The 53,538-nt window shown below is 48.4% G+C and overlaps 1 long non-coding RNA gene and 1 pseudogene across 1 annotated transcript; both read left to right on the forward strand.

The window, feature by feature from the left end:
• Positions 1-380: 380 nt before the first annotated feature.
• On the forward strand, positions 381-24,892 carry LOC127488412 (uncharacterized). The gene is made up of 3 exons (XR_007916113.2): positions 381-614; positions 10,383-10,681; positions 23,992-24,892. It is a non-coding gene; the product is annotated as an uncharacterized lncRNA (long non-coding RNA).
• Positions 4,776-4,871, forward strand: LOC127488418 (small nucleolar RNA U13; annotated as a pseudogene).
• Positions 24,893-53,538: the final 28,646 nt, after the last annotated feature.

Genomic DNA, 53,538 nt, shown 5'->3' on the forward strand with positions numbered 1-53,538 from the left:
AGATGTTAAGAGAAAAAACTGCTCAAGCATCGGCTGCAGGAACCCGTGTCTTCTGGTCTAAGTCTTCATCCACACAAGGGCAATGTTAATGCTGCTGTTTGCATTGCATAGCATTTTTAAAACATAAATGCTTGGGTTGAAAAAACCACAATCTTGGAAAGTTAAGTGAATGGGACGAAGAACTTTCCTAACTTCCATGACCATGGTAGTCAGTCTCCAGGTTGGTTCCCACTAATCCTTGCCTCTTGGTAGCTACTCCCTTAGGTGGGCCCTACCTGGGTGACCAGTAGGTACAGTTGAAGTGACAGTGTGTGATGTCGAGACTGCATCACAAAAGATACTGTAGCTTCCACCTTGCTCTCCCTGAGGCTGCCCTGGGGGAAAACCGTCACCCCGTTGAGGGCACTCAGGTGGCCCGAGGTAGACACCTGTGGTGAGGAACTGGACAGTCTGCCAACGAGCATGCCAGCCTGCATTCCTGGTCCACGTTCAATGCCGACTAGATTGTGTCAGAGACCAGAGAGTTGATGGAGCCCCAGGGGAGTGCAGTGCAGGTGTATGGGTGAGGCCCAGCCAGCTAAAGGACAACCAGGTCTGGCAGTCTTTCCTAAAAGGTATGGAACTAAAAGCTCTCACCGTGTTAGCTACAGACTAAGTGACATGGGGTGTGTGGGCTTGCTTTAGCAAACAAATCATACCCAGGACGGCAGCTGCATTTGGGGTCACCACGTTTCGGATAAGCCATTGCCATTCTCCAAGGCCCATGAGTGCCAGCAGGCAGGCTCTCAGGGGATAGTATGGTGGAGGTCACTGCCTCTGTGCCCTTCAAGACCTTGTTGGTGGCACTGACCTCGTCAGTCCTCTCGGGATGGGATACTGCCTGCCGTCTGCTTTTGTGCTGCATAGACACAGTTCTAGAGGCTTCCACTCGTCCCTTTCTGTCATGTTAGCCTTCATTCCATGGGTCAGAGAACGAGTGTGCTGAGTACGTGGAAGCTTCGGTCTGCATCCACGGGCGCTGGGGCAGTAATGTGGGCTGGGTTCTGGGGACGCTGAGCCGGGCCGCAGGTCCGTAGGTGTCTGACTCCGGAAGCCCACGCGCGGATGACAGAACACAGCCATTCAGAGTCTGGGTTCAAGGTTCTCTCTTCTCGGTGCTTCGTCACCCTGTACAATGTCTCTGTGGGGCCACACTGGGAGGGAGATTCACCGTAACACTCTGGATATATAGCAGGCCCCAGCCCTTTCTTCAAGGGGCGAGGTCTGTGAATAGGTCTCCAACTGAAGAATTGGCCAAAGGGCTCCGACTCCCTACTGTCAGAAGCCAGACTTCTGCTCACCACACCAGAGCCTCTCCATTTGCTCAAATCCAGCAGGTCTCCAGGCGGCTGCCTGTTCACTTGTGTCCCGGGGATGTTACCAGCCATCACCCACGCGAGACCGCTTTGATTCCTGCTTCGGCTCTGCTGCACATTGCCACAGCTACACAAACACAGTCGGTGTCCGAGCGCCTCCAGTTGGCTCCCGACATCCGGATAGCTCATCATTCGCTTTGCGTGAATTCCAGGACCCATTTGGTGGCTGCATTTCTTGCTTCCACGACTTCCCTTCAAAGAATAACCGCTATGGAGCTCTTTAAAATGCTGGCGCGCCTCTCACCCACGCGTGTCTTCTGGGCCCCCCCCAGGAATACAGTTAGCGAGGCTTCCGCTGTGACGTCTACTCCATCCACATCCTGGATACTTCCCTCTTTGCTGTGTGGAGCTCAAACACCCCAGCTTCAATCAGTGAAACAACCCGGGGAGTTTAATGGTAAACGAACTGCGAGAGCCCTTCCTGTGTGAACTCCAGAATCTGCTAGTGTTCCTCTTTTACCTCCTTTTAGCAGATGGCCAGCCAGGTATGGCTGCGAGAGGAGGCAGAGGAGAAGCTCAGGAAAGCCAAGTTTATTACCATCTCGGGTCTGAGAAGCAGGAGGCAGGCCAGGCCACTGGGAACGCGGGAGGAGGCGGAAGGCAGGGTGGAGGGGTAGCTGTATGCTGCTGCCTCCAGAGGCGCTTCAGTGGGCAAGGCAGGGCAGGACGGGGCAGGACAGGCTGGTTTGAATGATTGTGGTGGTTTGGGCTGGTTCTTAGTCTGGAACCTGGCCTTGGATGGGGCAGAGGAGCCTGGCCTGCTAGGGTGTGGGAGCCACGAGGAGGCCTGGCCCTGCGTTGTTTGCGGATGAAGGGCAGGGCTCTTTGCTGCCTGGGAGAAGGGGCTAGCCCAGGAAGGGGCAGGCTCAGAAAGTCAACACATCCTGATGTTTAGAGCAGAAGTCAGAATACAGCACCCACTTCAATAGATCCAGCCAGATCCAAAATTCTATTCTTCCTCTCCCGATCCAATACTTTAAGATCCATTCCCCAGGCTTCCTTCAACATAACTGGCATTTGAGGAATACTTTTTTTTTTTTTTTTTTAAAGATTTATTTTGAAAGTCAGAGTTACACAGACTCAACGGCTGGAGTTGTGCCGATCCGAAGCCAGGAGCCAGGAGCTTCCTCTGTGTCTCCCACATGGGTGCAGGGGCCCAAGGACTTGGGCCATTTCCCACTGCTTTCCCAGGCCATAGCAGAGAGCTAGATCGGATGTGGAGCATCTGGGACACAAACCGGTGCCCATATGGGATGCCCGCACTGCAGGTGGCGGCTTTACCCGCTATGCCACAGCGCCGGACCCACTTTTTTTTTTTTTAAGATTTATTTATTTGAAAGGCAGAACGAGAGAGAGAGAGAGAGAGAGAGAGAGAAAGAGAGAGATTGAGATATCTTCCACCCATTCGTTCACTCCCCAAATAGCTGCAACAGCCAGGTCTGGGCCAGGCCCAAGCCAAGAGCCAGGAACTCCATCCTGGTCTCCCACATACAGGTGGCCAAGCACTTGGGCCATCTTCTGGTGCCTTCTCAGGCAGTGAGCAGTGAGCTCAGTTGGAAGCTAGGAGCTCAGACTTGCATTGGCACTCTGATGTGGGATGCTAACATTCTAAGTGGCGGCTTCGTACGCTGCACGGCAACACTGGCCCCTATTTGAGGAATCTCGATAAAAAGTAAAGAGGATGGGCCAGCCTGGTGAAACAGCCAGTCAAGCCGCTGCCTGTGATGCCGGCATCCTATGTGAGCCCAGGTTCAAGTCCCGGCCGCTCCACTTCCCATCCAGCTCCCAGCTCCCTGCTAATGCACCTGGGAAGACAGTGGAAAATGGCCCAAGGGCTTAGGCCCCTGCCGCCCCCGGGGGAGACCCAGATGGAGTTCCAGGTTCCTGGCTTTGACTGAGGACCGGTTGTTGAAGCCATCTGAAGCATGAACCAGAAGATGGAAGATCTCTCTTTCCCTCTCTCTCTCTCCCTCCTCTCTCTCTGTCTCTCTCCCTCTCCCTTTCCCTCTCTCTCTCCCTCCTCTCTCTCTGTCTCTCTCCCTCTCCCTTTCTCTCCCTCTCTCTCTTTCTCTCTCTCTCTCCCTCTCTTTCTCTCTCTCTCCTCCCTCTGCTGCTCTTCCTTTCAAATAAATAAATAAATCTTCAAAAAAAAAAAAAAAAGTCAAGAGGATTATCTGTGCTGCTTGTGTACCTTTGTTAAGTATGAAATGATGTCAGAACAAAAAGTGAAACAACGTGTGAACTGAAGACTCTCAGCCTTCTCCTGGCAAACCCTGTATTTCCTCACCGGTCACGCGGGGGCCTGCAGTGGCTTGAATCTAGTCTCAGATCCAGAAGAGGCGGTAGGGTTAGTTCCTAGGGGGACGACCAGCAGAGAGCTGCAAGGCCACCTCCTCCAGGGAGGCCCATGCTTGTTGTTCAGGTAAGGGAAAATTAACTTCAGATGGAGAGGAAGGGTCACATTTTTTGCTGAGGGAAGCTCAGCTAGATTCAGGGTTGTTGGTCTTTGGCGTCTTTGGAATCCAACCACACGTTCCCATCCTAAAATTCCAAGTCTCACGCTTTTCCAATCATTGTCTTATTTTTGACATACGAGACCCGGCTGGGTTTCGGATTCAATTCACATCAGCAGTCAACCCTCTGCAGGGGGAGGTTTAGGTCTGGTTATCAGAATCTTGCCCCTGAAGCTACAGAAGGGAAGCGTTTCTTTGCAGGCATTTCGGTCCCTTTCCCAAACCTGAGGTGGGGACACGAAGCCCAGAGTTCAGAAAGTTCCAGATTCCACTCCGCAGGAGTCTGTCCCTGAAACCATTGCCAGTACCAGTAATCCTGCTGGCCGGGAACGAGAGCTACTCTACGGCGAGATACGGAATGTGTTACGGGCATTGGACCTGCCGTAACTGTGGAAGGAGCCACAGAGGTGGGGGACCCGGACAACAGTCAGAGGAGCAGGAGGAGCCTCCCACGCGGGCATCGCAGCTCACCAGAGGCTGTGACGGGAGGGTTTGCTGGGGGTCTGTGTGGCCGCCACCTCCGTGGGTCTGGAGGCGCGGGGACTCGGCAGCGGACACGATCAGAGCAAAGCGAGGACAAGCTGGAGCTCACTGACATTTCTGTCGCCACGTCTGCCCACAGGGACCTTCAGGGAATGTGGCTCGCTGCTTCATTTCTGCCTTCCAAATCGCATGCAAATGCTTCGTTTGCTCAATTCTGACCCGAAACTGTTCAGGGGAAGGGGTTCCGGGAAACACAGGCTCAACTCAATCAAGATCACATAACGCAAACCACACTAAGGCACAGCGTGTGACCTGGGTTGCATCCTGAATTGTGAGAACAACAACCCTTTGAAGACCTTTTGGGATTCTTTTGTGGTACAGAAGCATGGGTGGTGACTGGGGTTTTCACGTTCTCCTACGAGATGTGTCTCCCTCACCTTGGCACTTTACCCATCTGATTTTTGTTTAAAAAGGGCATTTTAGGGAACTGGAGATGACTTTTATTCGGACTAGCTGTTGCTGTAGAATTGTTCTACTGTCTAATGCACAGCGAGCCAATCACGGACACTGAGATGGGGGTGGGGTGATTTCCTCACAGCCAGGACGAGGACAAGGAGTCAGGCGGCTGTCACCCATTCCCAGGCTCCTGGAGGCAGGAGCAGTGGCGAGTCTCATTTTTAAGATTTATTTACTGAGGCTGGCGCTGTGGTGTAGCAGGTAAAACCACCGCCTGCAGTGCCGGCATCCCATATGAGCGCCGGTTTGAGACCCGGCTGCTCCACTTCCCATCCAGCTCTCTGCCACGGCCTGGGAAAGCCGTGGAAGATGGCCCAAGTCCTTGGGCCCCTGCACCCTCGTGGGAGACGTGGAAGAAGCTTCTTGGCTCCTGGCTTCGGATCAGATGGCCATCTGGGGAGTGAAACAGCAGATGAAAGACCTCTCTCTCTCTCTCTGCCTCTGCCTCTCTGTGACTGCCTTTCAAATAAATAAATAAATCTTAAAAAAAAAAGTCACAAGGCCGGTGCCGCGGCTCACTAGGCTAATCCTCCGCCTAGCGGCGCCGGCACACCAGGTTCTAGTCCCGGTCGGAGCGCCGGATTCTGTCCCGGTTGCCCCTCTTCCAGGCCAGCTCTCTGCTGTGGCCCAGGAGTGCAGTGGAGGATGGCCCAAGTACTTGGGTCCTGCACCCCATGGGAGACCAGGAGAAGCACCTGGCTCCTGCCTTTGGATCAGCATGGTGCGCCGGCCACAGCGCGCCGGCCGCGGCGGCCATTGGAGGGTGAACCAACGGCAAAGGAAGACCTTTCTCTCTGTCTCTCTCTCTCACTGTCCACTCTGCCTGTCAAAAAAAAAAAAAAAAAAAAAAAAAAAAAAAAAAAAAGTCACAGGCAGCGGCTTAACCCACTGCGCCACAGTGTGGGCCCTGAGTGGCTGCTCTTAGAGACGAAAGCTGGGAAGGAGCAGTGTGTGGTCTCTTGTCCATCTGCTCGTGGCCGTCCTCTGCTATCAGTGACAGGAGGCTGGTGTGCTCTTCTGAGAGCGCTGTGAGGGGCGTGCCGAGTGTACTGTGGTCTGTGTCGTCGTGACTTGGATCAGGGTCTGGGGTTCTTGTGAAGCATCGCAATATGGAGTCCAGTGTGGGGCATGGACTACAGAGGAGAAAACTGAATTATGCATCTTGAAATCTGGGGTCTTGAGGCACCCACTGTTTTGTTTTGTTTTAAGATTTATTTAATTGAGGCTGGTGCCGCGGCTCACTAGGCTAATCCTCCACCTTGCGGTGCCGGCACACTGGGTTCTAGTCCCAGTGGGGGCGCCGGATTCTGTCCCAGTTGCCCCTCTTCCAGGCCAGCTCTCTGCTGTGGCCAGGGAGTGCAGTGGAGGATGGCCCAAGTCCTTGGGCCCTGCACCCCATGGGAGACCAGGAGAAGCACCTGGCTCCTGGCTCCTGCCATCGGATCAGCGCGGTGCGCCGGCCTCAGCGCGCCGGCCGCGGCGGCCATTGGAGGGTGAACCAACGGCAAAGGAAGACCTTTCTCTCTGTCTCTCTCTCTCACTGTCCACTCTGCCTGTCAAAAAAAAAAAAAAAAAAAAAAAAAGATTTATTTATTTGAAAGGCAGAGTTACGGAGAGAGAGACCGAGTCAAGATAGAGATAGATCTTAGATCTGCTGGTTGACTCCTCAAACTGCCTCAATGGCTGAGGCTGGGCCAGGCCAAAGCCAGGAGCTGGGAGCTTCCTCCAGGTCTCCCACACGGGAGCAGGGGCCCAAGCACTTGGGTCATCCTCCACTGCTTTCCCAGGCGCAGGAGCAGGAAACTGGATGGGAAATGGAGCAGTGGGACTTGAACCAGCATCCATGGGGGCTGCAGCGCCACAGGCAGTGGTTTAACTTGCTATACCACAGCGCTGGCCTTGTGGGGCTCCCTGGACCCTTGCACCACTGCCTAATTTAGCGAGTTACTCTTCAGCAAGGAGCTGACTTGTAGCCATCATGGGGGATCCTGAGGAACTGCAAGCTAAGGAGAGAATAGGGCTTGAGAGTCTGGGTTAAATGCACTAGGGATAGGGGATCATTTTCCACATTAGGTAATTAAAAGAAATTAATGTTGACTTTTGTGTTTGATAATAACAGTGCGGCTATGTAAGAGAATGTCATTCTGGGGCCAGCGCTGTGGCGTAGTGGGCTAAGCCGCCTACAGTGCCAGCATCCCATATGGGCACTGGCTGTAGTCCTGGCTGTTTCTCTTCCGATCCTGCTCTCTCTTATGGCCTGGGAAAGCAGTGGAAGATGGCCCAAGTCCTTGGGCCCCTGCACCCGTGTGAGAGACCAGGAAGAAGCTCCTGGCTCTTGGCTTCAGATCAGTGCAGCTCCAGCCATTGCGGCCAGCTGGGGGAGTAAATCAGCAGATGGAAGACCTCTCTCTCTGTCTCTCCCTCTCACTGTCTGTAATTCTACCTTTCAAGTAAATAAATAAAAATTTTTTTTCTAAAAAGAGAACATCATTCTGAGGAGTTAAGTCCTTAAATACTTAGGGGTGAACTTTCAAATGGTTTAGCATTCATTTATTTGTGTTACAAATTAAGTGACTTGACCAATATCAATAATTGTTGAATCTAAGTGATGGGTCTGCAGATGGTTTAACTTTTCTTTATGGTTCAATTTTTTGTGTTATTTATTTATTTATTTATATGTTTATTTATTTATCTGTCTATCTGAAAGGCAATGTGATATAGTGACGGAGGCAGAGAGATTCTCTGTTTTCTGGTTTACTCCCCAAACAGCCACAATGACCAGGACTGGGCCAGGCTGAAGCTAAGAGCCTGGAACTCTGTCTGGGTCTCCCACCTGGGTGGCAGGGGCCCAGGTGCCTGTATCATCCTCCACTGTTCCCAAGTGCATTAGCTGGGGCAGCCGGGACTCCAACAGGCGCTCCAATGTGGGTTGCCTTGCTGCAAGCTGTGGCGTAGCTTGCTGCGCCACAGTGCCCGTCCCTGTTTTGAAATTATTTTTTTTTATTTTTATTTTTTGACAGGCAGAGTGGACAGTGAGAGAGAGAGACAGAGAGAAAGGTCTTCCTTTTGCCGTTGGTTCACCCTTCAAGGCCGCCGCAGCGGGCACATCGCGCTGATCTGAAGGCAGGAGCCAAGTGCTTCTCCTGGTCTCCCATGGGGTGCAGGACCCAAGCACCTGGGCCATCCTCCACTGCACTCCCTGGCCACAGCAGAGAGCTGGCCTGGAAGAGGGGTTGGGCCGGCGCCGCGGCTCACTAGGCTAATCCTCCGCCTTGCGGCGCCAGCACACCGGGTTCTAGTCCCAGTCGGGGCGCCGGATTCTGTCCCAGTTGCCCCTCTTCCAGGCCAGCTCTCTGCTGTGGCCAGGGAGTGCAGTGGAGGATGGCCCAGGTGCTTGGGCCCTGCACCCCATGGGAGACCAGGAAAAGCACCTGGCTCCTGGCTCCTGCCATCGGATCAGCGTGGTGCGCCGGTCGCAGCGCGCTGGCCGCGGCGGCCATTGGAGGGTGAACCAACGGCAAAGGAAGACCTCTCTCTCTGTCTCTCTCTCTCACTGTCCACTCTGCCTGTCAAAAAAAAAAAAAAAAAAAAAAAGAAAAAAGAAAAGAATTGTTTATTTTAAAGGCGGGGGGGGGGGGGCGGAATCCCATCCACTGGGTCACTCCCCATGCTCAGGGCTGCACCCTGCTGCAGCTGGGAACTGGGAACTCCATGCAGGTCTCCTGTGGGTGGCAGGGACCCAACTGCAGGAGCCGCCACCGCTGCCTCGAGGGCCTGCACCGGCAGGAAGCTGGAGTCAGACGCAGAGCTGGGAGCCAAGCCCAGGCGCTCCCGTGTGGGATGCCGGGTATCCCAGTCCAGGGCTATGCCGCATGCCTGCCCCTGGCGTTTTTTGTGATAATAAGGCAGATACTAAAAGAGGCCCTTGAGACTGCCTCTGCTGGGGGCCTTTCCTGCTGGCTTTGTTACCCTTTAAAGTTCACTCTGCTCCTTTTACTCTGCACAGCTCCAGCTGTTGCTGCCCTCTGGGGAGTGAACCAGCCGATGAAAGACCTCTCTCACTCTCACTCTCTCTCTCTGTCTCCTTCTCTCTATGTAAACTCTGTCTTTCAAGTAAATATATAAATCTAAAAAAAGTTTAAAACCTAGCATATATAAATTAGAATAATTTAGAATAAAATAAAAAATGAAATTATCATTTCTTTTTTTAAAAAATTTATTTATTTATTTGAAAGTCAGAGTTATACAGAGAGAAGAGAAGCAGAGAAAGAGAGAGAGAGAGAGAGAAGTCTTCCATCCGATGGTTCACTCTCCAATAGGCTGCAACGGCCAGAGCTGGGCCAGGCAGAAGCCAGGAGCCAGGAACTCCATCCAGGTCTCCCATGTGGGTGCAGGGGCCCAAGTACTTGGGTCATCTTCTTACTGCTTTCCCAGGCCATAGCAGAGAGCTGGATTGGAAGTGGAGCAGTCGGGACTAGAACCGGCGCCCATATGGGACGCCGACGCTTTAGGCCAGGGGTTAACCTGCTGCGCCACAGCGCTGGCCCCTGAAATTATCATTTCTTTCCTGCCATATACATGCTCCAACTGGAGTCAGGAGTTTAATGGTGGTGGTGGTGGTGGGGAGGTTAGTGTTGTGTTGTAGCAGGTAAAATCGCCACATCTCATATGGGCTCCAGTTCAAGTTCTGGCTGCTCCACTTCTGATCCAGCTCTCTGCTGTGGCCTGGGAAAGCAGTGGAAGATGGCCCAAGTCCTTGGGCCCCTGCCACCCACGTGGGAGACCTGGATAGAATTCCTGGCTCCTGGCTTCTGCCTGGCCCAGCTCTGGCCATTGCAGCCATCTGGACCAGCAGATGGAAGCTCTCTTTGTGTCTTTCCCTCTCTTTCAGTAATTTTGACTTTCAAATAAATAGATATTTTTAAAAAGTTTAATGTATATCCTTTCAGCATGATTTCTACGCAATTATGAAGAGACACACACTCATAGTACTGCAGACATTATTCATTGCCTTTTTTAACCTAATAACATATCTGGCATTCTGGTGATGTGGGTTAAGCCACTGCTTGCGATGCCAGCATCCCATATCAGAGACCAGTTCAGGTTCTGCCTGCTCTGCTTCTGATCCAGCTTCCTGGTAAAGAGCCTGGGAAAGCAGCAGGAGATGACCTGAGCTCTTGGGCCCTGCCCCCATGTGGGAGACCTGGATGGAGTTCCAGGCTCCTGGCTTCAGCCTTGCCCAGCCCTGCCCATTGCAGCCACTTGGGAGTGAACCCTTGGGTGGATGATCTTTTTTTTGTCTCTGTCTTTGCTGTCTCTCCCTCTGATGCTCTGCCTTTCAAATAATCAATTACACACACACACACACACGGAGTTTACCAGATTGGTCATATCTATGTATCGATGGAGTTTACCATATCAGTGTGTGAGTAAATCTACCTCACTCTTCACACAGGCTGTGGAGTAACCTATCGCGTGGACGGACTGCTACACTTGGATGAGCATGTGGGTAGAGAAGCTGCCTCTACATGAAACCAGGAGCCAGACAAAAAAGGATTTGGCAATTCCAGCAATCACAGGCACGAGGAGAGCGTGACCTTAAACTGTGGGCACGACGTCAGCGCAAACCACGTCAGCCACGGAGGGACTTCACTGAGCAGCTGGCTCACGGGAAGCCTTGGCCCACTCGAGGATCAGAGCAGAGAACACGGAAGAGAAAGAGCCAGGCCTGAAGCTGAGGACAGCTGAGACCCGGTGAGGCCCCGGTCCACGCGCACGGAGACCCCGTGGCCCCAAGGCGGCCCACGGCAGCTGTGAGCTGTGGCCTCCAGGGGAGAAGCGGAAGTCGTTGTCACATAGGCCTGGCTGGCCTCGGAGGAGAAAGTCCCACCGGCTTTCCAGTGACAACAGAAACTCAGCCAAGCAAGGGCTGGTGAAATCCCACCCATGTTTCTAGGTGGGCCGGGCTCACCACGGCACCCCCACCCTTTCACTTTCCCCATGCAGAAAACCACGCCTCTTCAGCCTGGAGGCTCCCTGCTTTCTCCGTCCTCACCCACCCCCACTATCCACGCTCGTTTCCCTCTGAGTTGCTGGTGCTCATCTGCGCGCTGTGCGGACTTGTCCCTGCATTGACAAAGTCTGCCTTGGGACTGTCGAATCGATTCACGGGGTGTAGCTAGCCAGAGCGTAGCGTGAGCCCACCCATGTCAGTGTTCCTTCCCTGTCAGCTCAGTGCTCTGTATCTGTGACCTGTCTGTGGCTAAAGGCAAGTATTTTTGCAGATAAACTAGTAGTGACTTCATAGGCACAGTTGACTTTGTATAAATCCGTTGAGTGGTCAACAAAGACATAACAGGCTTGGGAGGCAAAGTAAGTTCTTAAATCGTAATTTCTATTTATTTATTTATTTATTTATTTATTTCAGAGGCAGAGTTATAGACAGAGAGAGGGAGACACAGAGAGAGAGAGAGGTCTTTCATATGATGATTCACTCCCCAAATGGCTGCAATGGCCAGAGCTGCGCCGATCAGAAACCAGGAGCCAGCTGGGAGCTTCTTCTGGGTCTCCCACGTGGGTGAAGGGGCCCAAGGACTTGGGCCATCTTCCACTGCTTTCCCAGGCCACAGCAGAGAGCTGGATTGGAAGTGGAGCAGCCAGGACTCGAACCAGCACCCAAATGGGATGCTGGCCCTACAGGCGGTGGCCCTACCCGTTGCACCACATCACTGGCCCCTAAATCTGTAATATCAATCTGGGATTCTGTATAGTGACAGGAATATTATGTTATTTGAATACTACTTATTTAAGTATTAAGTGCATTGAGTTTTTTTTTTTTTTAGTGTTTAAATATTTGCTGAGTTACAGTCATTTGTAAATGCTGCTCTAAAGCAAACTGAGTGAAAGCAGAAGCTGATGTAAAATTTGAATTTGCAAAAGTAATACAAATTTCAATAGTAAAACAAAATGAGGGCAAGCATTACAACAGGAAATGACCTTGGGGGCAAGCACTGGGCTCAGTGGTCAAGCTGCTTTTGGGGCACCCAAATCTCATATCAAAGTACCTGGGTTCAAGTCCTGGCTGCCATTCTACCTTCCTGCTAATGCACACCTGGGAGGCAGCAGGTGACGGCTGCCGTGCTTGGGCCACTGCCACCCACACGAGAGACCTGGGTTGAGTTCCAGACTTGGCTTAGGCTTGGTCCAGCCTTGGCTGTTGTGACCATTTAGGGAGTAAATCTGCAAATAGATCTCTCCTTCTGTCTGTCTGTCTTTCTCTCCATGTCTCTCTGCCTTTCAAGTAAATTTAAAAAATAATAATGAAATAAAAACTTAAAATAAGGGGCTGTTTCTAGTTAAAAAGGTGGGGGGGAGGCAGAGATGGTGCTGCAGCTCTGCAGGTTAAACCCACGCTGGGGACGCTGGCACCCTGTATAGGAGCAGTGGTTTGAATCCCAGTTGCTCTGCTTCTGATCCACCTCCCCGCTAATGCACTGGGGAGGCAGCCGATGATGGTCCACACGCTTGGGCCCCTGTCACCCACGTGGAAGCCAAACTGACTTCTAGGCTCCTGCCTGGCCAAGTCCTAGCTATTGCAGCCATTTGGGGAGTGAACCAGGGGATGGACGATCTCTCTCTATGTCTCGGTCACTCTTTTCAAACAAATAAATACATAATTTTTAAAAAATATTTATTTATTTATTTGAAATTCAGAGTTACAGAGAAGGAGAGGCAGAGGCAGAGAAGTCTCTCATCTGCTGGTTCACTCCCCAAATGGCTGCAATGGCTGAAGCCAGGCCAGGCTGAAGCCAGGAGCCAGGAGCTTCATCTGGGTCTCCCACATGGATGCAGGGGCTCAGGGAGCTGGGTCATCCTCCGCTGCTTTCCCAGGCACAATAGCAGGCAGTTGGATTGGAAATGGAGTAGCCGGGACTCGAACTGGCATCCATATGGGATGCTGGCACTGCAGGCCACGGCTTTACCCACTATGCTACAGTGCTGGCTCCATAAATAAATAATAATAATAAAAAAGGCAGTGAGCTCATTTGAGACAACGTGTACTCTTACATAGGCTTTTTATTTATTTGAAAGACAGAGTTACAGAGAAAGAGAGGGAGAGACAGAGAGAGAGAGAGAGAGAGAGAGAGAGAGATCTTCCATTTGCTGGTTCATTCCCGAAACGGCTGCAACAGCCAGGGCTGGGCCAGGCCAGAGTCAGGAGCCAGGAGCTTCTTCCAGGTCTCCCACGTGGGTGCAGGGGCCCAAGGACTTGAGCCATCTTCTACTGCTTTCCTAGGCCATAGCAGAGAGCTGGATCGGAAGTGGAGCAGCTGGGACTCGAACTGCCAATATGGGATGCTGGTGTTGTAGGCAATGGCTTTACCTTCTACGCCACTACATTGGCCCCAAGAGTTTTCTTTTATATCTGGAATAGTTGTCACGAAACAAAGATGACGAATACTAAGAAGTTACTGTGCTTCCAGTACAGTTTCCTGCTAAGTCACCTAGGAAGGCAGTGGAAGATGGCCCAGGTACTTGGGTCTGGAGACTCAGATGGAGTTTCTGGCTTTCACCTGGCCCAGCCTTGGCTGTTGCAGCCATTTGGAGACAGAACCAGAGTATGGAAGATATTTCTCCTTGTCTTTTCCTTTCTCTCTGTCAGTCCACCTTACAAATAAACAAAACACCTTTTTCTGAAAAATAATACTAACTTTAAAAAAATTTATTTTATTTATTTGAAAGAGTTACAGAGAGAGGTAGAGACAGAGAGAGAGGTCTTCCATTCGCTGGTTCACTCCCCAGATGGCCGCAACGGCCGGAGCTGCGCCGATCCGAAGCCAGGAGCCAGGAGCCTCTTATGGGTCTCCCACATGGGTGCAGGGGCCCAAGGACTCGGGCCATTTTCTACTGCTTTCCCAGGCCATAGCAGAGAGCTGGATTGGAAGTGAAGCAGCCGGGACTAGAACCGGCACGCATATGGGATGCCAGCACTGCAGGCCAGGGCGTTAACCCACTGTGCCACAGCGTCGGCACCAAGAATACTAACTTTTAAATACTTAATATTTGTAGCACTTCCTTTCTATTTTTTTTTTGACAGGCAGAGTGGACAGTGAGAGAGAGAGACAGAGAGAAAGGTCTTCCTTTTGCCATTGGTTCACCCTCCAATGGCCACCGCGGCTGGCGTGCTGCGGCCAGCGCACCGCGCTGATCTGAAGCCAGGAGCCAGGTGCTTCTGCTGGTCTCCCATGGGGTGCAGGGCCCAAGCACTTGGGCCATCCTCCACTGCACTCCCGGGCCACAGCAGAGAGCTGGCCTGGAAGAGGGGCAACCGGGACAGAATCCGGCGCCCCAACCGGGACTAGAACCCGGTGTGACGGCGCTGCTAGGTGGAGGATTAGCCTAGTGAGCCGCGGCGCCGGCCTCTTCCTTTCAATTTTTAAAATGGCATTTATTTTGTGTTGCTTTTTAATAAACGTTTATTTGCTGATTTATTTGAAGGGCAGAGAGAAGGAGAGGCAGAGAAAGAGATTATTTATCTGCTGGTTTGGTTCCTAAATGCCTGCAACCCCCAGGGTTGGGCCAGGACAAAGCCAGGAGCCCAGAACTTCATCAGAGTCTCCCATGTAAGTGGCAAGGGCCCAGGTCGTTGGGCTGCCACCATCGACCTGCCCAGGTGCATTAACAGGCAGCTGGATCTGAAGCGGAGCAGCAGGGATTTGAACTCCAATATGAGATGCAGGCATCGCAAATGGCAGCTCAACTCACTGTTTCACAATGTCCGCGCCACTTAATGTTGTTTAACTAATGTCTTTTCACGTTTTCTATTATTATGCATGTGTGTCAGGTGGAGATCATGTTTACATATTATTGAAAGACTTCTTGTTACAATATGCTGGTTTAGGATAATACTAAATGTGCATTTATTATTGTATTGCTTTCTTATAGCAAACCTCTGAAACTTATAACCTATCAAAGGAAGCAGATATGTTGTTTATTATTATTATGGTCACTCGTCATTATTTAAAACATGTAAATGATATGTTATGAGGATGCAAAATAGCTTATAATATCAAGAATTTCTGCTTTATCATTCTTTTAAAGTTGTGGTATGCTTTCTCCACTCAGGATTCTATTTTTTTTTTTTTTAAGATTTTAGTTATTTGAGAGGTAGAGTTTTAGACAGTGAGAGAGAGAGACAGAGAGAAAGATCTTCCTTCCATTGGTTCACCCCCCCAAATGGCCGCTACGGCCAGCGTGCTTCACCGATCCAAAGCCAGGAGCCAGGTGCTTCCTCCTGGTCTCCCATGCGGGTGCAGGGGCCCAAGCACTTGGGCCATCCTCCACTGCCCTCCTGGGCCACAGCAGAGAGCTGGACTGGAAGAGGAGCAACCGGGACTAGGACCTGGCGCCCATATGGGAAGGTGGCACCGCAGGTAAAGGATTAACCAAGTGAGCCATGGCGCCAGCCCCTGTTTTATTCTTTTTTTTTTAACTTTTATTTAATGAATATAAATTTCCAAAGTACAGCTTATGGATTACAATGGCTTCCTCCCCCCATAACTTCCCTCCCACCTGCAACCCTCCCCTCTCCCACTCCCTCTCCCCTTCCATTCACATCAAGATTCATTTTCAATTATCTTTATATACAGAAGATCAATTTAGCATATATTAAGTAAAGCTTTCAACAGTTTGCACCCACACAGAAACAGAAAGTGAAAAATACTGTTTGAGTACTAGTTATAGCATTAAATCACGATGTACAGCACATTAAGGGCAGAGATCCTACATGAGGAGTAAGTGCACAGTGACTCCTGTTGTTGACTTAACAAATTGACACTCTTGTTTATGGCGTCAGTAATCACCCTAGGCTCTTGTCATGAGTTGCCAAGGCTATGGAGGCCTTTTGAGTTCACCGACTGTGATCATATTTAGACAAGGTCATAGTCAAAGTGGAAGTTCTCTCCTCCCTTCAGAGAAAGGTACCTCCTTCTCTGATGACCTGTTCTTTCCACTGGGATCTCACTCGCAGAGATCTTTCATTTAGGTCATTTCTTTTTTTCTTTTTCTTTTTTTTCTTTTTCTTTTCTTTTTTTTTTTTTTTGCCACAGTGTCTTGACTTTCCATGCCCGAAATACTCATGGGCTTTTCAGCTGGATCTGAATGCCTTAAGGGCTGATTCTGAGGCCAGAGTGCTGTTTAGGACATCTGCCATTCTATGAGTCTGCTGTGTATCCCGCTTCCCATGTTGGATAATTCTCTTCCTTTTTTATTCTATCAGTTAGTATTTGCAGACACTAGTCTTGTTTATGTGATCCTTTTGACTCTTAGTCCTATCATTATGATCAATTGTGAACAGAAATTGATCACTTGGACTAGTGAGATGGCATTGGTACATGCCACCTTGATGGGATTGAATTGGAATCCCCTGGCACGTTTCTAACTCTACCATTTGGGGCAAGTCCGATTGAGCATGTCCCAAATTGTACATCTCCTCCCTCTCTTATTCCCACTCTTATATTTAACAGGGATCACTTTTCAGTTAAGTTTCAACACTTAAGAATAATTGTGTATTAATTATAGAGTTCAACCAATAGTATTAAGTAGAACAAAAAAATTACTAAAATGGATAAAGTATTAAGTTGTTCATCAACAGTCAGGGCAAGGGCTGATCAAGTCACCATTTCTCATAGTGTCCATTTCACTTCAAGCCTGTTTTATTCTTAAATCCTGAATATTTTTTTAAGTTAGTAATGGGCCACATGTGGGAAGGGCAAAATATTTGTTTTTTTTTTTTTTTTTTTGTCAAATTTACTTGAATATTTCCATAATAAAATAATATTTCCATAAGGAAAACAACCAGAACCGGATCATGCTGGCTCCTGACCCAGCTCCTTCAGTGACTTTCCAGCAGTCCTAGGATGACAGCCAAGCTCCCTGCCACGCCCTCCTTATTTATTTGAAAGGCAGAGTTACAGAGAGAAAGAGAGAGAGAGAGAGGGGGAGAGAGAGAGAGAGAGAGAGAGAGAGAGAGGTCTTCCATCCACTGGTTCACTTCCCAAATGACCACAATGGCTGGAGCTTCGCTGATCAGAAGCCAGGAGTCAGGAGTTTCTTCCAGGTCTCCCACGCAGGTGCAGGTGCCCAAGGACTTGGGCCATCTTCCACTGCTTTCCCAGGCCATAGCAGGGAGCGGGATTGGAAGTGGAGCAGCCGGGTCTCGAACTGGCGCTCATATGGGATGGGGGCACTCAAGGTGGCGGCTTTACCTGCTATGCCACAGCAGCCACAGCGCCGGCCCCCCACCTTCTTTCTAAAGGCAGCACAGGAGTGGCTTGCTGCACACACTGTGCCTTTGGCCACAACTGAGAACAGAGATTGTCAAGATCGTCAGAGACCTGGGGCCAGGCACCCGCAGGGACGGTTTATTGTGAGCCAGGTGGTCTCCGGAAGGCAACCTTGTGGCCCGGAGGTGGTGGACGTTCTCCATCTGCGGAGAGCTGGGTCTTAAGTAGTAGAGTGCACTCCAACAGCTTGTGCTGCCGCCCTGGCCCCCAGCATGGCTTATTTCCGCGCCGTCGGCTGGCTATGCGCTCGGACCTCTGCCTTGTCCCCTGTTGTGCTTCAGCCTGCACGGTCGCTCCTCATGGTGCAGAGAAAAGGCCACATTTGGTTTGCTGTGCTGCCAGCAAGTGCAGGGCTCAGATGTGCACGGAGTGGAGGTGGAATCAGAACCCAGGCAGCGTGAACACTCATGGAGAAACCACCATGCCCTTTAAAGCTTGCATAACCTGACCTTTTCACCCTCCAGCCCGGCGGGCACCTCTCCCACTCGTCTCCAGCAGCATCAGCCTCCTTTCAGTTCCTCAAACTCCTGAGCCACGGTCTTGACCTTGCTACTCCCTCCGCTTCGAGTCCTCTTCCCTCCCCGATTTCCCTGACTGACTCCCTCCCATCCTTCCGTGGGAACTCCTCCTAGAGGCTTCCCTTAAACTTGTCCTTTAAAAGGACAACAATAGAACATTATAACAAGCCTTTATACCAGTAAGGATTGAACAACTTAGACGAAGGATGGTGTTTGATACAGCGGCTGAGTCACGGCTTGGGTTGCCTGCGTCCCATACCCAAGCGCCTGGTTCTGCCTACATCACTTCTGATCCAGCTCCCTGCTAAGGTGCATCCTAGGAGGCAGCAGCGATGACACAAGTACCTGGGTCCCTGCCACCCACGTGGGAAACCCAGGTTGAGTTCTGGGCTTCTGGCTTCAGCCTGGCCCGATGTGGCTGCTGCAAGCATTCGTGTGATGAACCAACAGATGCGAGATCTCTCCCAGTCTATCTCTCTGTTTCTGTGTGTGTGTGTGTGTGTTGGTATCATAAATAAAATGAAAAGTTAAAAAAATTAAGGGACTCTCTTCCAAAGTTCTTAAAAAACAAACAGCGGGTGGTTTCCTGTACATTGGCATCCTGTATCAGAGAGCAGGTTTGAGTCCTAGCAATCAGCTTCCAATCCAGCTTCCTGCTAATGCACCTGGGAGGGCAGTGGGAGATAGCCCGACTGTTTGGACCCCTGCCACCCATGTGGGGGATCACCATGGAGTTCCCAGCTCTTGGATTTTTGGCCCGGTTCAGACCTAGCTGTTGCAGCCATTTGGGGAGTAAAGTAGTAAAAGATCTTTCTTTCTTTCTCTTCTCTGCCTTTCAAATAAATGAGCTTTTTTAAAAACTTAAAATGGATACATTTCTTGAAAGACACAAGTGAGCACACTGATGCAAAGTGACACTGTCAACAAAGTATTAAGAAACTGAATCCAGCAATATGTAATACGGATCATGCAGCATTCCAATGTGGGTTTTTCCTAAGAATTCGAAGTTTGAAAATCAGTGAATTGGAGCTGGTGCTGTGGCCAGCAGCTTAAGTTGCCTGTGGGACGCCTACACCTCATCCGCGGAGAGCTTGTAATGGAGCCCTTCCTCCACTTCTCGTTCATCTTCCTGCTGATGCACACTCTGGGAGGCAGCAGGTGATGGCCCAAGTGCTTGGGTCCCTACCAGCCGTGGGAAAGACCTGGTTGGAGTTTCTGGCTGCTGGTTTTGGCTTGGCCTAGTGCCAGTTGTTGTAGGCATTTGGGGAGTGAACCAGCAGATGGAAGCGCGATCTCTCTCTCTCTCTCTCTCTCTCTCTCTCTCTCCTTCTCAGTCATTTTGTCTTTCAGATAAATAAATAAATGAATAAAACTTTTTTTAAAAAGATTTTATTTATTTATTTGAGAGGCAGAGTTATAGACAGAGAGGGAGACAGAGAGAGAGATCCTCCATCCGCTGCGTTCACTCCCCAGATGGCCACAACAGCTGGAGCTGACCTGATCTGCAGCCAGGAGCCAGGAGACTCTTCTGTGTCCCCAATGTGTGTACAGGGGCCCAAGCACCTAGGCCATCCTCCACTGCTTTCCCAGGCCATAGCAGAGAGCTGGATGGGAAGTGGAGCAGCTGGGACTAGAACCGGTGCCCATATGGGATGCCGGTGCAGCAGGCGGAGGATTAACCACAGCGCCGGCCCCAATAAATAAAACCTTAAAAAAAAGAAAAGAAATTAATGAAACCCACCAGATTAAATGAATGAAGGAGAGGAGATATATGATTATCTCAATGGATGCAGGAAAAGCAATTAGCCAAATTTGAACCGAAATTTTAACCAAAAATGACAAACAAAAACAAACATACCGAATACCAGAGAACAGCTCCTCAAACTCTCGCTGCTTTTTCGTCCAGAAGTCACTGTGTCCCCTTCCGGCCTAAGGATTGGCCTCCCTCCCAGGCCAACTCCAGGGGAGGCAGCATTCAATCTTAAACCAATATTTGCAGGCCTGTCATGGACCAGGGAGGGGTCTAGGCGCTGAGGATACAGGTGTGGCTGAGCTGACCAGGCCTCTCCCTTACAGAGCTCAGTTTGCAAAAATGCTTGAGCTCATGAAGGCGCCTGGACGATTCCTTCTGCTTTCACTCCACCCTTGCTGCTTTCAGAGACCTCTGCTGTGTGCGGTCTCCAGGCCTTCTCTTGCCTCCCCACCTATCTCTGATTAAATAGTAACTGCACCTGCAAGTTCTTCAGAGCCCTGGGAGGTAACTTACCCGGCCACAGTCTGGGCTCCCTCTTCATCTTCCCCACACGCTGGGCTTCGATTCACGTTAACTGCGTTCTCCTTCCTGGATCACTAAGCGGTAAAGGCGCTGCTTTCTCTGTTACTTGTAAATCCTGCTCCATGGGCCCATGCACTACATTAATACCTGTTCTTGCCCCAAACATTAAAAAAGTTAAAAAAAAAAAAGCTTCATTGAAATGTAATTCACATGTCATTCAAAGTAAATATCTATTTAATGAATTAATTTATTTCTATTTATTTGATAAGCAGAGAGACAGAGAAGGACAGACACACAGAGATCTCCCATACACTGGTTTACTCCCCAAATGCCTGCAACAGCTGGGACCGGGCCAGGCGAAAGCCAGGAGCCAGGAACCCAATCTGGGTCTCAGTCTGGGTCTCTGGGTGGCAGGGACCCAACTACTTGAGCCATCACCTGCAGAGCAACAGGAAGTTGGAATTGGAAGCACAGGCTAGACTCGGATCAAGCACTCTGATATGGGGTGCAGGCTTCTGGACCAGTTCCTAGACTTTTTTTTTTTAAAGATTTTATTTATTTTATTTGAGAGTTAGAATTACAGACAGTGAAAGGGAGAGACAGAGAGAAAAGTCTTCCTTCCGTTGGTTCACTCCACAAATACTGCAACGGCAGGAGCTGCACAGGTCCGAAGCCAGGAGCCAGGAGCCAAGCGCTGCTTCCTGGTCTCCCACGTGGGTGCAGGGCTCCAAGCATTTGGGGCATCTTCTACTGCTTTCCCTGGGCCATAGCAGTAGAGCTGGACTGGAATAGGGGCAGCCAGGACTAGAACCGGCACACATATAGGATGCTGGTACTGCAGGCAGAGGACTAACCTACTGTGCCATGGCGCCGGCCCTGCCCCTAGACATTTTTTTTTTTTTTAAAGATTTACTTATTTATTTGAAAGACAGAGTTACAGAGAGGCAGAGGCAGAAAGAGAGAGAGAAAGTCTTCTGACCGCTGATTCACTCCCTAGATGGCCACAACGGCCGGAGCAGCACCAATACAAAGCCAGGAGCTTCTTCCAGGTCTCCCATGTGGGTGCAGGGGTCCAAGGACTTGGGCCATCTTCCACTGCTTTCCCACGCCATAGCAGAGAACTGGATCGGAAGTGGAGCAGCCAGGACTCAAACCAGCGCCCATATGGGAAACCTTTCTGTCTCTCTCTCTCAAATAAATAAATAAAATCTTTTTAAAAAATAAACTGTACAGTTGAGTGTTTTCTATATATTTATAGGGTCACACAACAATCTCTATTATCTAATGTTAGAACATTTTCATACCCCCTTAAAGAAATTCCATTAGCTGTCAATCCTAAATATACTTTCTTATTTTTTTGAAGATTTATTTATTTACTTGAAAGCCAGAAATACAGAGAGAGAAGGAGAGAGAGAAAAGAGATTTTCCATCTGCTGGTTCACTCCTCCTGATGGCCACAATGGCTGGGGCTGGGCAGATCCGAAGCCAGGAGCCAGGGGCTTCTTTCGGGTCTCCTACATCGGTGCAGGGGCCCAAGTACTTGGGCCACCCTCTGCTGCTTTCCCAGATGCATTAGCAGGGAGCTGGATCAGAAAAGGAGCAGCTGGGACTTGAACCAGCGGCCATATGGGATGCCAACACTACAGGTGGAAGATTAACTTTCTACACCACAGTGCTGGCCCCCTTAATTATACTTTTGAAGTGGTTTTATTACTTTCCTTAGCTGGCTTTCCTGAATCTTAGACTAAGGAGGGCTTTAGGTTCCCTGGAAATGTTCTTGTAACTGGTAGATACCTGCTCTAACATTTATCTTTGTTTAAAAAAGGTTTATTTGGGCCAGTGTTGTGCAGTGGGTTAAGCCACCACCTGTGATGCCAGTGTCACATATTGGTTTGAGTTTCAGCTGCTCCCCTTCTGATCCAGCTTCTTGCTAATGTGCCTAGGAAAGCAGCAGAAGATGGCCCAAATACTTGGGCCCCTGCTACCCACATGGGAGACCTGGATGGAGTTCCAGGCTCCTGGCTTCAATCTGGCTCAGCTCTAGCCATTATAGCTTTTTAGCAAGTGAATCACCTGATGGAAGACCTCTTTCATCCAATTTTATTTATTTATTTGAAAGAGGGGAGAGAGAGAGAGAGAGAGAGAATCCATCTGCTAACTCACTCTCCAAATGCTTGCCATGTCTGGAGCTGGGTGGGACTGAAGCCAGAAGCCAGAAACCCAACCCAGGTGGCAGGGACCTAACTGCTTGCGTCATCAGTGCCGCCTCCCAGGGTGCACATTAGCAGGAAGCTCAGGTCAAGAGCAGGAGTCTGTGTGACGCTCAGGCACCCTGATGTGAGAGGTGGGCACGGTAACCCCCAGGCTGCCGCTCACGCCTTCTCAGGGATATTTAACGGGAACATAACTGACGTGGTCCCAGAAGTGATGCCCGCTTCCACGCCGCCAGCAGGGCGTGAGGATGCCCGTGGCGCTGCGTGCTTGCCGGCACTGGTATTCTTTTCTTTTCCTTCTTTTTATAACTTTTGAGACTTTTAAAGATGAAAATGGTACCTGGCTTTTAGAATTTGCATTTGTTTGTTACCAGTGAAGTTGGGGATGTTCCCATGTGTCTTTCAGCTCACTATATTTCCTCTTTTGTGAACTCTTCAAGTTCATTTATTTTTCAGCTTGGTCCTTGATCAATTCTAATTATTTGGATCCTAGCTTTCCTATCACTCCCCAGATCTTTTTCTAAAATTTTTAAAGACAATTTGTTTTCATTTATTTGAAATGCAGAGATACAGAAAGAGAGAGAGAAGGAGCGACACAGAGCGAGTTTGTCCATCTGGTTCATTCCCCACATTCCTGCAGCAGTCAGGGCGAGGCTAGGCTGAAGCCAGGAGCCTGGGACTCTCAGGTCTCCCACGTGAGGCCCAAGTGCTTGCGCCCTCTCCTGCTGCCTCCCAGGGTGAGCATTAGCAGGAAGCTGGATTGGAAACACAGCTGGGCCTCGAACTCAGGCTCTCTGACGTGGGATGTGCGTATCCCAAGTGGCATCTTCACCACTATGCCAAATGACTGCCCCAACTCCCCCACTCTCAGCACACGAGTCGTTCCCTCACCACGTGTGGGACGAGGCTTTCTGACTAAAGGGATATGGAAGCCTATATGGATATCTGGCAAGGAATTTTTCCTCAGGAAGTGAAGGGCTGGATAATGGGTCAGAGAAACCGATCCATGTCTGCAAGGAATATTAGCCCCCTCTAAGCAGCCCCAACGGCCAGAAATGCTGATACACGCATCCCTTGGTGGGAAAAGCTGTAGACAGTGACAATTCCCTTACTTAAAAATATCCAAGTTCAAGTTCCCTGTGTCTTACAGAAACTCTTGAGCTTCAGCTCCTCAGGACTGTGAGAAAAATCTCAGTGGTTCTGAATTCAGGAACGTGTTCAAGAGAAGGAGGTGACCGCAAAAGGTGGTGTGAAGTCATTATCTATTTCTGTCTAAGACAAGAAAAAAAAAGGCTAAGCTATCTTAAGACAGGTGTGTGTGAGACACTAACAAGGACCAGCCAACTTTTGTAAGTTTGAGTCTCCAGACCAGACAGTTGCAAAAATATGTCCAGGCCTCATCACCAGCTGTGTAGGAGGAGGAAACTGGTATCTCCTTTACAGCACCTTTTCTCAATAGGGGAGTCCTGAGCAAGAACGGGATGGGGGGACTAACCGGGACTCTGGCCAGCCCTGGAAGGAGCTGTAAGGTGCCAAGTGTGACCTCACAGCGCTGTGACATCATCACGCCCAGCTCTCTCTGAACCAGACAAGCCGATTAGCATGCGGGGACTCTGGGCATGGGTGGGAACCCCGCAAAAGTCAAGCTACAAGATTCAAGGTGAGTGGGGAATGCCAGACCGGAACTTGACATTTTGTATTGCTTTCCTGACAGGTCCTTTTCACAGAAACAGGAAGTGAAATGCAGCCTGCAGTGGCATGCAAAGCGGCCGCTATTTCAGTCTGAATCATGAGCTGGGGGCCACGGTGGGCCACAGTGGGCCGTCTGAGCCCAGGAGTAAAAGAAGGAGGAAGAGGGAAACTGCCCAGGCAACTGGACGGTGCCAGGCAGAGCTGTGCTGGGAGCTGGGCCAAGAAGCAGAAGTTTACAGCTTTTCCTTCCCTGCTGGAGCCCTGCAACAATGATCCTCTCCTCCTCACTCCCCACCCCTTCCCCAGGAATCCTGCAGTCCCCTCGCTTGCCAAAGGACTGTAGGACACGGTCTCTCCCTCCGCAAAGCCTCGCGGCTCACTGCTGCGTTGCCACCTGGCTTCCGGCCTCTCCCCCGCCCCCGCCCCAGCCAAGGAGCTGGCATCGCCCACCCCGGAGGGCAGGGCTGTGCCTGGGGTGGTGGCCAGCCACGTCTGTGACTCTGAGCCGCCCATGTGCTCTGCGGCCGGCTTGGCGAGCACCTGCCAACAATCCGGGTCTGGTTCATTCTGCTTTCTTTGGCTTTTGAGAACTGGAGAGTTGGCCTTGTAACAGATCGCAGAAAGCGCTAATGGAAAGACTTCTCAGGCTTCCTCTTGAAGTGCCTTTCCTGGCTGTTTCTTGCTGAGTCGTTTTCCTCTCTCCGGCATATGCTGGCTCATCTCTCCTTCGTGAACCCCCAACCCCCTTAACCTTGGCCTTGACACTCAGGCTCCTGTTCCTCCCTCCAGTGATCATCAGAGACCCAACTGCCTGGTAACCGAAGAAGCAGAAAGGATATTCAGAGAAACTAAATTATTTTGATACTAGCTCAAGTCACACAAATGTACAAAGTTGGCACTGAATGTATTTAACTTAATTAAAATCAAATGCAAAAGCACTGTGTGTACTTGAGGGCCCAGGAACACTTAGTTTTTAAATTATTTATGTCCACATAATTAAAAAATCTCAGGCTCTCGATTCAGACAGGCCTATGTTTAAATCTAGGCTTTGCAATCATTGGTTGTGACGTTGTACAACTCACTTCACGTCTCTGAACAGCCTTATCTATCTACAGACGAAGCTGCAGATGGGTTTCTGGGAGGTTATACGGATACTCTATGGAAATGAGCCACTCGGCCACCCTCGGGAACAGTTCGGCAACAGCTGCATTCTCCGTGCACACACAGGCGTGTGGCCTTCCTCTGTCCACCTCTGCTTTTTCACCTCGAGGGTGGTGCCAGGCTGCCTCCCTGTACACGCACAACCCCAAGAGAGCGTGGCTAGAGCCTTACGGTGTTTGGGGTATGCTTAGAGAAGGGCCTGGGGCGTTGAAATTGAAACTCAGGCTTCCTATTTGTATAATGAACCAAATCTGCTACAGCAAACCGTGTTACATATTGTTAAGTTTGGGAAACCCAGTCATTTATTTATCCATTCATTTCTTTCTTCCTTTTCTTTTTTTTCTTTCTTTTTTCTTAATTTCTTTCTTTCTCTCCCTCTCTCTCTCTCTCTTTCAAGATTTTTTTTTTTATTTATTTACTTGAAAGGGAGAGTTAAAGAGAGACACAGAGGTGTGTGTGTGGGGAGAGAGAGAGAGGAAGTCTTCCATCCACTGGTTCACTCCCCAAATGACCACAAAAGTCAGGGCTGGGCCAGAGTGAAATCAGGAGCCAGGAACTTCTTCCAGGTCTCCCACGTGGGTGCTGGGGCCCAAGCACTTGGGTCATCTGCTGCTGCTTTCCTAGTCATGTTAGCAGGGAGCTGGATCGGAAGTGGAGCAGCCAAGCCTCGAACCGGTGCCCATGTGGGATGCCGGCACTGCAGGTGGAGATTTAATATGCTAAGCCACAGTGAGGCCCCTATTCATTCATTTTCCCAAATATTTACCAAACACCTGCTATGTCTGAGGCTAAAGCGCTGAAAAACACATCAGTTCCTTTTCCACCTAAGCTCACATTTTAATTATTTAGCCTTAAGAAATAATGAGGCAATTTAATCCAGTCATTGGAGAACAGTTCAACGATACAAGGGAACATCGCATTTTATTAAAACAAAGCCAGCACCTCCAGCTAGCTCTTGAAAGGGATGTCCAGAGAGAACTGGCTAACCCTCGTCCTAGTCTGTCCTAGCTCCCCATCTCCTGGGTTCCCTCTCTAACCCTCTGGTCCAAGCATACATTTTGAAACTTTTGTTGTAGATAAAGTGAGTTCAAGTCCTCAACAAAATATTTTATTAAATAAGGAATAGCAAAATGCCATTTGTGACAGCTGTGTGAAACACCGATGTGACTTTGGAAGATTGTTTGGTGATGTCTGATAAAGCCAGGACCCAGCAATTTCATTCTTAGGAATATACACAATGTGTAATTTAAAAAAAATGTATTCATTTACTTGAAAGTCAGAGAGAGAGAAAGGCAGAGACAGATACACAGATAATAATCTACCGTATATCTACTCATTCACTCCCCACAATTGCCAGGGGTGGGCCAGGCTGAAGCCAGGAGCTAGGAAATCAGTCCAAGTCTCCTGCAGGGCTAGCAGGAACCCAACTGCTTGAGCCAGGTGTCCATTATCAGGAAGCAGAGCAGCGGTGACTGGAACCAAACACTGAATGGGGATGAAGGTTCCCAGGCTGGAGCTTAGCCTGTCTCTGTATATTTTTCACTAAAACCATGTTTTAGAATGTTAGTAGCAGCATTGTTTATAATAACCACGTATGAGAAACAATCTGAATGTCCATGTGGATTAGACTGGATGATTTAGGGTGTCTTCCCCCGATGGAATAACCACATAGTATAAGAATGGACAAGCCACGACTCCAAGCAACCAACAGGTGGATGTCACCAACATGATGTTGAGTGGAGGGAAGCAGAAATAAAAGGGGAGAGGGGCCGGTGCCTTGGCTCACTTGGTTAATCCTCCGCCTGCGGCGCTGGCATCCCATATGGGCGCCAGGTTCTAGTCCCGGCTGCTCCTCTTCCAGTCCAGCTCTCTGCTGTGGCCTGGGAAGGCAGTCTCTCTGCACCTGCGAGGGAGACCAGGAAGAAGCACCTGGCTCCTGGCTTCGGATCGGCACAGCGCCGGCAGTAGCTGCTATTTGGGGAGTGAACCTACAGAAGGAAGACCTTTCTCTCTCTCTCTCTCTCACTGTCTATAATTCTACCTGTCAAATAAATTTTAAAAAAAGAAAAATAAAGGGGAGCTAGCGTATGATTTTATGTTTCCACAGTTCCCAAGTAGGCACAACTAACCATGGTGCTTGAAGTCTGTGATTGTCCGTGATTGTCTTCTGTTCCAGCCCGGGGACTTCTGTGGAATGCGGTGTTCTGTTTCTTTGATTCAAGTGCTGGTGAAGTGGGGGAAAATTTACTGAACAGTGCACTTACGATTAGTGTACTTTTCTATATGCATAGTGTACGTCAATAATAATACCAACTGGCATTCCCACCCAGGATGCCAGCCTCGCAGGCAGTGTGGCACTGTGGCTCCCTGAGCCTTTTTCTGATGTTCCTGCCGTCTCGGTCCCCTCCGTCCTTGTTGGGAGCAGATGTGGCTCATTTTCTACCACACAAGAGCTAATGTCCTGACAGCCCTGTTTCCCAGGTGGCTTAGCTCACCATCTCCTGGGTCTTCCAACCAGTTCTTAGCCCCAGCTGAGAGATTGTCCAGTCCCCGTGAGATTGGTGGCACCATGGTGAACATTCAGTGAACGGCCATATGTTTTGGGTAAGACTCTCACTCCTAGTATCTAAGAATGGCTATGCTCCCAATAATAAAATAACACTTCAACAAGACAATAATCATTGCTCCCTCTACTCCAACACTTTAATAAGTTATCCTTTCTTGGCAATACAAGCTCTCTGAGAGCAGGATTTTGTTCTATTAACTGCTGTATTTTATTTCACTCATGGCTAGCATAGCCTCAGTATCTAAAGTAGTCTCTGGCACATAATAGATACTCAAGAAAAATTTCTTTTTTTTTTTTAAGATTTATTTTATTTACTTGAAAGGCAGAGTTACAGAGAGAGAAGCAGCCACGCTGGAGCGGCCCAGAAGGTCTGGGCCAGAATGCGGACAGCTGTGCCCCACAGTGGCTCTGGGCAGTGAACGCTGGAGCCATCCCCCAAAACCCTTCTGCCCTCCCAGAGCTCTGCCTGGGCTGGGAAGGGCCAATTCAGAGCCGGCTCTAAGCCTTCCAGGTCTTTCTCCCATTGTCCTGATGGTCCCTTCCCTTTGTACTAATCCCCTTAGCAAAGGTTGCTGGGCCCCGCCTTCAGTTTGCTCACCTGAATGGACTTCTACACTCATCACACAGTCAGGCTGTGAGTTTTCCAAATATTTCTGTTCAGTTCCCATGTAGTCAGAACACGTCAAGCCATCTCTTTGTTCTCTCATTGTACCACATAACAGCCTGAGTGTTTTGCTGCTTAGAAATTTCTTCTGCCAGGTAATCTGTTTCATCACCCTTAACCTCTAACCTTGGGCGGGGACACCGGTCAGCCAAGTCCTTGGCACAGTATAGTGAGGATGGCCCTTCCTCCAGCTTCCAATGCCTGTCCCTCAGTTCCACCTGAGACCTCCTGAGACGGCCTGCACTGTCCATACTCCCATCTGTGACCTAGTCTCAATCGCTTCAATGGGCTCTAAGAAGCTTCCAGACTTGGCCTAGTTTTCTTCTGAGTCCTCACCAGAATCGCCCTTAATGCTCCATTCTTGGCAATACAGACTTTGTTTTTCAATCTTGTTCCTGCAGATTCTTCCTCTGCCTATTCCCCAGTTGTAGAGCTAGCTACTTCCTCCGTTTCAGTTATTTGTGGTTGGCAACAGCCTTATGTCTTGGTACTAATTTTCTTAGTCTGTTTTCTGCTGCTACAACAGCATACCTGTGGCCGCGTGATTTATGAAGAAGTCTACTTGGTTCAGGGTTCTGCAGGCTGGGAAGTCCATGAGCATGATGCTGGCATCTGCTCGGCCGCCGGTGAGGGCTTTCTGGCTGCGACACAACATGGCAGAGGGCACCACCAGGCAGGACAGAGCAGGGATGTCAGGGAGCTGCAGTTACAGCCGGGTCACTCCCACAATCACCCGTTAGTTCTCAGTCCATGGAGTGATCCTGTTTTCGCTTTCCAAAGTCCTCACCCCTCAACCCAACTGCACTGGGGACCAAGTCACTAACACATGAAGTCTGGGGTCACATTCAACCATAGCAGGCTGTATTTGCTTCAACATGTCAGCGACGGCATGGCTTAAACCTTGCCACCTTCTTACCACTACTCTCGGTCTCACGCCTGAATTCTTTCTTGCACAAAAACAAGAACCTCTATTCCACCTATCTCTGATAACATAAACAGACTTTGTAGAGGAAGTAAATCCTGACTTGTTGCAAGAAGGGGATAAAGAAGATGAGGTCTGTGTTGTGGTGTAGTGGGTTAAGCCACTGACTGCAACGCTGGCATCCCATAGGGGCGATGGTTTCGACCAGGTGGGGAGTGAACCAGCAGTTGGAACATCTTTGTGTGTGTGTGTGTGTGTGTGTGTGTGTCTCTCTCTCTGTGTAACTCTTCCTCCCAAATAAATAAATATCTATTTTATTTATATTATTTATTTATATTTTATTATTAAAATATTTATTTGAAAGAGTTACACACAGAGAGAAGGAGAGGCAGAGAGAGGCAGAGAGAGGGAGAGAGAGGGAGAGAGAGAGCGCGAAAGGTCTTCCATCGCTGGTTCACTCCCCAGATGGCCGCAATGGCCAGCACTGGACCGACCAGAAGCCAGGAGCCTGGAGCTTCTTCTGAGTCTCCCACACAGGGGCAGGGGTCGAAGCACTTGTGCCATCTTCCACTGCTTTCTCAGGCCATTAGCAGGGAGCTGGAGCAGAAGAGGACCAGCCAGGACTCTAACCGGTGCCTATATGGGATGCCCGCACCACAGGTAGAGGGTTAACCTACTATGCCACAGCACTGGCTCCAAAATCAGTTAGTCTACAAAGATTAATTTATCAGAACTCTGCAACACAAGGCGGGCATTTATTTGGTCAGGCGGTTAAGATGCCCGTGTCTCCCTGCTCTGCTTCTGATTCCAGCTTTCTGTTAGTGCACACCCGAGGAGGCAGCAGTGAGATGGCTGGGTTCCTGCTGTGTACTTGGGAGACCTGGGCTGAGTTCCTGGCTCTCAACTTCAGCTTGGCCCAGACCTGGCTGTTGCGGGCATTTGAGGAGTAAACCAGCAGATGGGAGATCCCTGTATTAGAATCTGTCAGGTCACTGGGTGCAAATAGCTAACCCCAAAAGCCTGGTGGAATTTTTACTATGCCTTATTCATACCCAAAAATTCTAAACCTAACACTCTATGTATCTGTCTCTGTGCATCTCAAATAAATAATTAAAATAAAATTTGAAAAGGAAAACATTGCAACCAACTCTTCTAAGGTCCAGTTAAGGATATTATAATTTGGGGTTTCACACTTCTCTTTATTTCTCCACCTGGTCTATTTCCTGTTTCTAAGGTACTGTGGTTGCCATGGAAACATAAACACAACCAGTTTCCTCAGGCTTGGACTGCTCCACCCTTAGCCCCACCCTCTGGTTTCTCTCTCTCAGCCTCTTCCCTCTAAGATATCTACCTCCCCTAAGCCCCCACCCCCGGCTTTTTCTTCCAAGCTCCCTCTTCTGGTGTGGTTACACTTTTGGATGTGTGAATACCTGTACATGTTCATCTTCCAATTTATATGTTTTGTGAGCCAACCAGCCTCTCACTAGTAGCAATGACTCCTGCAAAGACTTATTTTTTGCCATCTGTAGTGCCGGCATCCCATATGGGCGCCGGTTCTAGTCCCGGCTGCTCCACTTCTGATCCAGCTCCCTCCTAATGGCCTGGGACAGCAGCAGAAGATGGTCCCCTGCACCCATGTGGGAGACTCAGAAGAAGCTCCTGGTTCCTGGCTTTGGCCTGGTCCAGCCCCAGACATTGTGGCCATTTGGGGAGTGAACCAGTGGACGGAAGATTGATGTTTCTCTCCTCTGTCTCTAACTCTGCCTTCAAATACATAAATCTTTTTAAAAATTTAATTAAGTTGAGAGGCAGAAAGCAAGATGGATAGAGAGCTCCCATCTTCTGGTTTCATTCCCCAAATGCTCACATAGCCTGGAACTGGACTAGGCTGAAGTCAGGAGCTGGGAACTCAGTCCAGGTCTCCCATGTGGTAACAGGAACTCAATTACTTGAGCTCTCACTTCTGCTTCCCAGGGTCTGCCTTGGCAGGAAGATGGGGTCAGAGCTGGCGATTGAACCTAGGTATCCCAGTGTTAGATGTGGCGTCTTCACCAGTGACGTCTTAACTGTTAGGCTAAGTGTCCCAAGTCTTGCTTTTTTTTTTTTTTTTTTTTTTGTGGTCATTGGAATTAGGGTTATGTGAGGGTGTTGCCATTTTGTTTCCTAAGAAACAGCTGTATAAGAAAACAGTAGGTGCTAATGCTGTGATGCTGTAGGTTAATCCTCCGCCTGCAGTGCCGGCATCCCATATGGGCACTGGTTCATGTCCTGGCTGCTTCTCTTCCAATCCAGCTTTCTGCTTATAGCCTGGGAAAGCAGTAGAAGATGACCCAAGTGCTTGGGCCCCTGCACCCATATGGGAGACCTGAAAGAAGTTCCTGGCTCCTGCCTTTGGATCAGCCCAGCTCTGGACATTCCAGCCATTGAAGGAGTAAACCAGCAGATAGAAGGCACCTTTCTCTTTGTCTCTCCTTCTCTCTGTCTGTAACTCTACCTCTTAAATAAATAGATAAAATATCTTAAACAATAGTAAAAAATTTTTTAAAGATCTATATATTTATTTGAAAGTCAGAGTTACATAGGGAGAGAAGGAGAGGCAGAGAGAGAGAGAGAGAGAGAGAGAGAGAGAGAGAGAAAGGTCTTCCATCCACTGGTTCTCACCCCAGTTGGCTGCAACAGCCAGAGCTGAGCCGATCCAGGACTTGAACCAGCGCCCATACGGGATGCAGGCACTGCAGGCAATGATTTTGCCCACTACGCCACAGTGCTGGCCCCAAGAATTTTTTTGTTAATAGCACAGAGCATCAAGGAAGTAATTAAATGTACACAAATTAATACAAAATGGTCATCCAAAATAAAGCTTGATCTGGGTGAAATCAAGAATTAGGTTATCTTGTGGCCCAAATACAAAGGAAAAGGATTGGGGGAACAATCCAAGTCTAGGAATTTCACAAACTGTGCATAAACTCTTGTCTCTCTCTCCCTCCTCTTTCTCCCCTCTTTTCTCTTCTTCCTAACATAGTTACAGCTTGGGGAAGGATGGCACTGTGCACACGTTGTGAAGTCCAGTGACATTCTCAATGGGATGTACACAGATGGTCTGGGGAGGAGGTTTTCCTCTCTGGACAGAAGCCCAGGGTCGTCTTGCAGCAGTAGGTGACTGACTGGCAACGCTGTCCATAAGGCAAGAGTGAAGGTGTGGCATTTCCTGCTCTGGGATAAACTCCCACAGCTCGAAAGCCCATGAGTTAAACACCTGCCTATGCTTTGGGCTGCCAGGAGCACATTCCACAGGCACACACCCTGCTACTGAAGAAACTGTAGAGAGAACTCAAGAAACGAACACAGACCTACAGGGAGGGGTGTGTTTACATCCTAGAAGACAGTACAGCGGGTGTATTTTTAGGGTAGCAGGTTCTGGCCAAGCAAGCTTAACATGAAAACATGAGAATGGCTCTACATCAATAGACCCACCCAATTCAATATTTTGTCTTTGAGAGTGGAAGCAAAAACATTGTCAGTGTGTAGAGCTCCCTGTGTAAGTGGCCATTCTGGTTCCCATGATGCACTGTCCCGTAGTAAACCTGCTCCATCTTCCAGACGAACTGACAGTGCGAGACATTTTCTGCTAAATCACTGGCTACTTGGAAGCTTTGGGAAGTGTCCTTCTGGATAGACAAGTTAAGCACAAGTTCTTCTCTAAGAACTAATTTTTCAATGCATGTAAACCTTTCGTAAATAGGGAATGAGGTGGATTAAAGCTTTTAGAAGCACTTGTCGGGGCTGGCGCTGTTGGCGCAGCAGGTTAACGCCCTGGCCTGAAGTGCCAGCATCCCATATGGGTGCCGGTTCTAGTCCCGGCTGCTCCTCTTCCAACCCAGCTCTCTGCTATGGCCTGGGAAAGCAGTAGAAGATGGCCCAAGTCCTTGGGCCCCTGCACCCACGTGGGAGACCAGGAAGAAGCTCCTGGCTCCTGGCTTCGGATTGGCGCAGCTCTGGCAGCCATCTGGGGAGTGAACCATCAGACAGAAGACTTCTCTCTCTGCCTCTCCTTCTCTCTCTGTGTAACTCTGACTTTCAAATAAATAAATAAATCTTAAAAAAGAAAACCACTAGTCTGTAGGTCGAATATCCCAGGATGCTGCGTTCCTACCGGACTTCTACAGCTTTTCCGTCACTCTCCGTGCTATCCATCCCCACTCCCCTTTGCTCTCAGGATGGAGCTGACTTATCACAGGCTCTCTTCCTGATCTGCCTAGGCAGAGGACAGTTGTTATTTACACTGGCAGCACACTTGCTCTTCTGATCTTTGTGCTCAGCCGCTGGGTCATAGCCCTACGGCTAGGAACTTGCTCCTGGCCTGGCCAATCATAATATTCTCTCTCCCTTCCTAAAGACTGGTTTAGCGATGGATCTATGACCCAAGCTGGGCCTGTATGAATCCACCCTGAGATTTCTTGTCTCACTGCATAACAAGCAGGCAAGGCTGAGCTACCAGGGTCCATCCAGCTGCCCACGAGAGAAGCGTCAAACATCCAGGAAAAACGCTGGGGAGGGGAGAGAGACAGGCCCGGCAACGTCATGTGAAGCCCTGACTGCCCCCAACCTCACCCCAGGCATCGATTTTTTGTGTTTCATTTTTATTTTGCTTACACTACTTTGAGTTAGCTTTCTATTGCTTGAACCAAAAGAATTCTGACAAACACAAACTTTACATCAACACATTGAAGTAATAGAGATATTATTGTTTTATGGCTGGAGAAACTAGGGACTTATCACACAAATGAATATAGTTCATTGTCAATAGAACAAAATTTTATGTCCTTTTCTTTTTAAAGAAATGTTTCTTGAGGCTGGTGCTGTGGCGCAGTGTGTTAAAGCCTGAAGTGCCGGCATCCCATATGGACACCAGTTCTAGCCTCAGCTGCTCCTCTTCCCATCCAGCTCTTTGTTATGGCCTGGGATAGCAGTGGGAGACAGCCCAAGTCCTTAGGCTCCTGCACGCCCATAAGAGACCTGGAAGAAGCTCCGGGCTCCTGGCTTCGGATTGGCGCAGCTCCAGCTGTTGCGGCCATCTGGGGAGTGAACCAGCAGATGGAAGACCTCTCTCTCTGTCTCTACCTCTCTCTGTAGCTCTTTCAAATAAATAAAATAAATCATTTTAAAAAAGGAAATGCTTCTTTCTAGTTTTCCACTCAGCTTTTATTTTATTTTTTTAAAGAGCTGGATCACAAGTGGAACAGCCAGGACATGAATTAGTGCCCATTTGCGATGCTGGCGCCACAGGCTGTAGCTTAACCTGCTATACAACAACCTTGGCTCTGAGAAAGATTTTCAGCTCAGGTCCCACATTTCTTAATCTATAACATTTTATTTATTTATTTTACTGTGAACATTGCTTTTCAAATCATCAAATGTATTAAATTTGCATATACAACTAGAGGAAATATGTTCTGAGGAAGGCGCCACAGGTACGCTGTCAGGGGTCTAAGTATTTAATGCTTCACGAGCACGTGGCAGCCGAAATGCTGAAGCCGGGCTCCTTGGCCTGCACTGTTCCACAGTCAAGGACCTATGCCAGCCCGACGGGGGCCTAGGACTGTCCAGAGACAGATTTTCTAAAGCAAAGACTCTCAAAACGGGTTTTCATCAGTTTCAATTTGCATGTCTTTTTCCCAGTGGACGAAGTTTTTTAAAATTTTGTTTTTCTTTCTATGTTTCAAGAGTCTACAAGACTTATTACAATAAAACCAAAAGAGCACGCCCTTGCTTCCTCCACCCACTTTCTTGCTTCCCGGAGGCAGCACTTCCTAATCTTTGGGGTTTGCAGCATCTTTTAAATCACATGATTGCAATTAGATTGTTCTGTCTTCAACATTTTCTTCCCCATTGTGGAAGATGAGGATTTCCCTGTCTCTCTCCCACACTCCGTCACCATCACATGTTTCTATGTCTCATCCACCTGCTCCTCAATAGGATTATGCACAATTCTGGTTAAGTTGTTACAGAGACATCAGAGAGGACTTAAATTTAACAAAGGCTGTTTGAGCAAGGGAAGCTTCTGTAATCATGGGCTCAGAATGCCCCATGCAGCCACAAATGCAAGTTGTCCTTACAGTTGGAGAAAAGGAAGTGACATACACAAACAACCTGATTGGCCACAGTCAGCATTTATCTGCCTCCTATAGATACGGTGTGATGAGGCGTTTGCCTGATATGGACATAGTCTGATCAGTCGGCAGCCTGTGATTGGCTGAAGCTCATCTGCTGTGATTCACTGAGACCCAACAAACTGTTACACAAATATACCCTTAGGGTGGCATTGTGGCCCAGTGGGTTAGCCACTGCCCAAGGCAACTGCATCCTGTGTGAGCGCTGGTTGGAGTCCCAGCAGCTCCACTTCAGATCCAGCTCCCTGCTAGTGCCTCTGGGAAAGCAGTGGAAGATGGCCCAGGTGCTTAGGCCCCTGCACCCACATGGGAGATCCAGATGGAGTTCCAGGCTATCCTGGCTTCAGTCTGGTCCAACACTGGACACTGTGGCCATTTGGGCAGTGAACCAGCAGATAGAAGATTCCGTTTCTCTATCTCTCTCTCCGCCTCTCCCTCTCTCTTTAACTCTTCCTTAAAAAAAAAAAAAAAAAAAAAGTATACCCTTAAGAGCAGGTGTTTGGCCCGCCAGCTAGGATGCCCAGGTGTCATATTTGAGCACCTGGGTTCAACTCCCATCTGTGTTCCTGATTCTAGCTTCCCCGATAATGCACTCTGGGAAACAGCAGGTGATAAGTTCAAGTGCTGGGTCCCTGAATTGAGGGTGTCTGTCTGTCTGTTTCTTTCTCTCTCTGTTTCTCAAATAAAAAAAAAAAAGAAAGAAAGAAAATGCCCTTAAGTTAGTTTGTAGTTAATTACATAGAGCGGCAGATTTGGAGCCAATTTTATCACCCAGGTACAGAAACAGACTTCAGCCAAGCTTCCCAATTTAACAAAGTCTTACTGAGATTATCAATGCACTATGTAAATGCCATTCACAAGTGTTTTATATAGTGTACTATGATGAATTTTCATTTCCTGCAAAATGTTTTGCTTTCCAGAAGTTAGTAATTATCCAGTTCATTTGTTTAAATGCTCAGCTTTCTATTTTTAAATTAATTCAGCCCCAAACTCTCTGCCCACTGTGAACTCCTCACTCAACACATGCTTGGGGTCTTCCACGGCGTTCATTCTGGGAATGTCTCTGTGGGAGCCTTGGGCCCACTGCAGTGGAGGTGGCTGCACTGGCGCGTCCCCTGAGACAGTCACGCCCTATTCTGGAGATGCTCTTGACCTTTCTCTGGTTCTGCTTGTCACTCGTGTATTCCTCCGGGGTTTATCGCTTCATTTGGGGGAAAAATATCCCTCAGGAACTCCTTGAATGAAGTCTAGATGAGAAATAAATTTTGGGACTTGCTGTATGCTTGACAGTGTCTTCGCTTTTATCCTTCATTGAAAGTTTGGCTGTATTTGGGATCTAGGTTGTAAATAATTTTCCCTTAAAATTGTCTTTTTTAAAAAATTATTTTTATTTATTTGAAAGCAGAGTGAGAGAGAGAAAGAGATCATTCATCTGCTGGTTCACTCCCCAAATGGCTGCCACAGCTGGGATTGGGCCAGGATGCAGCCAGGAGCTGGGAGCTCCACCCTAGTCTCTCACATGGGTGCAGGGGCCCAAACACTTGGGTCATCTTCTGCTGCCTTCCCAGATGCTTCAGTCGGGAGCTGGATTGGAAGTGGAGCAGCTGGGACTTGAACCGGTGCCCATATGAGATGCCTGCCTTGCAAACAGCAGCTTAACCGGCTGTACCTCAACACTAGTCCCTCCCTTGGGATTTCAGGGCATCTCTTCACTGCCTTCTAGCTTTCAGTGTGGCTTTTAATAGGTCTGAGTCATTTTGACTCCTAAGCTTTTGTATGCAACCTATTTTAGTTTAGGTTAGGTTTTTCCTTTCTGGGATCTTTTTATCCTTTACTTCCTGGTATTCTTGGGGATATGTCTTGTTGTGGGTCTGTTTTCAGTCACTGTGCTGGCCCCAGATGGAATGTTCCAATCCAGAAACTCATGTCCTTCAATTCAACTCTCTAATTATTTGTTTGAAGTCCTCCTGCTCTGTGCCTGGATTCCCTTGTTCCCTTTCTCTTGAGACCAGTTAGTTAACTTCTGGAGCTCCTGGCCTAATCTAATCATTTTGGGCTTATTTTGTGTGTCTACTTCTGTCTTTTAAAAAGATTGATTTATTTATGTATGTATTTGAAAGGCAGAGTGACACACAAAATGGGGGAGGGAAGGAGAGAGAGAGAGAGAGAGAGAGAGAGAGAGAGAGAGAGAGAAATGGAGAGATACTCCATCTACTGGCTCATTCCCCAAATACTCAGAACACAACATCTTGGGCTGGGCCAGCGTCTCTCCTGTAGGCAGTAGGAACCCAGCCAGTTCATTTGCTGCTGGAAACAGAGAAGCTGAGACTCAAAGCAGAACTCCTTCCCCGCCCCCCAACTTTTATTTAATAAATATAAATTTCCAAAGTACAACTTTTGAATTATAGCAGCTTTCCCCCCCATAACCTCCCTCCCACCCGTAACCATCCCATCTCCCACTCCTTCTCCCATCCCATTCTTTATCAAGATTCATTTTCAATTATCTTTATATACAGGAGATCAACTTAGTATATACTAAGTAAAGATTTCAACAGACCGCACCCACACAGACACACAAAGTATAGAGTACCGTTTGAGTAGTAGTTTTACCATTAATTCTCATAGTACAACACATTAAGGACAGAGGTCCTACATGGGGAGCGGGTACACAGTGACTCCCGTTGTTGATTTAACAATTGACACTCTTATTTATGATGTCCATAATCACCTGAGGCTTTTGTCATGAGCTTCCAAGGCTATGGAAGCATCTTGAGTTCACCAACTCTGATCCTTTTTAGACAAGGCTATATTCAAAGTGGAAGTTCTCACAGAGATCTTTCATTTGGGTCATTTTTTTTTTCTCCACAGTGTCTTGGCTTTCCATGCCTGAGAAACGCTAATGTGCTTTTTTAGCCAGATCTGAATGCCTTAAGGGCTGATTCTGAGGCCAGAGTGCTGTTTAGGGCATTTGCCATTCTATGAGTCTGCTATGTATCCAAAGAACTCCTTTATGGAACCAGGTGGTAGCCTAATCTGCTGTGCCACAACACCCAACCCCCTCCTTATATTTTATTTATGTATTTATTTATTTGAGAGGCAGAGAGAGGGAGAAAAAAAAAAACAGACAGGAAGACGAACTCCCATCCACTGGTTCATTCCCCAAATGCCTATAATGGCTGGGGCTGGGCTGAACCTGGGACAGGGCTAGAGTGAGGAGCAGAAACACAGCTCAGATCTTCCAAAAGAGGTTTCAGGGGCTGAACTACTTGTCTCCTGCTGTGTCCCAGGATCTGTACTAACAGGAAACTGGAATCAGGAGCCAAAACAGGTCAAACCCAGGTCCTGCAATATAGAACATGGGCCTTTTAATCACTAGGCCAAGCACCTGTCCACCTCCTCCACTTTTTATTTTTTAAAGAAGATTCACGGGGCCAGAGCTGTGGCGTAGTAGGCTAAGCCTCTGCCTGCAGCACCAGCATCCCGTATGGGCGCTGGTTTGAGTCCTGGCTCCTCTACTTCCAATCCAGCTCCCTGCTAATGGCCTGTGAGGGCACTGGAGTACGGCCCAGGTGCTTGGGCCCCTGCGCCTACATAGGAGACCTGGAAGAAGCTCCTGGTTCCAGATCGGCCCAGTCACAGCTGTTGTGGCCATTTGGAGAGTGAACCAGCAAGTGGAAGATCTCTCTGCCTTTCCCTCTCTCTGTCTGTAACTCTGCCTCTCAAATAAATAATCTTTTTCTTAAAAAAAAAAAAGGATTTATTTGAAAGGCAGAGCATAACGGGGACAAAAGGGATACACACACACACACACACACACGCACATCTTTCATCTGCTTATTCACTTAGCAAATGCCCACAACAGCTGAGGCTAGGCCAGGCCAAAGCCAGGAGCATGGAACTGCATCCAGGTTTCCTACATGGGTGGCCAGAATCCAGGTACTTAAGCCATCATCCACTGCCTTCCTGGGTGCAAAAATGCTGGATCAGAAGAGGAGTAGCTGGGATTTGGATTTGAACCAGCGATCTGATGGTGGATATGGTGTTGCAAGCAGTGACTTAGCCCATTGTTCCACAGTGCCCACCCTGCTATTTCCTGTTTTTGTCTTTTATCTCTATAAAATGTCCTCAATTCTATCTTGCAAGTTTTCTGTTGAATGCTTTTAAATTGCTATCATATTTTTAATTTCCAAGATTCCTTTCTTGTCCATGAATGTTTCTCTTTATAGTGTACAATTACTCAATCAATAGTTTCTCCAAGGATATTATGGGTAGATTTCTAATTTTTAATTTTTTTAAATTTCATTTTGAAGGAATTTTAAATTTCCATAAAATTAAAATAATGATTTTTTTCCTGAACGATCTAAGAGTAAATTTCCGAGATGATACCCATCAGAACTAATACCAGTATTTTCTCAAATAGGGACATTCTTCTATCTAACAATACAATCATTGAAGTCAACACATTATTTCCGTTTTAAAAAGATTTATTTTGGGACTGGCATTGTGGTGTAGCAGGTAAAGCCACCAACTGCAGCACCAGCATCCCATATGGCTCAAGTACAGGGGAAAAAAAGAGATTTATTTTATTTATTTGAAACGCAGAGTAAACGGGGTTTACATCTGCTAATTCACTCCCTAGATGGCCACAACGTCTGGGGCCAGGGTCAGGAAAAGCCAGGATCTGGAAGCTCCATCTGGGTCACTTATGTGGGTGGCTGTGGCTCAAGCACTTGGGCCACCTTCCTCTGCTTTCTCAGGCACATTGGTAGGGAACTGGATCGGAAGTGGAGCAGCCGGGTCTCAAACTGACACTCTGATATGGGATGCTAGTGTTGCAGGCAATGGTTTAACCGACTGCATCGCAACGTCAGCCCCAACAAATTAGTTCTTTTTTTTTTTTTTTTTTTTTTTTTTTTTTTTTTTTGACAGAGTGGATAGTGAGAGAGAGAGACAGAGAGAAAGGTCTTCCTTTTTGCCATTGGTTCACCCTCCAATGGCCGCCACGGTTGGCATGCTGCGGCCGGCGCACCGCGCTGATCCGAAGGCAGGAGCCAGGTGCTTCTCCTGGTCTCCCATGGGGTGCAGGGCCCAAGCACCTGGGCCATCCTCCACTGCACTCCCTGGCCACAGCAGAGAGCTGGCCTGGAAGAGGGGCAACCGGGACAGAATCCGGCGCCCCAACCGGGACTAGAACCTGGTGTGCCGGCGCCGCTAGGTGGAGGATTAGCCTATTGAGCCACGGCGCCAGCCACAAATTAGTTCTGATAGATGACTGCCATCTAATCCTCAGACCCCAGTCAAAATTCTCCAACTGCCGCCTTTCCATCCTTCATAGTAAGGGATGCGGTCCAGGACCCGATGTTGCGTTATGGTCCTGTCTTTCTTGATTTTGCCGATCTCGAGAGTTTCTTCACAGGCCAGTTATTTTGCAGACTGTCCCTTGGATTGAGTTGCACGGTGATTCAATGCAGGGTGCGCCATTTTTGCCAGGGAGAATACAGAAGTGATGCTGTGCTCTTCTCATCAGATGGTCCCTGATTTCAATCCGTTGCAAAACTGCAATGGTTTCTCTTCTGCTCTTTTGACACTCACGTTTTATGGCGAGGCACTCTGAAGCTACACAGCTGTCCTGTTGCTCTACAAACTTTCACTCCTAGAGCAGGTGTTTGGTGCAATGGCTCGAGTTGCCTGTGTTCCACATCTAAGTCCCTGACTCAACTTGCAATTCCACTTCCCCCACTTGAGCCAACCGTCTGCTGCCTCCCAGGGTGTGATCCAGCAGGAAGCTGGAGTCGCTGGGACTCAACCAGGCCCTGAGATACGGGATGTGGGTGTCCCAGGTGGTAGCTCCTTCGCTGTGCCATGCACCTGTCCCTCGGATGCTCTCTCTCACTCACTTGGACGCTATTACCCTGGCAGGCTGCTGCTGCCACCCTGGCCCCATGCATGTGCCCTCCTCACTCTTTCTGGGCTCTGTGTTTACATGGCTCCCGCATCCTCCCTCAGCTCCAACGCCCCTTTCTGCCTGTCCCTGTCACCTCCCATCCTGCTACAGCCCACACAAGCCCTTCTCAGCCTGCTCAGGCCCTGATACCTCCGTCGAGGCCTCCGTGAAGATCTGCCTTGCTCATCCCCACCTGATGGCTTAGTGACCGTCAGGCGGAAGGGAAGGAGGAAGGCGGAGCAGGCTTTGCCTCGTCTGTTTCGGGTCTTTTTCCTTTGTGTTGGTGCCTCCTTGGCATAGGCGGAGTTCCTCCACCTGGGTACTGGCTGTTGTGTGTGCGTGTAGGGCGAGGACTGCTTATCACTGGGCATTTTCTGACCTGGCTGGGCTCCTCCAACATCCACAGGCTGTCTTCAGGGCCTGTCTGTTTCGCCTGCTCCAGAAACCAGGCCTCCAACTCTTGCCGGGCTGAGGGCTGAGGACTGAAGGAGGCGCTGTTTGCAGCCAGGGAAGGGTCTGGGGGCCTTACTGGGGGACACAGACTTCCAACCAACCTGCTCTTTGTGGTTTCCTCTCACCCTGGGTTCCAGAGGTACCTGCGCCGTCAGTTTCTGCCCCCCACCCTTTTTTTTTTTTTCCCGCCATGGTGGAAATCAGGTTGCTTTGTGGCTTTCTCTTTGTCGGCTGAGGATGCAACCTTCCTGGTTCTGCTAGCTCAGTTACCACTCACGCCACTTCCTGTCCTCTTTGCCCTTAGGTAGTTTTGAAAAATCCCTTTGCTCCTGTTTTAGTGGGGGGTTTTGGAAGGGAGTGGAATTAAATGCGTGTTTAATCCAGAACTCTGATTGAACTCTTAGATAGTTCATTGCCGCCATGACTCTCCAGCATCCTATAGACAAATCTTCTGAGTCTCAGAGTCTCTTAGTCCTTCATTCCTTCCCTTGTTTGTATTTCCTTCCCTTTGGCTTCTCCAACCATTGATCTCTTCGCCATCTATTTCACCATGTTCTATAGGGTCCCTGTTGCAAAAGTCACAACCCAACGGTAATAAGGAAACCTTGGTTTCTCCCTTAGTCTCGCCCCAGATTGCTCCCCAGGGCCTGTTGGCTGTTCCTCCTAAACACATACCTTCAGAGTCTGCTGTTTCTCTTGCGTCAGACTTAACTCTAGTTCAAATCCTCACTGTTGGTAGAGGATTGTAAATCAGGTCTTTTGCTGGGTTTGACCCCACCTTATTGATCGACAGTTTCGTCCACAAGATTGTACTTAAAAACCTCACTACTGCCAGCACTTAGGGTCTTCCTCTCTTGGAACCCCCTTCTTTGCAGCTCTGGAAGGTTTTCAACTTGAATAAATCCTACTTTACTTAAAAAAATACTCATTGTTCACCTGAATCACCTGGTTTCATTGCTGCATTCCTATGCATTCCAAGTTCTTTTTTTAAAAAAATATGTATTTATTTTATTTGATAGAGTCAGACAGAGAAAGAGAGTGAGAAAGACAGACAGGCAAGGAACTTCCAATCTACTGGTTTACTCCCCAAATGCCTGCAAAGGTTGGGGCCGATTCAGGTCAAACCCAGGAGCCTAGAACTCAACCCAGGTTTCACATGCTGGTGACAGAGGCCCAGCTTCTTGAACTGTCACCTGCTGCCTCCCAGAGTGTGTATTAGCAGGACACTAGAATCAGGAGCAAGAGGGGACCTGAACCCAAGCACCCTTTCTGGGACACAGGCATCCCAAGCAGTATCATAACCACTAGGCCAAATGCCCACTCCTCATTTCTGCTTTGAAAATATAAACTTGATTATGGCAACTCACTGCTTAAAACTGTTTCTGAAGGTTATGGTTTCAAATTTTGGATTTCAATATTTTCCTTTTTTTAAAACATTTATTTATTTTATTTGAAAGTCAGTTACACAGGGAGAAGGAGAGGCAGAAAAGTGAGGGAGAGAGAGAGAGAGAGAGAGAGAGAGAGAGGTCTTCCATCTGTTGGTTCACTCCCCAGATGGCTGCAATGGCCAGAGCTGCACCGATCTGAAGCCAGGAGCCAAGAGATTCTTCTGGGTCTTCCACACGGGTGCAGGGGCCCAAGGACTTGGGCCATCTTCTGCTGCTTTCCCAGGCCATAGCAGAGAGCTGGGTCGGAAGTGGAGTAGCTGGGACTAGCACCGCAGGCGGCAGCTTTACTGGCTATGCCACAGTGCCAGCCCCTGAACCCAAGTGAGGAGATGCTCAGAAGTTTTTGCATTTCCCACCACCCCTTCTCTTTTTCTCCCAAAGATTTATTTTATTTATTTGAAAGATAGAGTGGCAGAGAAAGAGAGAGAGAGAGAGAGAGAGAGAGAGAGAGATCTTCCATCCACTGGTTCATTCTCCAAATGGCCACAATGGCCCTGGGCCGAAGCCAGGAGCCAGGAGCTTCTTCCAGGTGTCCCATGTGGGTGCAGGGGCCCAGGCACTTGTACCATCCTCTGCTGCTTTCCCAGGCCATGTTGCAGGCAGTGGCTTTACCCATTATGCCACAGCACCCCCCCCCCCACTCCTTCTTGTGTCACTTTGTTGTCCCTGAAGGCATCTATGCTTTTGACAATCTGCTTTGCTTTTTTAAAGAAGATGTATTTATTTATTTATTTATTTGAAAGGCAGAGATATATAGAGAGAGACAGAGAGGGAGAGAGAGGAGATCTTCCATCTACTGATTCAATTTCCCAATGGCTACAACAGCCAGGTCTGGGACAAGCTGAATCCTGTAGCTAGGAACTCCACCCTGGCCTCCCATGTGGGTAGCAGGGGTCCCAGCACTTGGGCCATCTTCCACTGCCTTTCCAGGCACATTAGCAGGGAGCTGGATCAGAAACAGAGCAGCTGGGGCTCGAACCAGCACTGTGTTTGTCACAGGATGCTGGTGTCCAAGAGCAAGTTAACCACTGCACCTCAACGCCCACTGCAGGAGTATGCATTTTGCTATCAGATATACCTGGGTTCATATTTCACTTGGCTGTTACTACCAATACTTCCAAAATGTTACTGTTACTCCCAACACTACTAAAGTGTTGGCCACTTTAAGCATCAGTTTCCTTCCCAGTAAAAAGAGATAATAGGGGGTCAGCATTGTGGCATAGCAGAAAAGCCACCACCTGCAGTGCCAGCATCCCATACAGGCACCAGTTCGAGTCCTGGCTGCTCCACTTCCAACCCTTCTAATGTGCCTGGGAAAGCAGTGGAGAGTCGCCCAAGGACGGCTCCTGCACCCACGTGAAAGACCTGGAAGAAGCTCTTAGCTCCTGGCTTCAGCCTGGCCCAGCTCTGACTGTTATGGCCATTTGGGGGAGTGAACTAGTGGATGAAAGACTTTTCTGTCTCTGTTTCTCTCTCTCTGTAATTCTGATTTTCAAATAAATAAAACATTTTTTAAAAAAGGGATAATAACTGTGCCTACCTTTCTTTGGAGGGTTATTGTGAACATTAAATGAGATGGTTCATATAAAACACTCAGCACATGATAAGCAGTCACCACACATTAGGTGCGATCACCAGCATCAATTATCCTACTAAACTCTGTCTACCGCTCCAGTGCTCTTCTAAAAACGCTCTTGCCAAGATTATCAGTGCTGTTCCAGTTGTCACTTCCAAAGGTAGCTGCGGCCCCTGCTTGGCGGTCCTGAAGTCCCCTCTCGCTCTGGCTGCTGGGACGCCGCCCTGCCTGAACCCTGCCTGTCTCCTCTTCTTAGCTTCCTTTGCCAGATCCTCTTCCCCTGTTTGACTGAACCTCATGCTGTGTTTCCCCGAGGACCCCCTGTTCCGGCTGTACTCATCTTCCCTGGAATAGGACCCCCTGTTCCGGCTGTACTCATCTTCCCTGGAAGATCACATCCTCTCGACATCCTCCCACCTCATCTCTGACTACTGTCCCGATCTCCTGTCCCACACCCTGAGGTGAGTCCCTGAGACACATCTCAAACTCACTACTCCACTATCCCTCTCCTGAAAGTATTATTTACTGGGGCCAGCGTTATGGTGCGGCCAATTAAACTGCTGCTTGTGGTGTCAGCATTCCTCATCACAGTGCCAGTTGGAGTCCCGGCTTCTCTGCTTCCCATCCAGCTTCCTGCTAATGTGCCTGGGAAGGCAGCAGAAGCTGACCCAAGTACTCCCATGTGGGAGACCTGAATGCAGTTCTGAGCTCCTCACTTCAACCTGGCCCAGTTCCAGTTCCAGCCATTGCAGCCATTTGGGGAGTGAGTCAGCGGATGGAGGCTCTCTCTTTCTGTCTACCTTTCAAATAAGTATCATAATATTTTTAAAATTAAAAACATTATTTACCTTTCCCACAAAACCTGTGCTTCTTCCCTGTATGGGAGACCTGGGTTGAGTCTTTAGCTCCTAGCTTTGGCCTGGCTGAACCCTGGCTGGTGTGGCCCCTTGGGGAGTGAAACAGCGGATGGTAGCTATCTCTGTCTCTGTCTCACTCTCTCTTTCTCTGTAACTCTTTCATATAAATAAATAATTTTTTGACAGGCAGAGTTAGACAATGAGAGAGAGAGAGACAGAGAGAAAGGTCTTCCTTTCCTGTTGGTTCACCCCACAAATGACTGCAGCTGGTGTGCTGTGCCGATCTGAAGCCAGGAGCCAGGTGCTTCCTCCCAGGCTCCCATGCGGGTACAGGGCCCAAGCACTTGGGCCATCCTCCACTGCACTCCCAGGCCACAGCAGAAAGCTGGACTGGAAGAGGAGCAACCAGGACAGAACCGGTGCCCCAACTGGGACGACTAGAACCCGGAGTACTGGAGCCGCAGGTGGAGGATAAGCCTAGTGAGCCGTGGCACTGGCCTAATTGCATTTTTCCACTCACTTTTTTTTATTCATGAAACAGAGAGAATGATAGAGCTCCCATCTGCTGGTTCACTTCCCAAGTGCCTGCAACTGGGCCCAAATCAGGAGCCAGGAACTCAATCCAAGTCTCCTACAGGGGTGGCAGGGGCCCAACCACTTGAGCTACCACCTGCTGGCTCCCAGGGTGTGCATTAGCAGGAAGCTATAATCAGAGGTAGAGCCAGGACTCAAACACAGGTACTCTGATATGGGATGAGGGCATCCTCAACCAACGTCTTAACCCCAAGAAGGTATTTGGCCTAGTAAGACACAGCTTGGGACACTTTCATCCCATATCTGGCTGCCTGGGTTCAAGTCCCTGCTCTGTGCCCGATTCCAGCTTCCTGTTATAGGTTATAGGCCAGCAGGTTATAGGTAAGAAGTTGAGACATGGCTACCTACTTGGCAGGATGAGATTGAGTTCCTGGTTCTTGGCCTCTGCCTGGCCTAACTCTGGCTGCTGTAGGCATTAAGGGAGTGAACCAGAAGATGGGAGATCTCTTTCTATCTTTATGCTTTTGAAATAAATAAATGATAAATAAATTTTAAAAATATAATGGCAGTGGATATAGACAAAAGAGCTAAGTTGTAATATTATAATATTTCCAAAATAAAATTTATCAGACTAATTCAGAGGATTAAGATTATGACAGGAACTAAGGATGACACATCCAGATTTCTGGCTTGGGTGGGTGGTGATACTATTAACCAGGATGAACAAGAACAGAGTGTTGGGGGAGGGGTGTTCATGGTCAGAATGAAGGGCTAGTGAGATAGAATCAATACACCTGGGAAGAGACAAAATTACAACAACCATAGCTTAAAGATCTTAGTTTTATTTGACATTGTAGAATTCAGCAATATTTCATTTCAAAAAGTGTTTTAATGAGCTGAGCACAAGAGGTTGAATTTATAGACAGAAAAGTGCTGGAGCAAAAAGCAGACTGGTCATTTCAAAGTCACTTTCCTTGTAGTGTGAGGACAGAAAGACAGAGTGATAGAAAAATAACTGGGGGCTTATGCTGTGGTGCAGTGGGTTAAACTGCCAATTGGATCGCTGCCATCCCATATGGGTGCCAGTTCGAGTCCTGGTTGCTTCTTCTTCTTCTTCTTTTTTTTTTTTTTTTTTTTTTTTAAGATTCATTCATTTATTTGAAAGGTAGAGTTACAGAGAGATAGAGAGAGGAGCAGCCAGGACTCATACCCGCTTCCATATAGGATGCTGGAGCCACAGGCAGCAGCTTTACCTGCTATACCATAACACCAGCCCATGCTTCACTTTTGATCCAGCTCCTTACTAAGGCACCTGGGAAAGCAGTGGCGGATGGCCCAAGTGCCTGGGCCTGTGTACCCCTGTGGAAGACCCGAATGAAGCTCCTGGTTCCAATCCAGCTTCCTACTAATGTACCTGGGAAGGCAGCAGAAGCTGACCGAAATGCTCCCATGTGGGGGATCTGAATGCATTTCTCTCACTAGCCAGGCTGAAGCTCCTGGCTCCTGGCTCCTGGTTTCAGCCTGGCTCTTCTCTGGCCATTGTTGCCATTTGGGGAGTGATCCAGTGGATGGAAGGTCTCTCTCTCTCTCTCTCTCTCCCTCCCTCCCTCCCTGTAATTCTGACTTATAAATACATAAAATAAATCTTTGTAAAAGAAAGAAAAATAACTGGTTAACATCAAGTTGCTTCAAGTTCCTTTTTTGTAAGCATTGAAACAGAGGGAACTTTATTGTCATGTCAGTTGAAACCGGCCTGTTTGGGAAGTTTTGCTGTCATCTTTGTGATCTTGATTTCTTGGAGGATTACACAACAACTCAGTTTCAGCTTGGTGACGTGGAACTTTAGCGTAAGTGCCTCCATTTTGATTTTTAGTCTCGTTTGCTGGGATGCAAGTGCTGAAATCTATTCCAAAAGTAATGGGCTCCTATTATTTTTATTTTACATACATAAAGCCACAAAATGGGAATCCAGGGCTGGCTTGGTGGTACAGTGGGTTAAGCTGCTGCCTGTGATGCCAGCATCCCATATGGGAACACCAGTTTGAGTCTCAGCTGCTCTGCTGATCCAGCTCTCTGCTAATGTGTCTGGGAAAGCATTGAATGATGGCCCAAGTACCTAGACCCCTGCCCTCGTGTGGGAGGCCCAGATGGAGTTCCAGGCTCCTGGCTTTGGCCTGCCCCTGCCCCAAGATGGGTGTTATGAGAGTTGGTGGCTGCCAACACACTTATGACTGAGGACCCCCATGATTAGGTGTGAGAAGAAAGGAAGAAAGAAACAGGAAAAGTGGGATTCTGGGAGCCAAGAGAGGAAAATAGGGAGAAAGAGTGGCTTTTCAAAAAAATCCAATGCTAGAGATGAGTACGTGTAATTTGTATTGTAAAATCTCTCAGGAGGGTTAGTATATATGTGCTGCAGAAGTGAGCACATCTCAGGAGGGTTAGTAGTATTTCACTAGGGGTGAGGGATAGCAGAGTGCCATGGGTAAAAGAGTTTGGGAAATCCTGGGTTAATCATATTTCTTTTTTTTTTTTTTTTTTTTTTTGACAGGTAGAGTTACAGACAGTGAGAGAGACAGAGAGAAAGGTCTTCCTTCCATTGGTTCACTCCCCAAATGGCCGCTGTGGCTGGTACTGTGCCGATCCGAAGCCAGGAGCCAGGTGCTTCCTCCTGGTCTCCCATGCGGGTGCAGAGGCCCAAGCACTTGGGCCATCTTCCACTGCCCTCCCGGGCTACAGCAGAGAGCTGGACTGGAAAAGGAGCAACTGGGACTAGAACCCGGCACCCATATGGGATGCTGGCACCGCAGGTGGAAGATTAACCAAGTAAGCCACGGTGCCAGCCTGAGTTAATCATATTTCATCACATAGGAATTTAAATTTTAAAAATTTATTTATTTGAAAGGTAGTTACAGAGAGAAGAGAGAGGGGGAGAGACACAGAGAGAGGTATTCCGTCTGCTGGTTTACTCCCTAAATGGCTGCAACAGCTGGAGCTGAGCCTATCTAAAGCCAGGAGCCAGGAGCTTCTTCCAGGTCTCCCATGTGGGTGCAGGAGCCCAAGCACTTGAGCCATCCTCTGCTGCTTTCCCAGGCGCATTTTCAGGGAGCTGGATCAGAAGTGGAGCAGCTGTGACTTGAACTAGTGCCCATGTGGGGTGCTAGTTTAACCTGCTATGCCACAGCATTGGCCCAGGAATTTACATTTAACATATTAACATCGTGAATTTGCCTGAGGGAAACATTCATTCATTCAGTTGAACAAATATTAAGCATCTTGTTAGTCCCTGGTGTTCTGGGCCATTATAGCAGCAGACAGGCAGGGTCCTGCCCTGAAGAACTTTCATTTCTCAGGGTGCACAGCTGGTGCAGTGGCTGTTGCTGCTTAGGACACAAGGGTCCCAGGTGGAGCGGGGAGAGTGCCTGGGGTATGAGTCCCAACTCCACTTCCAGTCCAGTGTACGCTGTGAGACAGCAGGTGGTGACTCAAGTACTTGGATCCTGCCACCCATGTGGGAGACCCAGACTGAGTTCCTGGCTCCTGACGTTGGCCTGGCCTAGCCTGGACTGTTGCTGGCATCTGGGGAGTTAACCAGTGGATGGAAGATTTCTCTGTCTCTCTCCCCTTCAAATAAATAAAATACATAAATAAATGAATAAAAGAATGTACAGTTTCCTGGTAAGTCAAATATAAACTAATTACACACAAGAATGAACTGCAATTGTGCTCAATGTGACAGCGTTGAGGCACAGGATACCACCAAATAGGAGGAATTAGAACATACTTTCATACCAGATTGGCTGATACAGTGTCTGCACCCCAAAATTAAGGAAATACAGCCGTGGAAGGTCAAGTAGGCCAAGCATTGGAGCATATGTGTTCGAATTTAACAATGAAAACGTCTCTGATGATACTATGTGAGCGTTTCCTAGTGTGAGAGTTGATGAAATATAGGAGAGATCTGCTTCTTTTTGGCAGTAAGGGAAGAAGAAACAGGGCAGGAGCTTTGAGGGTGGAAAACAACAAGTAGGGAAGGATGTCTTCAGTACAGGAAGGCACAGCCATCTGCAAGTTAAAATGAAGAAATAAGAAAAGCTAGGCAGGGACCAGCATCGTGGCATCACAGGCTAAGCCACCGTATGCAATGCCGGCATCCCATATGGGTGCCAGTTCGTGTCCTGGCTGCTCCACTTCTGATCCAGCTCCCTGCTAATGGCCTGGGAAAGCAGCAGAAGATGGCCCAAGTGTTTGGACCCCTGCCCCCACATGGGAGATCCAGATGAAGACCCTGGCTTCTGCCTTCGGCCCAGTGAGGCCATTGTATCCATCTGGGGAGTGAACCAGCAGATGGAAGATCTCTCTTTCTCTGTCTCTTCCTCTAACTCTGACATTCAAAAATAAATAAATATATTTTTTTAAAAGCTAGATAATTTGCAATTAAAGACAGCAACTGTGGGATGGGTGTGGGGCCCAGTTGCTACGGTAGATTAAGCCCCAGCTTCCAAAACTGGCATTCCTCATTGGAGTGCTGATTTGAGTCATGGCTATACTACTCGGGATCCAGCTTCCTGTTAATGTGCCTGTTAATTCAAATCCAGTGCTTGAGCCCCTGTCATCCACGTGGGAGGTCAGCATGGAGTTCCTGGTTTTGGCCTGGCCCAGATCTGGCTGTTGTGGCCACCTGGGGAGTGATTCAGCAGATGGAAGAGGTCTTTCCCTCTGTTGCTCTGCCTTTCACATAAACAGATAAATAAATCTTTAAAAAAAAAAGACAGTGAGAGCACTCATTCCTGTATTACTGTATTCTCTATTCTCAGGGCTGCACGAGGCACTTGGGACACATTGAGGGGCACACTATGTTAGTGGAGATGGCTGAAATAGAAGACAAGAACCTCTATTCCACCCACCTCTGCTAAAAACTGTACTTGGTCCTTGCTCTCTTGAAATATATATTCCAACAGGGAAGACAAACAAACATCAGTAAATGAAGAAATGAAATAGTCTGTAATGAGTTCTAAAGAAAATAAACCAGGTCCTGAGATAGAAAATAGGATGGGCCGGCGCCGCGGCTCACTAGGCTAATCCTCCGCCTAGTGGCGCCGGCACACCGGGTTCTAGTCCCGGTTGGGGCGCCGGATTCTGTCCCGGTTGCCCCTCTTCCAGGCCAGCCCTCTGCTGTGGCCAGGGAATGCAGTGGAGGATGGCCCAGGTGCTTGGGCCCTGCACCCCATGGGAGACCAGGAAAAGCACCTGGCTCCTGGCTCCTGCCATTGGATCAGCGCCATTGGAGGCCATTGGAGGGTGAACCAGCGGCAAAGGAAGACCTTTCTTTCTGTCTCTCTCTCTCACTGTCCACTCTGCCTGTCAAAAAAAAAAAAAAAAAAAAAAAAAAAAAAAAAAAGAAAGAAAAAAAAGAAAAAAAAAAGAAAATAGGATGAGGTACTGGAATTGGGACAGAGTCAGGACTCAAACCCAGGTTATGGGGTGCAGGTGTCCCAACTACTGTGCCAAATATCTGCCCCAGGAGGTTACTTTTAAAACAATTTTATTTAAGATTTATTTATTTTTTATTTGAAAGACAGAGTGGTGGAGTAATAGAGACAGATAGATCATTCATCCTCTGGTTCACTCCCTAAATGCTCACCATAGCCAGGTCTAGACCAGGCCAAAGCCAGGAGTCATGAATTCCATCCAGGTCTCCCATGTGGGTAACAGGAACTCAAGCACATGGGCCATCGTCTACTGCTTCCCAGGCACATTAGCAGGAAACTGGATCAGAAACGCAGAATAGTCAAGTACCCTGGTACCCTGATATGGGATATGAGAGTCCCAAGCAAGTGCTACAGCACCTGTCCCAAAGGGTTATTTTTTGAGGAGGAGAGCCTGATTCAAGAGCACCTACCACAGGCCAGGCCACATGCCAGGTGCTGGATATACATACAAAGAAGGCACAGATAGACCCACCCAGTCCTCATGGAGGTAAGCCTGAAATCAAATTAACTCCAATACAGTAACAGAAATCTGTACAAAGGTGGCACAGAGGGGAGAGTGATTAACTGTTCTCGGGGTACTAGAGGAAGGAATATAGAAGGAGGTAAGGCTAGATTCTGTAGAAGACAAGTCTAGAGGTGGAGAACGGAAACTGAGGAGCTCTGAGTTCATGACCTTGATTGTTTCCAGGAAGTGTGAGACAGTCCTCTGTGGTGAGTAGGTGACAGGTTAGAGGACTGAAAGAACGCTGGATCTTGGCTGTGTTCCAGATCGATGACACGGCTGCATTTGCACCTTTAGCATCCAGCATGGTGTCCTGGTCCTGGTGTCAGGGCACTTTATGATTATGCAGAGGTATCATTGATGGCATAGGCCCAAAAGTCTTAATTCCTGTTACTTCTTATTACTCTAGTATTCATTCAGTAACATGTAATAAGCATTTATTGTATACCTGGAATAGGATACATGAATGAATAATGCATAAAAGAACAAGTAAAGAACTGTAGTTTGTCATTGACACTAGAAACAAGATTTACCTAAGAATTTGAAAACTTAAGTCTATTAACTAGTTTCACCTTTAGCATGTAAACAGGCTTGGAAACTATTCACATTGCCCACTATAAAAATAGCTATTGTTTATTGAGGCTTGCAATGAGTCAGCCCTAGGCTAAGCATTTATCATATAATTCTCATTTACTCTTCTTACAACGTCCCCAGAGGCCAATGTCTCATTCTCCTTTTACAGACCAGAAAGCAGGCTTACTTGGGAGTTTAAAGGGCTTAGGAATTCAATTTTGGAGTAGGGGAAGAATGACTATGGAATAGCAAGACCTGCGAACCTGTATCCTTTTAGTTGCTGAAAATGTCATTGGAACTTGCATTCTTGTAGTTGCTGAAAATATTAGGAATACAGATGTCTGAAGTTCCTATTTTTTTTTCTGGCTGGAAAAATATTTCCAAATAGGGAAAGCGATCTTTGACATTGTGCCATGACTATACCTAACCTGATATCACTATCATCGGTTTATTCTTTCCTACAAATTAACCAGCTAAAATGTATTGAACATCTCTATATCAACCAATTACAAATAAGAACTAGTTCTACTATATGTAGTGGGGACTTATAACACATGATACCTGCTTAAAGGAGCTTCTAATCTAAGGTACACAAGACCAAAACCAAAACAAAACAAAAACTTGAATAAAGGCAAACAAGCCAGTACCTATGTGAGGCCCAGATTGTGTAGCATAGTCCATAAAGACTATGGGAGACACCACGGTAGGAA

The sequence above is a fragment of the Oryctolagus cuniculus genome, chromosome 1, assembly GCF_964237555.1.
Source record: "Oryctolagus cuniculus chromosome 1, mOryCun1.1, whole genome shotgun sequence".
Classification (NCBI taxonomy): domain Eukaryota; kingdom Metazoa; phylum Chordata; class Mammalia; order Lagomorpha; family Leporidae; genus Oryctolagus; species Oryctolagus cuniculus.